Source organism: Bidens hawaiensis, unplaced genomic scaffold, assembly GCF_021521415.1.
Source record: "Bidens hawaiensis isolate Kalapana, Puna unplaced genomic scaffold, B.hawaiensis_p1.1 tig00026646_1, whole genome shotgun sequence".
Classification (NCBI taxonomy): Eukaryota; Viridiplantae; Streptophyta; class Magnoliopsida; order Asterales; family Asteraceae; genus Bidens; species Bidens hawaiensis.
The window spans coordinates 77,383-149,471 of NW_027494293.1; the positions used below are offsets into that span (position 1 = coordinate 77,383).

The window sequence follows — 72,089 nt, forward strand, 5'->3', positions numbered from 1 at the left end:
GCTGGCATATCTAGTTAGTTATGTTAATAAAATAATGATATTTAAATCAAACAAGTATTTTAGTTGCTCCATGTAACAACTTGGTTTCTGTCCTTTTGTACATATCACTTGGTTGAGTCAATTAATTGAATAGGCAACTTGACGTTATTAATAGATACTCATATTAATAAAATAATAAAGAAATATAATCCGATATTGTTGTAATATCATAAATTGTCATTATCCTTAGCTAACTACAGCTAGTTTTCTTCCATATCTACGAGCACTTTTTACTAAATCTTATCACCCTCACATTAGTCCATATGCTTGATTATATTTGGGTTAATTGCCAGAGTTGTTATGTGTGATCAACTTACTCTACCATCGTCCGTTCTTATTCAAGGATGAATGCAATAAAGAGAACTAAGTACACAGTATAATACATGTAATTAATGATGTCAATGTATCTGCCAACAATGATGTGTGCAACATCAAGATTATAAGGCAGACAACAATTAAGCATAAAAAGCTTCAATCAAAATGTTGAAGATGACAAAAAAATGTTAACATGATAGAGAGTCAAGAAATCTAGGAAAGAAATAAATTTTAATAATTGTAGAAAATGTAAAGAGATAGGTAATTTGGAGAAATTAGTTAAAATAAAGAAGCAAAGTGGTTCATCTATTAAAGAATTCAAAGAACTCTTTTCAGCAGAATAAAAAATATGTGGTGCCGGAATCTCAAATGAATAGAAGGGTGAAAAAACGAAATATAAGTTCAAAAAATAATCATCATATAAACAAACATTTAGATCACTAATTTAGAATTTTATTATCTATTTTAACTAATGTTTAGACTATGGTTTATTGTTTATGTTGATCGAAATTAATGTTTCGGTTATGGTCTTTTATTTAATTAGAGTTAAGTGTAGAAATTACCTATGTGGTAAATAACGTTATGCAAGAATCAACATGTGGTTAAAGCCGGCGGCTCAAATAAAGATTTTAGTCCTGAAAATACACTCACATTTGGAGGCCCACCTGATTTTATTATTATTTTTTTATTCATATAAGCACTAAAATTGTGACACTTCTCCCTCCAATCTCTCCCCCGCCACTACACTTCTAAAATATAATCTATTTTCTTGCTGACTGGGTGTCACGTGATACACTTCTCCCCTACCACCACGCATGTGGAAATCAAACATGCTTCGTTTTTATTGGATTTGTAGTCCTATTCTTATCTTGCCAGTGGGTCCCAAGGTACATATTATATATCTTTATTATGCATGCAAATAAACTTTTCGCGTCTTTACAAGGAATTTATTTTAGGTTTTACGATTACAGATAAAAATAGGAAGTTGGCTTGGTTTAAATAGGAAAAGATTCTCACAGATAAAAGTAAGGATGGTTTAGGCATTGGTACCCTCTACTCTTTCAATAATGCTTTGTTAATTAATTGGAGGTAGAGATTCACAATGCTTTGGGTTCAAATTATAAAAGCCAAACAAAGGAATTCGCTGGCAGTCATTCTATTAAAGGATATAGGGTACTAGGGTTTGCGATCTTATAGATGAATATGCTAAGAATCTGAATGAGACCGTGTAAGGCCAAATACTAAAGTTTACCTTACCAAATACCAAGTTAGTGCAGAAAGTTTTACCGTTTAAATGTAATCGGGATTTACGGTGGGCCAAAACATAAGTGTTGTTAATCAAAGAGCTCGATGCTTATAACTGTATTTGATATATTTGTGAATGAATTTTACAATAATAGGGAAAACATATTTATAATAAATTACAAGGTCTAAATGAGGAAAATATATGAGAATAATAAGGCTGTCAATTGGTTGTAATGGCTTTAATTGTGCTCCTTGATTTTGGGCTCTAATGAATTGACCAATTCCATGAAATCTTTTTCCCTTTTTAATTATTATTTTTTTCAACACTCCCCCTCAAGTTGAGTAGTAGGGTCTCAGATACTTAACTTGCTTAGACAATGGCCGAAGATTCTCCCATTAACTACTTTTGTTAGTATGTCGGCTAACTGATCTTCTGGACGATCAAATGGGAGTTCTATAATTCATGTTTCGAGCTTCTCACTAATAAAGTTTCTGTCGACTTCTACATGTTTTGTTCGATCATGCTGGACTGGATTTTCTGAGATTTGAATTGCAGCTTCATTGTGACACATAATTCTACTTCTATCTTTCGGAGGAAAGCCAATTTCTGTAAGAGCTTCCGAACCCATAGGACTTCTGTTAAACCACGTGCTATTCCTCTGAATTCAGCTTATGCACTTGAGAGAGCAACTACCTTCTGTTTTTTACTTCTCCAAGTTACCAGGTTCCCGCCAACTAACATGAAATATCGTGATGTAGACCTTCTATTCCCTTTATATCCTGCCCAGTCAGCATTTGTATATACTTGAACATCTAAATGCCCGTTTGGTTTGAATAGAACCCCATGACTAGTTGTCCCCTTGAGATACCTAATGATTCTTAACACAGCTTCCGTGTGAGCAGCCTGAGGTTGGTGCATGAATTGACTAACAATCCCAACAGCGTAAGCTATATCAGGTCGAGTGTGTGCGCGATATATTAACTTTCCCACCAGTTATTGGTATCTTTATTTATTTGCCAATTCCGCTTCAGGTTCCATGTGCAATCTGTGGTTCACCATCATGTGGGTTTCTATTGGTTTGCAGTCCATCATACCTGTCTCTGCTAGAAGATTAAGTATATACTTGCGTTGACTGATAAAGATCCCTTGTTTAGATCTTAATACTTCAATTCCCAGAAAATACTTTAATCTTCCCAGGTCTTTCATTTCGAATTCTGCAAATAGATTCCCTTTTAGTTGTTCAATTTCTTCCTTGTCATTTCCTGTAATAATCATGTCATCAACATATACGACTAGACATGTTACAAAATTGTTTCTCCTTTTAAGGAACAACGTATGGTCTGCGTTACTTTGTTTAAAACCATAATTTTTCATTGCGAGGGTAAACCTTCCAAACCATGCCCTAGGAGATTGCTTTAACCTGTAGATGGATTTTTTTAACCGACAAACTTCTTGATTTTTATTTTCCCCTGGGAATCTGGGAAGAGCCTCCATGTATATTTCTTCTTTGTGTTCTACATAGAGTTGTTAAAAACAAATTTAGAAAAGAAAATAATACTACATAAAGTTGTTAAAAAGTTTAACAAATGTTGTATACAGACACACACACATATATATATATATAAATAATAATAATAATAATAAATAATAATAGCAGGGATCTTTCAATGACCTGAAAAACCCCACAAATGAGAAATATGGCACAGCCTATCATCCTCAAACCGATGGGTAATCCGAGCGAACGATTCAAACGCTCGAAGACAAGCTTAGATCATGTGTCATGGATTTCGGTGGAAACTGGGATTCTCATATTCACTTGATTGAGTTTTCATACAATAACAGTGTTAATTCGAGTATCGGTATGGCACCATTCGAAGCACTTTATGGTCATAATGTCGTTCCCCTATCTGTTGGAGTGAAATTGGTGAAACCCAAATCACTGTCCCGAAACTCGTTCAACACAGTACTAATCGAATCGCTTAAATTCGACTAAAATCTCTTAGCCGCTCGTAGCTGTCAAAAGAGTTACGCTAATAATTGACGACAACCACTCGAGTTTAACATCGGCCACCGTGTACTTCTCAAGGTATCCCCTTGGAAAGGTGTGGTTCGTTTCAGCAAGAAAGGCAAACTATCTCCTCGATTTGTTGGAACTTTCAAGATTCTCAACGTGTCGGTAGTGTGGCTAATACTCTCGAGCTTCTCCAAGAACTTTCGAATATTCATCTGACGTTTCATGTTTCTAATCTAAAGAAATGTCTAACTGAGGGAAATCTCCACAAACCGCTCGATGAGGTGCGCATTGATGAAATAATGCAATTTGTTGAGAAACCAGTGGAAATCATGGATCACAAAGACAAAGAAACCAAGCGTAGCCATATACCCTTGGTAAAGGTTTTTTGGGAATCTAAGCATGACGTTGAATTCACTTGGGAGCAGGAAGACCAAATGCGAACTAAGTATCCTCATATTTTTATTCGGATTCTTCTACTTAATTTGGGGACGAAATTCTCAAAAGTGGGGAACGTTGTGACTATCGTCATTATTTTATTTGTATTTGTAATTATATTCGTTAAACTAACCCGGTTTTTCATTTCAATGTATTCTCGATTATCGTTCATCATTAATATATTATTCATGATGATTTATGGTAATCGTTCGTTCTTTTTCTATTCATTTTGATTAGTTAACGAAATTCCGAGGTTTAAAGTTTTTATTAAATTTAAACAATTTGCAAACTTTGTGGGTATAAATGAAAAATATCCAAGTATTATAACTTCTTTTCCATTTTTAAACACATTTCAAAGTACATGGTCTAATTTGTAATTATATTTTAATTTTTGTTTTAAGACATCTTGAACCTTGAGGGACTAATAGTGTAAATTAATTTAAATTAATAATATATACCCAACCCCCGTCACCCTCGTTTTCCCGGTGATGAACTCCGGCGACCGAATCCAAATTCCGGCAACAATAAAACGTAACAAAGCGTGCATTATAATTCAACTAAGGCTCGTACCACCTTTAGACTATAGCAGCAAACTCGTAATCAACGTCAGTAACTAGTATTAACATCGAATAATGGGTAATTAAATCCGAAAACCGCCAGATTATTATTTAAACTTCAACAACGAGCATTTAACCCTGTACGCTCCAATTGAGATTATATATAGGACCGAACACAACATCTAAACTTGCTACTACCTTCAATTCCATCTAAAAACCATCAGTAATCGCAAAATTGATCGTTCAAGTTAGAACTCCGGCCAACCTCTGTTCACCATCAAACCTTAACACTTCTAGGTAATTATTGTATGCATGTGTCTGTTCTAAAATCAACAGGCAGTGTGGTCCAGTAGTTAACTCACTTGTTTGTGGTCTTAGAGACCCTGGTTCCAACCCGAGTCTGACCGTTTATGGACCTTTATTTTTTAAAATCATTTTTTTTCTTTTATTATATAACCAAAATTAAATTGTTAAAAATTATTAAATAAAATTATTTTGAATTAACTAAAATTAGTTATAAATTATTTTTATTATTTTTCATTTAAAACCCACTTTTCATATTCATTTCATGACAACCGTTAATATTATAATATTTTATTTTCCTTTTCATTAATATTTTAATACGCTAAAATAAATGTATTTGGGATAAAAATTACACCGATAAAATCCGTATTCCATAAATAATATAATTCTTATATTAGTGATAAACTATTAAATAATATGGATATAATAATAAAACGTTAAATTACCGTTAATGCTTAAAATAATATTATAATATAAAATTCCCATAGAATAATAAAATATCTATTAAAATAATACATAATTCCTAAAACTAAATTATTTAATTTGTATAATTCCTTTAGTTAGTTTTTAATTTTGTATTTTTAATTATATTTCGTGAGGTTCGATCGCTTCGATTTCTTTAACGCGCTTTCAACTTTTGTTTCTATTTCATCTTCAATTCCAAACGTGAGTTTCTCACACCCCCTTTTTAATGCATTTACACAATTTGGGGGTAGAATGTGTATCCTACCAAAACAGTTGATTAATTATTCATTTACAAACTACAATTCATATCATGGACTTGTGTGTCACATGATTACTTGCTCATACTTTACTTGCATGTGGTAGCCTCAATAAGTATGATCATACACCCCCTTTGCACTCAGGACCATTTCGTTATGAGTGGAAAAGGGTCTTATTATCCGAGTTCGTTGGTTGTTACCAAATGAAAAGGACCTTGCTTTCTCGATTATTACACATGTCACATGGAATTGAATGGTTTTATTATTATATATAAACAAAACTTGTGTGAACTCATCAACTATTTGTTTAGTTGACTTGTTTTTTATATATATGCTATAGGGACAGTCATTAGAGGATGATGCATCGGAGAAGACACTAGTACTTAGGTTATATTAATAAATGTATAAGTTGTTTAAGTTTTTCTTATAATAAATGTATCGATCGTTCAAGTTAGAACTCTGCCCAACCTCCGTTCACCATCAAACCTTAACACTTCCAGGTAATTATTGTATGCATTTTAACCGTTTGTAGTAGCAAATTAAAACCTCTAACCTAATTTCTTCGTACATGGAATGGATTTACATAATTGAAAACCTAGGGTTTAAAGAATTATGAAGAACTTATGTATTAGTTTAAGTTTATTTGTTTCTGTTCTAAAATCAACAAGCAGTTTGGTGCAGTAGTTAACTCACTTGTTTGTGGTCTTAGAGACCCGGGTTCCAACCCAAGTCTGACCGTTTTGGACCTTTATTTTTTAAAATCATTTATTTTCTTTTATTATATAACCAAAATTAAATTATTAAAATTACTAAATAAAATTATTTTAAACTAACTAAAATTAGTTATAAGTTACTTTTATTATTTTTCATCTAAAACCCCACTTTTCATATTCATTTCACGACAACCGTTAATATATTATTTTATTTTCCTTTTCATTAATATTTTAATACGCTAAATTAAATGTATTTGGGATAAAAATTACACCGATAAAATCCGTATTCCATAAGTAATATAATTCTTATATTAGTGATAAATTAATAACTAATATGGAAAAAATAATAAAACGTTAAATTACCGTTAAGGCTTCAAATAGTATTATAATATAAACTTCCCATAGAATAATAAAATATCTATTAAAATAATGCATAATTCCTAAAACTAAATTATTTAATTTGTATAATTCCTTTAGTTAGTTTTTTATTTTGAATTTTTAATTATATTTCGTGAGGTTCGATCGCTTCGATTTCTTTAACGCGCTTTTAGCTTTTGTTTCTATTTAATCTTCAATTCCAAACGTGAGTTTTTCACACCCCCTTTTTAATGCTTTTACACAATTTGGGGGTAGAATGTATATCCTACCAAATCAGTTGATTAATTATTCATTTACAAACTACAATTCATATCATGGACTTATGTGTCACATGATTACTTGCTCATACTTTACTTGCACGTGGTAACCTCAATAAGTATGATCATACGCCCCCTTTGCACTCAGGACCATTTCGTTATGAGTGAAAAAGGGCCTCATTATCCGAGTACGTTACTTGTTACCAACTGAAAAGGATCTTGCTTGCTTGATTATTACACATGTCACATGGAATTGAATGGTTTTATTATTATATATAAACAAAACTTGTGTGAACTCATCAACTATTTGTTTAGTTCACTTGTATTTTATATATATGCTACAGGGTCAGTCATTAGAGGATGATGCATCGGAGAAGACACCAGTACTTAGGTTATATTAATAAATGTATAAGTTATTTAAGTTTTTCTTATAATAAATGTATTTCTTTGTTTACAAACTTGTATACTTGACCTTTAAATTAATTAATGGTAATATTGTTACTTAATAGTGTCATATGTGTTTTGAGCAATCTGTACGTCACACTCAGGGGTTTTCGTTTAAGCCGGGGTGTTACACCAACCACCACCACTACCAACCACTCATCCACCACCACCGCCCGCCACTCCGCCAAACACCACTGCCCGCCACTCCACCAACTACCATCAACGGCTACCGCCCCCCTCCGCCACCACCCACATTAACCTCCACCATCATCACCTGCCACCGCCAATCACCATCCGTCGCCCACCACCACCCACCATGTGACATTCGTCAAAATCCGTATTCAAAAACCCAATCCGTTTTAAATTTCAATGTAATTCGGATTCTCATTTGATCAATAAAGTTTTGTATTTTATGTTATTTTGTTGTTTATCGATATATTGTCACTTATGTCACCTTACGCGCACAACTCATTTTGAGAATTTATGTTGACATAATCCTACCTTAGAAGTTTTGAATAGTTACATATATATGTTTTAACTACAAGAAATATTTTCATTGCAGTTATATATATTTGTGAAAATTATGATGCATTACATGTTACACAAGACCTTTAAATAACATGTGTATCCATCAAATAAATATTATCATATTTTTTTACCATCTTCTTTTATATATAAATTTCTTTAAACTGTTTTAAAAGGGTTAAACCACATCCCCCTAATCAATTTGATCATTAAACCATTCTTTAAGCAACCTCGTCCATTTTGTATAAATAGGAGTCTACTCCTTCATTCACTTGACAAGTTTAAGAGAATTTTTCCTTCATTCATTTGACAGGATTTTTATAATTCAAGTCTTCTTCGTTTTATTTCTGTTTCTTTAAATTGTTGTTCATACTAGATCAAAACAATATGATTTATAATCATAATGCAATCACGTCCATGAATCCATTAAGAACACAAGGAGATTATCGATTTCGGAAGAGTCACACTTGAAATGCTCTTACATCTTTATTTTTCTGTCTTGGGTCATTATATTTTATTCAAAGGACACAGGGATTACTAGCTATATATACTCGTAAATGTTGTATATTCATATCCTAAAAAGCAAATAAATTTATTCATCAAAATCGTTTTCAAAATCGTCAAAACATTGCTATCAAAGAATGAGTCATATCTTTTTCATAACAAACTGAAAAAGTACAACATCACATTCTATGATAAACTCCATTGAAATACTATTCTAACCATTATTTGTGTGCATTTTAACTCATTCGTATAACTTCACATTCAAAGTTTTAAAAATAATGCACAGATTCATACCCTCTTATTTGAACGGTTGTTTTGGCCTGTTTATGGTTCGAATTTGGAGAATACTTCTAAATGAAAGTTGTTCAAAGCATCTTAAATTAGTTGACTAGAAAGTGCTGTATTTTATAAATTCTGTTTGATATTTTTAAAGACTAAAACAAACCGGTGCAATTTGTTGTCCAAAATTGATTTTTTATATTCCGTCTTCATTTTCAATCATTTTACTTGTTTCATGTTATTCATTTATCCAATTGATTCAAGTTATCACTATATAGCCTAAAACACATATGTAAAATTTTATTTAGGGCTTCATCGATTGACCAAGTCGCATCGAATCCAATTAACACCTTCACTAATCGAGATGAGTTTTTCATAACCCCTTTTTACACTTTAATATTTTGGGTATAGCATGTATGCCTACAAAAACAATCTTTTTATTTTATCATTTGTTTTTCAATATGTTTCGCATATGTTATGGTGTGTTTATTACATACATGATTGTTCATGCTTTATTTGCTATATGCTATATGTTTACTTTATGTTGATGATGGTGGATACGGTTACACATTCACAAACGCGTACGGCAAACCTAGTGATATCGTGCATTTTCATATTACACACACACACACATATATATATATATGAACCTTATGTAATCTCACCAACATATGTATTGACAAATTCATATGCTATAGGTTGAAGGATTGCAAGATGGGAAATTACATAGTCGACCTTTAGGAGATTTAATAATAAACGAATTTTTTGTCTAGTTTTGTTGTTTATTTCATTTCTATTCATACGTGTAATATGTGACAAAGATTTTAGTAATATGAATAAAAATTATTATTATTATTTTATTGTGTTGCGTGCTAATAACAATCAACATCACGTTCTGGCGTATAATCTGCCTTCGGTAGGGGTTTCAAACGTTGCCGATCACCACCGCCGCTTACCACCAATTTAATTTTATTCATTCGTCTTTAATTTCTTGCTTACTAGACAACACAAAGTAATGATCCATTTCATTCTTACAGGGTAACCAAATAAAACAATAGAAAGTTAATGATCCATTTCATTAATTTATTTATTCCATTAACTCGTCCATTCCATTTTTTTTTGTCTATTTTATTACTTTAAAATAATCAGACACAAAACTGCTTTTTCTAAGAATAAAAGCGACTTTACCTGTACGCGGTAAAAGTGAACTTATTAGTGTAAAATTTAAAATTGAACGCACATGATTATCAATATGACGGTTCAAACATTAATAAAGCAAAATCCAATAAGTAAATCTAAAATTTATAATAAATCTAAGGAACTCTTTATTCATGCTAATTTTCGATACATAAGGGATAAGTTGTTTTTTTATAAATTCGCTTTTGAAAAATAAATTTGCATAAGGACTTACAAGACACATTTTGTATGGTTCAAGTAAATTGGCCGGGGAAACATTGCTCATAGACATACACAGGCTTTTAATTTTAGAGAAAACAACGTGAACAACAAAGGAATAAAAATATCTTTTGCGGGTGATCACAACTTATGATACCAGTATACACCATCGTGCTTGCTATCTTCATCAGGCTCGATGTACATGCATTCCTTAGCCTCTCGCCACATCGCTTTGAAGATTGGAGTCCTATCAATCTTATAGTAATCACCCAAAACCGGTTTGATTGCGTCCCTAGCTTCCTTTGCATGATAATGTGGAATATATGAGATGAGGTGATGCAATACATGAGTGTGCGTTACGTCATGGAATACCCTGTTTAGAAATCCAAAATCTCTATCGATTGTCGATAACGCTCCTTTGATCCAGTTCCACTCGGTGGAGTCATAATGTGGCAAGGAGAGATGGGTGTGGTGCAAATAAGTGATCAAAACGAAGAAAGCATGCACGCCTATCACAGGAACTAGATACATGCACATCGCCCAAGTGAATCCTTTCACTGCTACAAGCTGCCGAAGAGCATAAAGAACTGCAAGAATACCAAGATCCGAGAGCAGAACTTGAATTCTTTCACGCTCGGTGAAAATGGGACTTAATGGATCAAAGTGGTTGGCAAATCTTTGGTATTTCTTCCCAGAAACGTTAGTCAACAGATACAAAGGAAACCCGAGGGTCAACCTAAATACCAAAGTGAAGACTCGGCCAGGTGGGTTGTTAAGAACTTTTGAATAAATCATAACTTTGGATTTACGTTTAGGGATGTAAACTTCGTCATTATCAAGTGAGTTTGTGTTGGCATGGTGGCTTCGATGGCTGTACTTCCAAGAGAAATAAGGGGTAAAGAGAGCCGAATGGAGGATGAATCCAACAGTGTCATCAACCCACTGGTATTCACTAAAGGCGTGGTGACCACATTCATGACCAATCACCCATAAGCCGGTCAGGATGCTAGCTTGGCAAAACCAGTAAACGGGCCATGCTAGGTAAGCTAAAGGAGTAGGGAGAAGGGGAATGTAAGTGTTTGCAAGGAAGTAAAAGACGTAGGTAACAATAAGATCGTGGACAACATAGTATGACGAACGGATGAGCGATCGCTGGAAGCAACGGGCTGGGATTGCCTTTTTCAGATCACTCAACGAGAATGGTGGATCAATCGGGACACGTTTCAGAACGTCAGATGAATCCGACATCCGGCCACCTGCTCCCATATTTCTGAAATCTGACAGCAATACAAGAGCAGAAACTCGATCAAGGAAGAAGAAGGGTCTTGAAAGACAATATGTGTTACTTTGTGTTCTTGTTCTATGTTGTTCCACATGCAAGCTTAGTATTTATGGTCACATGCGGTCAAAGCCGACGGCTCAAATAAAGATTTTAGTCCTGCATACACTTAAAATCACTCATGTTTGGAGGCTATGAAATTTCTTAGTCCTTTCGCTGGCATATCTAGTTAGTTATGTTAATAAAATAATGATATTTAAATCAAACAAGTATTTTAGTTGCTCCATGTAACAACTTGGTTTCTGTCCTTTTGTACATATCACTTGGTTGAGTCAATTAATTGAATAGGCAACTTGACGTTATTAATAGATACTCATATTAATAAAATAATAAAGAAATATAATCCGATATTGTTGTAATATCATAAATTGTCATTATCCTTAGCTAACTACAGCTAGTTTTCTTCCATATCTACGAGCACTTTTTACTAAATCTTATCACCCTCACATTAGTCCATATGCTTGATTATATTTGGGTTAATTGCCAGAGTTGTTATGTGTGATCAACTTACTCTACCATCGTCCGTTCTTATTCAAGGATGAATGCAATAAAGAGAACTAAGTACACAGTATAATACATGTAATTAATGATGTCAATGTATCTGCCAACAATGATGTGTGCAACATCAAGATTATAAGGCAGACAACAATTAAGCATAAAAAGCTTCAATCAAAATGTTGAAGATGACAAAAAAATGTTAACATGATAGAGAGTCAAGAAATCTAGGAAAGAAATAAATTTTAATAATTGTAGAAAATGTAAAGAGATAGGTAATTTGGAGAAATTAGTTAAAATAAAGAAGCAAAGTGGTTCATCTATTAAAGAATTCAAAGAACTCTTTTCAGCAGAATAAAAAATATGTGGTGCCGGAATCTCAAATGAATAGAAGGGTGAAAAAACGAAATATAAGTTCAAAAAATAATCATCATATAAACAAACATTTAGATCACTAATTTAGAATTTTATTATCTATTTTAACTAATGTTTAGACTATGGTTTATTGTTTATGTTGATCGAAATTAATGTTTCGGTTATGGTCTTTTATTTAATTAGAGTTAAGTGTAGAAATTACCTATGTGGTAAATAACGTTATGCAAGAATCAACATGTGGTTAAAGCCGGCGGCTCAAATAAAGATTTTAGTCCTGAAAATACACTCACATTTGGAGGCTATGAAATTTCTTCTTTTCGCTAGCATATCTAGTTAGTTATATGAATAAAATAATGGTATATACTTATATCAAACAAGTCCTTTTATTCTGCGATGCATCAATTTGGTTTCTGTCTTTTTGTGAGAATTGTTACTTGGGACTTGGTTGACTGGATTTGTTGTGGTTCTTGTTGGTGTGAATATGATGAGGAGGCCTAAAGGTTGGAACATCTCGTGGATAGGTTTCAGATGAAGAACTTTCGTAGCGGCCGCGAATGAGAGGGAGAAGTGGCACGCACACCGCCCCCAGCGAGAAGTGGGGGATATTGGTGAATGGCGAGAAATATTTCCCGGTCAAAAATTGTGAGGCCCACCTGATTTTATTATTTTTTTTTTATTCATATAAGCACTAAAATTGTGACACTTCTCCCTCCAATCTCTCCCCCGCCACTACACTTCTAAAATATAATCTATTTTCTTGCTGACTGGGTGTCACGTGATACACTTCTCCCCTACCACTACGCATGTGGAAATCAAACATGCTTCGTTTTTATTGGATTTGTAGTCCTATTCTTATCTTGCCAGTGGGTCCCAAGGTACATATTATATATCTTTATTATGCATGCAAATAAACTTTTCGCGTCTTTACAAGGAATTTATTTTAGGTTTTACGATTACAGATAAAAATAGGAAGTTGGCTTGGTTTAAATAGGAAAAGATTCTCACAGATAAAAGTAAGGATGGTTTAGGCATTGGTACCCTCTACTCTTTCAATAATGCTTTGTTAATTAATTGGAGGTAGAGATTCACAATGCTTTGGGTTCAAATTATAAAAGCCAAACAAAGGAATTCGCTGGCAGTCATTCTATTAAAGGATATAGGGTACTAGGGTTTGCGATCTTATAGATGAATATGCTAAGAATCTGAATGAGACCGTGTAAGGCCAAATACTAAAGTTTACCTTACCAAATACCAAGTTAGTGCAGAAAGTTTTACCGTTTAAATGTAATCGGGATTTACGGTGGGCCAAAACATAAGTGTTGTTAATCAAAGAGCTCGATGCTTATAACTGTATTTGATATATTTGTGAATGAATTTTACAATAATAGGGAAAACATATTTATAATAAATTACAAGGTCTAAATGAGGAAAATATATGAGAATAATAAGGCTGTCAATTGGTTGTAATGGCTTTAATTGTGCTCCTTGATTTTGGGCTCTAATGAATTGACCAATTCCATGAAATCTTTTTCCCTTTTTAATTATTATTTTTTCAACACTCCCCCTCAAGTTGAGTAGTAGGGTCTCAGATACTTAACTTGCTTAGACAATGGCCGAAGATTCTCCCATTAACTACTTTTGTTAGTATGTCGGCTAACTGATCTTCTGGACGATCAAATGGGAGTTCTATAATTCATGTTTCGAGCTTCTCACTAATAAAGTTTCTGTCGACTTCTACATGTTTTGTTCGATCATGCTGGACTGGATTTTCTGAGATTTGAATTGCAGCTTCATTGTGACACATAATTCTACTTCTATCTTTCGGAGGAAAGCCAATTTCTGTAAGAGCTTCCGAACCCATAGGACTTCTGTTAAACCACGTGCTATTCCTCTGAATTCAGCTTCTGCACTTGAGAGAGCAACTACCTTCTGTTTTTTACTTCTCCAAGTTACCAGGTTCCCGCCAACTAACATGAAATATCGTGATGTAGACCTTCTATTCCCTTTATATCCTGCCCAGTCAGCATTTGTATATACTTGAACATCTAAATGCCCGTTTGGTTTGAATAGAACCCCATGACTAGTTGTCCCCTTGAGATACCTAATGATTCTTAACACAGCTTCCGTGTGAGCAGCCTGAGGTTGGTGCATGAATTGACTAACAATCCCAACAGCGTAAGCTATATCAGGTCGAGTGTGTGCGCGATATATTAACTTTCCCACCAGTTATTGGTATCTTTATTTATTTGCCAATTCCGCTTCAGGTTCCATGTGCAATCTGTGGTTCACCATCATGTGGGTTTCTATTGGTTTGCAGTCCATCATACCTGTCTCTACTAGAAGATTAAGTATATACTTGCGTTGACTGATAAAGATCCCTTGTTTAGATCTTAATACTTCAATTCCCAGAAAATACTTTAATCTTCCCAGGTCTTTCATTTCGAATTCTGCAAATAGATTCCCTTTTAGTTGTTCCATTTCTTCCTTTGTCATTTCCTGTAATAATCATGTCATCAACATATACGACTAGACATGTTACAAAATTGTTTCTCCTTTTAAGGAACAACGTATGGTCTGCGTTACTTTGTTTAAAACCATAATTTTTCATTGCGAGGGTAAACCTTCCAAACCATGCCCTAGGAGATTGCTTTAACCTGTAGATGGATTTTTTTAACCGACAAACTTCTTGATTTTTATTTTCCCCTGGGAATCTGGGAAGAGCCTCCATGTATATTTCTTCTTTTAGTTCTACATAGAGTTGTTAAAAACAAATTTAGAAAAGAAAATAATACTACATAAAGTTGTTAAAAAGTTTAACAAATGTTATATACACACACACACATATATATATAAAATAATAATAATAATAAATAATAATAATAATAATAATAATAATAATAGCAGGGATCTTTCAATGACCTGAAAAACCCCACAAATGAGAAATATGGCACAGCCTATCATCCTCAAACCGATGGGTAATCCGAGCGAACGATTCAAACGCTCGAAGACAAGCTTAGATCATGTGTCATGGATTTCGGTGGAAACTGGGATTCTCATATTCACTACATTGAGTTTTCATACAATAACAGTGTTAATTCGAGTATCGGTATGGCACCATTCGAAGCACTTTATGGTCATAAATGTCTTTCCCCTATCTGTTGGAGTGAAATTGGTGAAACCCAAATCACTGTCCCGAAACTCGTTCAAGACAGTACTAATCGAATCGCTTAAATTCGACTAAAATCTCTTAGCCGCTCGTAGCTGTCAAAAGAGTTACGCTAATAATTGACGACAACCACTCGAGTTTAACATCGGCCACCGTGTACTTCTCAAGGTATCCCCTTGGAAAGGTGTGGTTCGTTTCAGCAAGAAAGGCAAACTATCTCCTCGATTTGTTGGAACTTTCAAGATTCTCAACGTGTCGGTAGTGTGGCTAATACTCTCGAGCTTCTCCAAGAACTTTCGAATATTCATCTGACGTTTCATGTTTCTAATCTAAAGAAATGTCTAACTGAGGGAAATCTCCACAAACCGCTCGATGACGTGCGCATTGATGAAATAATGCAATTTGTTGAGAAACCAGTGGAAATCACTAATTCCTTCCGGCTAATGAAGAGACTACTCCAGTCTTCCCATTCATTCCCATCCTTCTTCTCCCTAAGAATTGAACGAACCAAGTTCACCTATTCGAGAGTGAGGAAGAAAAACCAACAAGAAACTTCCCACTTTTGATGTCCTGCGATTCTGCAAGTTTAGAAACTAAGGAGAAGGACCATGGATCACAAAGACAAAGAAACCAAGCGTAGCCATATACCCTTGGTAACGGTTTTTTGGGAATCTAAGCATGACGCTGAATTCACTTGGGAGCAGGAATACCAAATGCGAACTAAGTATCCTCATATTTTTATTCGGATTCTTCTACTTAATTTGGGGACGAAATTCTCAAAAGTGGGGAACGTTGTGACCATCGTCATTATTTTATTTGTATTTGTAATTATATTCGTTAAACTAACCCGGATTTTCATTTCAATGTATTCTCGATTATCGTTCATCATTAATATATTATTCATGATGATTTAAGGTAATCGTTCGTTCTTTTTCTATTCATTTTGATTAGTTAACGAAATTCCGAGGTTTAAAGTTTTTATTAAATTTAAACAATTTGCAAACTTTGTGGGTATAAATGAAAAATATCCAAGTATTATAACTTCTTTTCCATTTTTAAACACATTTCAAAGTACATGGTCTAATTTGTAATTATATTTTAATTTTTGTTTTAAGACATCTTGAACCTTGAGGGACTAATAGTGTAAATTAATTTAAATTAATAATATATACCCAACCCCCGTCACCCTCGTTTTCCCGGTGATGAACTCCGGCGCCGAATCCAAATTCCGGCAACAATAAAACGTAACAAAGCGTGCATTATAATTCAACTAAGGCTCATACCACCTTTAGACTATAGCAGCAAACTCGTAATCAACGTCAGTAACTAGTATTAACATCGAATAATGGGTAATTAAATCCGAAAACCGCCAGATTATTATTTAAACTTCAACAACGAGCATGTAACCCTGTACGCTCCAATTGAGATTATATATAGGACCGAACACAACATCTAAACTTGCTACTACCTTCAATTCCATCTAAAAACCATTAGTAATCGCAAAATTGATCGTTCAAGTTAGAACTCCGGCCAACCTCTGTTCACCATCAAACCTTAACATTTCCAGGTAATTATTGTATGCATGTGTCTGTTCTAAAATCAACAGGCAGTGTGGTCCAGTAGTTAACTCACTTGTTTATGGTCTTAGAGACCCTGGTTCCAACCCGAGTCTGACCGTTTATGGACCTTTATTTTTTAAAATCATTTTTTTTCTTTTATCATATAACCAAAATTAAATTGTTAAAAATTATTAAAAAAATTATTTTGAATTAACTAAAATTAGTTATAAATTATTTTTATTATTTTTCATTTAAAACCCACTTTTCATATTCATTTCATGACAACCGTTAATATTATAATATTTTATTTTCCTTTTCATTAATATTTTAATACGCTAAAATAAATGTATTTGGGATAAAAATTACACCGATAAAATCCGTATTCCATAAATAATATAATTCTTATATTAGTGATAAACTATTAAATAATATGGAAATAATAATAACACGTTAAATTACCGTTAATGCTTAAAATAATATTATAATATAAAATTCCCATAGAATAATAAAATATATATTAAAATAATACATAATTCCAAAAACTAAATTATTTAATTTGTATAATTCCTTTAGTTAGTTTTTAATTTTGTATTTTTAATTATATTTCGTGAGGTTCGATCGCTTCGATTTCTTTAACGCGCTTTCAGCTTTTGTTTCTATTTCATCTTCAATTCCAAACGTGAGTTTCTCACACCCCCTTTTTAATGCTTTTACACAATTTGGGGGTAGAATGTATATCCTACCAAAACAGTTGATTAATTATTCATTTACAAACTACAATTCATATCATGGACTTGTGTGTCACATGATTACTTGCTCATACTTTACTTGCATGTGGTAGCCTCAATAAGTATGATCATACACCCCCTTTGCACTCAGGACCATTTCGTTATGAGTGGAAAAGGGTCTTATTATCCGAGTATGTTGGTTGTTACCAAATGAAAAGGACCTTGCTTTCTCGATTATTACACATGTCACATGGAATTTAATGGTTTTATTATTATATATAAACAAAACTTGTGTGAACTCATCAACTATTTGTTTAGTTGACTTGTTTTTTATATATATGCTATAGGGACAGTCATTAGAGGATGATGCATCGGAGAAGACACTAGTACTTAGGTTATATTAATTAATGTATAAGTTGTTTAAGTTTTTCTTATAATAAATGTATCGATCGTTCAAGTTAGAACTCTGGCCAACCTCCGTTCACCATCAAACCTTAACACTTCCAGGTAATTATTGTATGCATTTTAACCGTTTGTAGTAGCAAATTAAAACCTCTAACCTAATTTCTTCGTACATGGAATGGATTTACATAATTGAAAACCTAGGGTTTAAAGAATTATGAAGAACTTGTGTATTAGTTTAAGTATATTTGTTTCTGTTCTAAAATCAACAAGCAGTTTGGTGCAGTAGTTAACTCACTTGTTTGTGGTCTTAGAGACCCGGGTTCCAACCCAAGTCTGACCGTTTTGGACCTTTATTTTTTAAAATCATTTATTTATTTTTATTATATAACCAAAATTAAATTGTTAAAATTATTAAATAAAATTATTTTAAATTAACTAAAATTAGTTATAAGTTACTTTTATTATTTTTCATCTAAAACCCCACTTTTCATATTCATTTCACGACAATCGTTAATATATTATTTTATTTTCCTTTTCATTAATATTTTAATACGCTAAATTAAATGTATTTGGGATAAAAATTACACTGATAAAATCCGTATTCCATAAGTAGTATAATTCTTATATTAGTGATAAATTAATAACTAATATGGAAAAAATAATAAAACGTTAAATTACCGTTAAGGCTTCAAATAGTATTATAATATAAACTTCCCATAGAATAATAAAATATCTATTAAAATAATGCATAATTCCTAAAACTAAATTATTTAAATTGTATAATTCCTTTAGTTAGTTTTTTATTTTGAATTTTTAATTATATTTTGTGAGGTTCGATCGCTTCGATTTCTTTAACGCGCTTTTAGCTTTTGTTTCTATTTAATCTTCAATTCCAAACGTGAGTTTCTCACACCCCCTTTTTAATGCTTTTACACAATTTGGGGGTAGAATGTATATCCTACCAAAACAGTTGATTAATTATTCATTTACAAACTACAATTCATATCATGGACTTATGTGTCACATGATTACTTGCTCATACTTTACTTGCACGTGGTAACCTCAATAAGTATTATCATACGCCCTCTTTGCACTCAGGACCATTTCGTTATGAGTGAAAAAGGGCCTCATTATCCGAGTACATTACTTGTTACCAACTGAAAAGGACCTTGCTTGCTTGATTATTACACATGTCACATGGAATTGAATGGTTTTATTATTATATATAAACAAAACTTGTGTGAACTCATCAACTATTTGTTTAGTTCACTTGTATTTTATATATATGCTACAGGGTCAGTCATTAGAGGATGATGCATCGGAGAAGACAACAGTACTTAGGTTATATTAATAAATGTATAAGTTATTTAAGTTTTTCTTATAATAAATGTATTTCTTTGTTTACAAACTTGTAGACTTGACCTTTAAATTAATTAATGGTAATATTGTTACTTAATAGTGTCACATGTGTTTTGAGCAATCTGTACGTCACACTCAGGGGTTTTCGTTTAAGCCGGGGTGTTACACCAACCACCACCACTACCAACCACTCATCCACCACCACCGCCCGCCACTCCGCCAAACACCACTGCCCGCCACTCCACCAACTACCATCAACGGCTACCGCCCCCCTCCGCCACCACCCACATTGACCTCCACCATCATCACCTGCCACCGCCAATCACCATCCGTCGCCCACCACCACCCACCATGTGACATTCGTCAAAATCCGTATTCAAAAACCCAATCCGTTTTAAATTTCAATGTAATTCGGATTCTCATTTGATCAATAAAGTTTTGTATTTTATGTTATTTTGTTGTTTATCGATATATTGTCACTTATGTCACCTTACGCGCACAACTCATTTTGAGAATTTATGTTGACATAATCCTACCTTAGAAGTTTTGAATAGTTACAAATATATGTTTTAACTACAAGAAATATTTTCATAGCAGTTATATATATTTGTGAAAATTATGATGCATTACATGTTACACAAGACCTTTAAATAACATGTGTATCCATCAAATAAATATTATCATATTTTTTTTACCATCTTCTTTTATATATAATTTCTTTAAACTGTTTTAAAAGGGTTAAACCACATCCCCCTAATCAATTTGATCATTAAACCATTCTTTAAGCAACCTCGTCCATTTTGTATAAATAGGAGTCTACTCCTTCATTCACTTGACAAGTTTAAGAGAATTTTTCCTTCATTCATTTGACAGGATTTTAATAATTCAAGTCTTCTTCGTCTTATTTCTGTTTCTTTAAATTGTTGTTCATACTAGATCAAAACAATATGATTTATAATCATAATGCAATCACGTCCATGAATCCACACAATCCATACGCCATGATGTATAGGGTGTATGAGACAAATATTTCACGTGACCAGGCGGAAAGACGAGTTCCTATTTTCACGAGCTAATTTGGACTCATAAATCAAACTCCTATTAATTAGGAAATGCTCAAAGGTTCTTGTTTAAATGCCAAATCCATTAAGAACACAAGGAGATTATCGATTTCGGAAGAGTCACACTTGAAATGCTCTTACATCTTTATTTTTCTGTCTTGGGTCATTATATTTTATTCAAAGGACACAGGGATTACTAGCTATACATACTCGTAAATGTTGTATATTCATATCCTAAAAAGCACATAAATTTATTCATCAAAATCGTTTTCAAAATCGTCAAAACATTGCTATCAAAGAATGAGTCATATCTTTTTCATAACAAACTGAAAAAGTGCAACATCACATTCTATGATAAACTCCATTGAAATACTATTCTAACCATTATTTGTGCGCATTTTAACTCATTCGTATAACTTCACATTCAAAGTTTTAAAAATAATGCACAGATTCATACCCTCTTATTTGAACGGTTGTTTTGGCCTGTTTATGGTTCGAATTTGGAGAATACTTCTAAATGAAAGTTGTTCAAAGCATCTTAAATTAGTTGACTAGAAAGTGCTGTATTTTATAAATTCTGTTTGATATTTTTAAAGACTAAAACAAACCGGTGCAATTTGTTGTCCAAAATTGATTTTTTATATTCCGTCTTCATTTTCAATCATTTTACTTGTTTCATGTTATTCATTTATCCAATTGATTCAAGTTATCACTATATAGCCTAAAACACATATGTAAAATTTTATTTAGGGCTTCATCGATTGACCAAGTCGCATCGAATCCAATTAACACCTTCACTAATCGAGATGAGTTTTTCATAACCCCTTTTTACACTTTAATATTTTGGGTATAGCATGTATGCCTACAAAAACAATCTTTTTATTTTATCATTTGTTTTTCAATATGTTTCGCATATGTTATGGTGTGTTTATTACATACATGATTGTTCATGCTTTATTTGCTATATGCTATATGTTTACTTTATGTTGATGATGGTGGATACGGTTACACATTCACAAACGTGTACGGCAAACCTAGTGATATCGTGCATTTTCATATTACACACACACACACACACACACACACACACATATATATATATATATATATATATATATATATATATGAACCTTATGTAATCTCACCAACATATGTATTGACAAATTCATATGCTATAGGTTGAAGGATTGCAAGATGGGAGATTACATAGTCGACCTTTAGGAGATTTAATAATAAACGAATTTTTTGTCTGGTTTTGTTGTTTATTTCATTTCTATTCATACGTGTAATATGTGACAAAGATTTTAGTAATATGAATAAAAATTATTATTATTATGTTATTGTGTTGCGTGCTAATAAAAATCAACATCACGTTCTGGCGTATAATCTGCCTTCGGTAGGGGTTTCAAACGTTGCCGATCACCACCGCCGCTTACCACCAATTTAATTTTATTCATTCGTCTTTAATTTCTTGCTTACTAGACAACACAAAGTAATGATCCATTTCATTCTTACAGGGTAACCAAATAAAACAATAGAAAGTTAATGATCCATTTCATTAATTTATTTATTCCATTAACTCGTCCATTCCATTTTTTTTTTGTCTATTTTATTACTTTAAAATAATCAGACACAAAACTGCTTTTTCTAAGGATAAAAGCGACTTTACCTGTACGCGGTAAAAGTGAACTTATTAGTGTAAAATTTAAAATTGAACGCACATGATTATCAATATGACGGTTCAAACATTAATAAAGCAAAATCCAATAAGTAAATCTAAAATTTATAATAAATCTAAGGAACTCTTTATTCATGCTAATTTTCGATACATAAGGGATAAGTTGTTTTTTTATAAATTCGCTTTTGAAAAATAAATTTGCATAAGGACTTACAAGACACATTTTGTATGGTTCAAGTAAATTGGCCGGGGAAACATTGCTCATAGACATACACAGGCTTTTAATTTTAGAGAAAACAACGTGAACAACAAAGGAATAAAAATATCTTTTGCGGGTGATCACAACTTATGATACCAGTATACACCATCGTGCTTGCTATCTTCATCAGGCTCGATGTACATGCATTCCTTAGCCTCTCGCCACATCGCTTTGAAGATTGGAGTCCTATCAATCTTATAGTAATCACCCAAAACCGGTTTGATTGCGTCCCTAGCTTCCTTTGCATGATAATGTGGAATATATGAGATGAGGTGATGCAATACATGAGTGTGCGTTACGTCATGGAATACCCTGTTTAGAAATCCAAAATCTCTATCGATTGTCGATAACGCTCCTTTGATCCAGTTCCACTCGGTGGAGTCATAATGTGGCAAGGAGAGATGGGTGTGGTGCAAATAAGTGATCAAAACGAAGAAAGCATGCACGCCTATCACAGGAACTAGATACATACACATCGCCCAAGTGAATCCTTTCACTGCTACAAGCTGCCGAAGAGCATAAAGAACTGCAAGAATACCAAGATCCGAGAGCAGAACTTGAATTCTTTCACGCTCGGTGAAAATGGGACTTAATGGATCAAAGTGGTTGGCAAATCTTTGGTATTTCTTCCCAGAAACGTTAGTCAACAGATACAAAGGAAACCCGAGGGTCAACCTAAATACCAAAGTGAAGACTCGGCCAGGTGGGTTGTTAAGAACTTTTGAATAAATCATAACTTTGGATTTACGTTTAGGGATGTAAACTTCGTCATTATCAAGTGAGTTTGTGTTGGCATGGTGGCTTCGATGGCTGTACTTCCAAGAGAAATAAGGGGTAAAGAGAGCCGAATGGAGGATGAATCCAACAGTGTCATCAACCCACTGGTATTCACTAAAGGCGTGGTGACCACATTCATGACCAATCACCCATAAGCCGGTCAGGATGCTAGCTTGGCAAAACCAGTAAACGGGCCATGCTAGGTAAGCTAAAGGAGTAGGGAGAAGGGGAATGTAAGTGTTTGCAAGGAAGTAAAAGACGTAGGTAACAATAAGATCGTGGACAACTTAGTATGACGAACGGATGAGCGATCGCTGGAAGCAACGGGCTGGGATTGCCTTTTTCAGATCACTCAACGAGAATGGTGGATCAATCGGGACACGTTTCAGAACGTCAGATGAATCCGACATCCGGCCACCTGCTCCCATATTTCTGAAATCTGACAGCAATACAAGAGCAGAAACTCGATCAAGGAAGAAGAAGGGTCTTGAAAGACAATATGTGTTACTTTGTGTTCTTGTTCTATGTTGTTCCACATGCAAGCTTAGTATTTATGGTCACATGCGGTCAAAGCCGACGGCTCAAATAAAGATTTTAGTCCTGCATACACTTAAAATCACTCATGTTTGGAGGCTATGAAATTTCTTAGTCCTTTCGCTGGCATATCTAGTTAGTTATGTTAATAAAATAATGATATTTAAATCAAACAAGTATTTTAGTTGCTCCATGTAACAACTTGGTTTCTGTCCTTTTGTACATATCACTTGGTTGAGTCAATTAATTGAATAGGCAACTTGACGGTTATTAATAGATACTCATATTAATAAAATAATAAAGAAATATAATCCGATATTGTTGTAATATCATAAATTGTCATTATCCTTAGCTAACTACAGCTAGTTTTCTTCCATATCTACGAGCACTTTTTACTAAATCTTATCACCCTCACATTAGTCCATATGCTTGATTATATTTGGGTTAATTGCCAGAGTTGTTATGTGTGATCAACTTACTCTACCATCGTCCGTTCTTATTCAAGGATGAATGCAATAAAGAGAACTAAGTACAATGATGTCAATGTATCTGCCAACAATGATGTGTGCAACATCAAGATTATAAGGCAGACAACAATTAAGCATAAAAAGCTTCAATCATAATGTTGAAGATGACAAAAAAAATGTTAACATGATAGAGAGTCAAGAAATCTAGGAAAGAAATAAATTTTAATAATTGTAGAAAATGTAAAGAGATAGGTAATTTGGAGAAATTAGTTAAAATAAAGAAGCAAAGTGGTTCATCTATTAAAGAATTCAAAGAACTCTTTTCAGCAGAATAAAAAATATGTGGTGCCGGAATCTCAAATGAATAGAAGGGTGAAAAAACGAAATATAAGTTCAAAAAATAATCATCATATAAACAAACATTTAGATCACTAATTTAGAATTTTATTATCTATTTTAACTAATGTTTAGACTATGGTTTATTGTTTATGTTGATCGAAATTAATGTTTCGGTTATGGTCTTTTATTTAATTAGAGTTAAGTGTAGAAATTACCTATGTGGTAAATAACGTTATGCAAGAATCAACATGTGGTTAAAGCCGGCGGCTCAAATAAAGATTTTAGTCCTGAAAATACACTCACATTTGGAGGCTACGAAATTTCTTCTTTTCGCTAGCATATCTAGTTAGTTATATGAATAAAATAATGGTATATACTTATATCAAACAAGTCCTTTTATTCTGCGATGCATCAATTTGGTTTCTGTCTTTTTGTGAGAATTGTTACTTGGGACTTGGTTGACTGGATTTGTTGTGGTTCTTGTTGGTGTGAATATGATGAGGAGGCCTAAAGGTTGGAACATCTCGTGGATAGGTTTCAGATGAAGAACTTTCGTAGTGGCCGCGAATGAGAGGGAGAAGTGGCACGCACACCGCCCCCAGCGAGAAGTGGGGGATATTGGTGAATGGCGAGAAATATTTCCCGGTCAAAAATTGTGAGGCCCACCTGATTTTATTATTTTTTTTTATTCATATAAGCACTAAAATTGTGACACTTCTCCCTCCAATCTCTCCCCCGCCACTACACTTCTAAAATATAATCTATTTTCTTGCTGACTGGGTGTCACGTGATACACTTCTCCCCTACCACTACGCATGTGGAAATCAAACATGCTTCGTTTTTATTGGATTTGTAGTCCTATTCTTATCTTGCCAGTGGGTCCCAAGGTACATATTATATATCTTTATTATGCATGCAAATAAACTTTTCGCGTCTTTACAAGGAATTTATTTTAGGTTTTACGATTACAGATAAAAATAGGAAGTTGGCTTGGTTTAAATAGGAAAAGATTCTCACAGATAAAAGTAAGGATGGTTTAGGCATTGGTACCCTCTACTCTTTCAATAATGCTTTGTTAATTAATTGGAGGTGGAGATTCACAATGCTTTGGGTTCAAATTATAAAAGCCAAACAAAGGAATTCGCTGGCAGTCGTTCTATTAAAGGATATAGGGTACTAGGGTTTGCGATCTTATAGATGAATATGCTAAGAATCTGAATGAGACCGTGTAAGGCCAAATACTAAAGTTTACCTTACCAAATACCAAGTTAGTGCAGAAAGTTTTACCGTTTAAATGTAATCGGGATTTACGGTGGGCCAAAACATAAGTGTTGTTAATCAAAGAGCTCGATGCTTATAACTGTATTTGATATATTTGTGAATGAATTTTACAATAATAGGGAAAACATATTTATAATAAATTACAAGGTCTAAATGAGGAAAATATATGAGAATAATAAGGCTGTCAATTGGTTGTAATGGCTTTAATTGTGCTCCTTGATTTTGGGCTCTAATGAATTGACCAATTCCATGAAATCTTTTTCCCTTTTTAATTATTATTTTTTCAACACTCCCCCTCAAGTTGAGTAGTAGGGTCTCAGATACTTAACTTGCTTAGACAATGGCCGAAGATTCTCCCATTAACTACTTTTGTTAGTATGTCGGCTAACTGATCTTCTGGACGATCAAATGGGAGTTCTATAATTCATGTTTCGAGCTTCTCACTAATAAAGTTTCTGTCGACTTCTACATGTTTTGTTCGATCATGCTGGACTGGATTTTCTGAGATTTGAATTGCAGCTTCATTGTGACACATAATTCTACTTCTATCTTTCGGAGGAAAGCCAATTTCTGTTAAGAGCTTCCGAACCCATAGGACTTCTGTTAAACCACGTGCTATTCCTCTGAATTCAGCTTCTGCACTTGAGAGAGCAACTACCTTCTGTTTTTTACTTCTCCAAGTTACCAGGTTCCCGCCAACTAACATGAAATATCGTGATGTAGACCTTCTATTCCCTTTATATCCTGCCCAGTCAGCATTTGTATATACTTGAACATCTAAATGCCCGTTTGGTTTGAATAGAACCCCATGACTAGTTGTCCCCTTGAGATACCTAATGATTCTTAACACAGCTTCCGTGTGAGCAGCCTGAGGTTGGTGCATGAATTGACTAACAATCCCAACAGCGTAAGCTATATCAGGTCGAGTGTGTGCGCGATATATTAACTTTCCCACCAGTTATTGGTATCTTTATTTATTTGCCAATTCCGCTTCAGGTTCCATGTGCAATCTGTGGTTCACCATCATGTGGGTTTCTATTGGTTTGCAGTCCATCATACCTGTCTCTACTAGAAGATTAAGTATATACTTGCGTTGACTGATAAAGATCCCTTGTTTAGATCTTAATACTTCAATTCCCAGAAAATACTTTAATCTTCCCAGGTCTTTCATTTCGAATTCTGCAAATAGATTCCCTTTTAGTTGTTCCATTTCTTCCTTTGTCATTTCCTGTAATAATCATGTCATCAACATATACGACTAGACATGTTACAAAATTGTTTCTCCTTTTAAAGAACAACGTATGGTCTGCGTTACTTTGTTTAAAACCATAATTTTTCATTGCGAGGGTAAACCTTCCAAACCATGCCCTAGGAGATTGCTTTAACCTGTAGATGGATTTTTTTAACCGACAAACTTCTTGATTTTTATTTTCCCCTGGGAATCTGGGAAGAGCCTCCATGTATATTTCTTCTTTTAGTTCTACATAGAGTTGTTAAAAACAAATTTAGAAAAGAAAATAATACTACATAAAGTTGTTAAAAATTTTAACAAATGTTATATACACACACACACACATATATATATAAAATAATAATAATAATAAATAATAATAATAATAATAATAATAGCAGGGATCTTTCAATGACCTGAAAAACCCCACAAATGAGAAATATGGCACAGCCTATCATCCTCAAACCGATGGGTAATCCGAGCGAACGATTCAAACGCTCGAAGACAAGCTTAGATCATGTGTATTGGATTTCGGTGGAAACTGGGATTCTCATATTCACTTGATTGAGTTTTCATACAATAACAGTGTTACTTCGAGTATCGGTATGGCACCATTCGAAGCACTTTATGGTCATAAATGTCGTTCCCCTATCTGTTGGAGTGAAATTGGTGAAACCCAAATCACTGTCCCGAAACTCGTTCAAGACAGTACTAATCGAATCGCTTAAATTCGACTAAAATCTCTTAGCCGCTCGTAGCTGTCAAAAGAGTTACGCTAATAATTGACGACAACCACTCGAGTTTAACATCGGCCACCGTGTACTTCTCAAGGTATCCCCTTGGAAAGGTGTGGTTCGTTTCAGCAAGAAAGGAAAACTATCTCCTCGATTTGTTGGAACTTTCAAGATTCTCAACGTGTCGGTAGTGTGGCTAATACTCTCGAGCTTCTCCAAGAACTTTCGAATATTCATCTGACGTTTCATGTTTCTAATCTAAAGAAATGTCTAACTGAGGGAAATCTCCACAAACCGCTCGATGACGTGCGCATTGATGAAATAATGCAATTTGTTGAGAAACCAGTGGAAATCACTAATTCCTTCCGGCTAATGAAGAGACTACTCCAGTCTTCCCATTCATTCCCATCCTTCTTCTCCCTAAGAATTGAACGAACCAAGTTCACCTATTCGAGAGTGAGGAAGAAAAACCAACAAGAAACTTCCCACTTTTGATGTCCTACGATTCTGCAAGTTTAGAAACTAAGGAGAAGGACCATGGATCACAAAGACAAAGAAACCAAGCGTAGCCATATACCCTTGGTAACGGTTTTTTGGGAATCTAAGCATGACGCTGAATTCACTTGGGAGCAGGAAGACCAAATGCGAACTAAGTATCCTCATATTTTTATTCGGATTCTTCTACTTAATTTGGGGACGAAATTCTCAAAAGTGGGGAACGTTGTGACCATCGTCATTATTTTATTTGTATTTGTAATTATATTCGTTAAACTAACCCGGTTTTTCATTTCAATGTATTCTCGATTATCGTTCATCACTAATATATTATTCATGATGATTTAAGGTAATCGTTCGTTCTTTTTCTATTCATTTTGATTAGTTAACGAAATTCCGAGGTTTAAAGTTTTTATTAAATTTAAACAATTTGCAAACTTTGTGGGTATAAATGAAAAATATCCAAGTATTATAACTTCTTTTCCATTTTTAAACACATTTCAAAGTACATGGTCTAATTTGTAATTATATTTTAATTTTTGTTTTAAGACATCTTGAACCTTGAGGGACTAATAGTGTAAATTAATTTAAATTAATAATATATACCCAACCCCCGTCACCCTCGTTTTCCCGGTGATGAACTCCGGCGCCGAATCCAAATTCCGGCAACAATAAAACGTAACAAAGCGTGCATTATAATTCAACTAAGGCTCGTACCACCTTTAGACTATAGCAGCAAACTCGTAATCAACGTCAGTAACTAGTATTAACATCGAATAATGGGTAATTAAATCCGAAAACCGCCAGATTATTATTTAAACTTCAACAACGAGCATGTAACCCTGTACGCTCCAATTGAGATTATATATAGGACCGAACACAACATCTAAACTTGCTACTACCTTCAATTCCATCTAAAAACCATCAGTAATCGCAAAATTGATCGTTCAAGTTAGAACTCCGGCCAACTTCTGTTCACCATCAACCCTTAACATTTCCAGGTAATTATTGTATGCATGTGTCTGTTCTAAAATCAACAGGCAGTGTGGTCCAGTAGTTAACTCACTTGTTTGTGGTCTTAAAGACCCTGGTTCCAACCTGAGTCTGACCGTTTATGGACCTTTATTTTTTAAAATCATTTTTTTTCTTTTATTATATAACCAAAATTAAATTGTTAAAAATTATTAAAAAAATTATTTTGAATTAACTAAAATTAGTTATAAATTATTTTTATTATTTTTCATTTAAAACCCACTTTTCATATTCATTTCATGACAACCGTTAATATTATAATATTTTATTTTCCTTTTCATTAATATTTTAATACGCTAAAATAAATGTATTTGGGATAAAAATTACACCAATAAAATCCGTATTCCATAAATAATATAATTCTTATATTAGTGATAAACTATTAAATAATATGGAAATAATAATAACACGTTAAATTACCGTTAATGCTTAAAATAATATTATAATATAAAATTCCCATAGAATAATAAAATATATATTAAAATAATACATAATTCCAAAAACTAAATTATTTAATTTGTATAATTCCTTTAGTTAGTTTTTAATTTTGTATTTTTAATTATATTTCGTGAGGTTCGATCGCTTCGATTTCTTTAACGCGCTTTCAGCTTTTGTTTCTATTTCATCTTCAATTCCAAACGTGAGTTTCTCACACCCCCTTTTTAATGCTTTTACACAATTTGGGGGTAGAATGTATATCCTACCAAAATAGTTGATTTATTATTCATTTACAAACTACAATTCATATCATGGACTTGTGTGTCACATGATTACTTGCTCATACTTTACTTGCATGTGGTAGCCTCAATAAGTATGATCATACACCCCCTTTGCACTCAGGACCATTTCGTTATGAGTGGAAAAGGGTCTTATTATCCGAGTACGTTGGTTGTTACCAAATGAAAAGGACCTTGCTTTCTCGATTATTACACATGTCACATGGAATTGAATGGTTTTATTATTATATATAAACAAAACTTGTGTGAACTCATCAACTATTTGTTTAGTTGACTTGTTTTTTATATATATGCTATAGGGACAGTCATTAGAGGATGATGCATCGGAGAAGACACTAGTACTTAGGTTATATTAATAAATGTATAAGTTGTTTAAGTTTTTCTTATAATAAATGTATCGATCGTTCAAGTTAGAACTCCGGCCAACCTCCGTTCACCATCAAACCTTAACACTTCCAGGTAATTATTGTATGCATTTTAACCGTTTGTAGTAGCAAATTAAAACCTCTAACCTAATTTCTTCGTACATGGAATGGATTTACATAATTGAAAACCTAGGGTTTAAAGAATTATGAAGAACTTGTGTATTAGTTTAAGTATATTTGTTTCTGTTCTAAAATCAACAAGCAGTTTGGTGCAGTAGTTAACTCACTTGTTTGTGGTCTTAGAGACCCGGGTTCCAACCCAAGTCTCACCGTTTTGGACCTTTATTTTTTAAAATCATTTATTTTCTTTTATTATATAACCAAAATTAAATTGTTAAAATTATTAAATAAAATTATTTTAAATTAACTAAAATTAGTTATAAGTTACTTTTATTATTTTTCATCTAAAACCCCACTTTTCATATTCATTTCACGACAATCGTTAATATATTATTTTATTTTCCTTTTCATTAATATTTTAATACGCTAAATTAAATGTATTTGGGATAAAAATTACACCGATAAAATCCGTATTCCATAAGTAGTATAATTCTTATATTAGTGATAAATTAATAACTAATATGGAAAAAATAATAAAACGTTAAATTACCGTTAAGGCTTCAAATAGTATTATAATATAAACTTCCCATAGAATAATAAAATATCTATTAAAATAATGCATAATTCCTAAAACTAAATTATTTAATTTGTATAATTCCTTTAGTTAGTTTTTTATTTTGAATTTTTAATTATATTTCGTGAGGTTCGATCGCTTCGATTTCTTTAACGCGCTTTTAGCTTTTGTTTCTATTTAATCTTCAATTCCAAACGTGAGTTTCTCACACCCCCTTTTTAATGCTTTTACACAATTTGGGGGTAGAATGTATATCCTACCAAAACAGTTGATTAATTATTCATTTACAAACTACAATTCATATCATGGACTTATGTGTCACATGATTACTTGCTCATACTTTACTTGCACGTGGTAATCTCAATAAGTATTATCATACGCCCTCTTTGCACTCAGGACCATTTCGTTATGAGTGAAAAAGGGCCTCATTATCTGAGTACATTACTTGTTACCAACTGAAAAGGACCTTGCTTGCTTGATTATTACACATGTCACATGGAATTGAATGGTTTTATTATTATATATAAACAAAACTTGTGTGAACTCATCAACTATTTGTTTAGTTCACTTGTATTTTATATATATGCTACAGGGTCAGTCATTAGAGGATGATGCATCGGAGAAGACACCAGTACTTAGGTTATATTAATAAATGTATAAGTTATTTAAGTTTTTCTTATAATAAATGTATTTCTTTGTTTACAAACTTGTAGACTTGACCTTTAAATTAATTAATGGTAATATTGTTACTTAATAGTGTCACATGTGTTTTGAGCAATCTGTACGTCACACTCAGGGGTTTTCGTTTAAGCCGGGGTGTTACACCAACCACCACCACTACCAACCACTCATCCACCACCACCGCCCGCCACTCCGCCAAACACCACTGCCCGCCACTCCACCAACTACCATCAACGGCTACCGCCCCCCTCCGCCACCACCCACGTTGACCTCCACCATCATCACCTGCCACCGCCAATCACCATCCGTCGCCCACCACCACCCACCATGTGACATTCGTCAAAATCCGTAGTCAAAAACCCAATCCGTTTTAAATTTCAATGTAATTCGGATTCTCATTTGATCAATAAAGTTTTGTATTTTATGTTATTTTGTTGTTTATCGATATATTGTCACTTATGTCACCTTACGCGCACAACTCATTTTGAGAATTTATGTTGACATAATCCTACCTTAGAAGTTTTGAATAGTTACAAATATATGTTTTAACTACAAGAAATATTTTCATAGCAGTTATATATATTTGTGAAAATTATGATGCATTACATGTTACACAAGACCTTTAAATAACATGTGTATCCATCAAATAAATATTATCATATTTTTTTTACCATCTTCTTTTATATATAAATTTCTTTAAACTGTTTTAAAAGGGTTAAACCACATCCCCCTAATCAATTTGATCATTAAACCATTCTTTAAGCAACCTCGTCCATTTTGTATAAATAGGAGTCTACTCCTTCATTCACTTGACAAGTTTAAGAGAATTTTTCCTTCATTCATTTGACAGGATTTTAATAATTCAAGTCTTCTTCGTCTTATTTCTGTTTCTTTAAATTGTTGTTCATACTAGATCAAAACAATATGATTTATAATCATAATGCAATCACGTCCATGAATCCACACAATCCATACGCCATGATGTATAGGGTGTATGAGACAAATATTTCACGTGACCAGGCGGAAAGACGAGTTCCTATTTTCACGAGCTAATTTGGACTCATAAATCAAACTCCTATTAATTAGGAAATGCTCAAAGGTTCTTGTTTAAATGCCAAATCCATTAAGAACACAAGGAGATTATCGATTTCGGAAGAGTCACACTTGAAATGCTCTTACATCTTTATTTTTCTGTCTTGGGTCATTATATTTTATTCAAAGGACACAGGGATTACTAGCTATATATACTCGTAAATGTTGTATATTCATATCCTAAAAAGCAAATAAATTTATTCATCAAAATCGTTTTCAAAATCGTCAAAACATTGCTATCAAAGAATGAGTCATATCTTTTTCATAACAAACTGAAAAAGTGCAACATCACATTCTATGATAAACTCCATTGAAATACTATTCTAACCATTATTTGTGCGCATTTTAACTCATTCGTATAACTTCACATTCAAAGTTTTAAAAATAATGCACAGATTCATACCCTCTTATTTGAACGGTTGTTTTGGCCTGTTTATGGTTCGAATTTGGAGAATACTTCTAAATGAAAGTTGTTCAAAGCATCTTAAATTAGTTGACTAGAAAGTGCTGTATTTTATAAATTCTGTTTGATATTTTTAAAGACTAAAACAAACCGGTGCAATTTGTTGTCCAAAATTGATTTTTTATATTCCGTCTTCATTTTCAATCATTTTACTTGTTTCATGTTATTCATTTATCCAATTGATTCAAGTTATCACTATATATAGCCTAAAACACATATGTAAAATTTTATTTAGGGCTTCATCGATTGACCAAGTCGCATCGAATCCAATTAACACCTTCACTAATCGAGATGAGTTTTTCATAACCCCTTTTTACACTTTAATATTTTGGGTATAGCATGTATGCCTACAAAAACATCTTTTTATTTTATCATTTGTTTTTCAATATGTTTCGCATATGTTATGGTGTGTTTATTACATACATGATTGTTCATGCTTTATTTGCTATATGCTATATGTTTACTTTATGTTGATGATGGTGGATACGGTTACACATTCACAAACGTGTACAGCAAACCTAGTGATATCGTGCATTTTCATATTACACACACACACACACACACACATATATATATATATATATATATGAACCTTATGTAATCTCACCAACATATGTATTGACAAATTCATATGCTATAGGTTGAAGGATTGCAAGATGGGAGATTACATAGTCGACCTTTAGGAGATTTAATAATAAACGAATTTTTTGTCTGGTTTTGTTGTTTATTTCATTTCTATTCATACGTGTAATATGTGACAAAGATTTTAGTAATATGAATAAAAATTATTATTATTATGTTATTGTGTTGCGTGCTAATAAAAATCAACATCACGTTCTGGCGTATAATCTGCCTTCGGTAGGGGTTTCAAACGTTGCCGATCACCACCGCCGCTTACCACCAATTTAATTTTATTCATTCGTCTTTAATTTCTTGCTTACTAGACAACACAAAGTAATGATCCATTTCATTCTTACAGGGTAACCAAATAAAACAATAGAAAGTTAATGATCCATTTCATTAATTTATTTATTCCATTAACTCGTCCATTCCATTTTTTTTTGTCTATTTTAATACTTTAAAATAATCAGACACAAAACTGCTTTTTCTAAGGATAAAAGCGACTTTACCTGTACGCGGTAAAAGTGAACTTATTAGTGTAAAATTTAAAATTGAACGCACATGATTATCAATATGACGGTTCAAACATTAATAAAGCAAAATCCAATAAGTAAATCTAAAATTTATAATAAATCTAAGGAACTCTTTATTCATGCTAATTTTCGATACATAAGGGATAAGTTGTTTTTTTATAAATTCGCTTTTGAAAAATAAATTTGCATAAGGACTTACAAGACACATTTTGTATGGTTCAAGTAAATTGGCCGGGGAAACATTGCTCATAGACATACACAGGCTTTTAATTTTAGAGAAAACAACGTGAACAACAAAGGAATAAAAATATCTTTTGCGGGTGATCACAACTTATGATACCAGTATACACCATCGTGCTTGCTATCTTCATCAGGCTCGATGTACATGCATTCCTTAGCCTCTCGCCACATCGCTTTGAAGATTGGAGTCCTATCAATCTTATAGTAATCACCCAAAACCGGTTTGATTGCGTCCCTAGCTTCCTTTGCATGATAATGTGGAATATATGAGATGAGGTGATGCAATACATGAGTGTGCGTTACGTCATGGAATACCCTGTTTAGAAATCCAAAATCTCTATCGATTGTCGATAACGCTCCTTTGATCCAGTTCCACTCGGTGGAGTCATAATGTGGCAAGGAGAGATGGGTGTGGTGCAAATAAGTGATCAAAACGAAGAAAGCATGCACGCCTATCACAGGAACTAGATACATGCACATCGCCCAAGTGAATCCTTTCACTGCTACAAGCTGCCGAAGAGCATAAAGAACTGCAAGAATACCAAGATCCGAGAGCAGAACTTGAATTCTTTCACGCTCGGTGAAAATGGGACTTAATGGATCAAAGTGGTTGGCAAATCTTTGGTATTTCTTCCCAGAAACGTTAGTCAACAGATACAAAGGAAACCCGAGGGTCAACCTAAATACCAAAGTGAAGACTCGGCCAGGTGGGTTGTTAAGAACTTTTGAATAAATCATAACTTTGGATTTACGTTTAGGGATGTAAACTTCGTCATTATCAAGTGAGTTTGTGTTGGCATGGTGGCTTCGATGGCTGTACTTCCAAGAGAAATAAGGGGTAAAGAGAGCCGAATGGAGGATGAATCCAACAGTGTCATCAACCCACTGGTATTCACTAAAGGCGTGGTGACCACATTCATGACCAATCACCCATAAGCCGGTCAGGATGCTAGCTTGGCAAAACCAGTAAACGGGCCATGCTAGGTAAGCTAAAGGAGTAGGGAGAAGGGGAATGTAAGTGTTTGCAAGGAAGTAAAAGACGTAGGTAACAATAAGATCGTGGACAACATAGTATGACGAACGGATGAGCGATCGCTGGAAGCAACGGGCTGGGATTGCCTTTTTCAGATCACTCAACGAGAATGGTGGATCAATCGGGACACGTTTCAGAACGTCAGATGAATCCGACATCCGGCCACCTGCTCCCATATTTCTGAAATCTGACAGCAATACAAGAGCAGAAACTCGATCAAGGAAGAAGAAGGGTCTTGAAAGACAATATGTGTTACTTTGTGTTCTTGTTCTATGTTGTTCCACATGCAAGCTTAGTATTTATGGTCACATGCGGTCAAAGCCGACGGCTCAAATAAAGATTTTAGTCCTGCATACACTTAAAATCACTCATGTTTGGAGGCTATGAAATTTCTTAGTCCTTTCGCTGGCATATCTAGTTAGTTATGTTAATAAAATAATGATATTTAAATCAAACAAGTATTTTAGTTGCTCCATGTAACAACTTGGTTTCTGTCCTTTTGTACATATCACTTGGTTGAGTCAATTAATTGAATAGGCAACTTGACGTTATTAATAGATACTCATATTAATAAAATAATAAAGAAATATAATCCGATATTGTTGTAATATCATAAATTGTCATTATCCTTAGCTAACTACAGCTAGTTTTCTTCCATATCTACGAGCACTTTTTACTAAATCTTATCACCCTCACATTAGTCCATATGCTTGATTATATTTGGGTTAATTGCCAGAGTTGTTATGTGTGATCAACTTACTCTACCATCGTCCGTTCTTATTCAAGGATGAATGCAATAAAGAGAACTAAGTACAATGATGTCAATGTATCTGCCAACAATGATGTGTGCAACATCAAGATTATAAGGCAGACAACAATTAAGCATAAAAAGCTTCAATCATAATGTTGAAGATGACAAAAAAAATGTTAACATGATAGAGAGTCAAGAAATCTAGGAAAGAAATAAATTTTAATAATTGTAGAAAATGTAAAGAGATAGGTAATTTGGAGAAATTAGTTAAAATAAAGAAGCAAAGTGGTTCATCTATTAAAGAATTCAAAGAACTCTTTTCAGCAGAATAAAAAATATGTGGTGCCGGAATCTCAAATGAATAGAAGGGTGAAAAAACGAAATATAAGTTCAAAAAATAATCATCATATAAACAAACATTTAGATCACTAATTTAGAATTTTATTATCTATTTTAACTAATGTTTAGACTATGGTTTATTGTTTATGTTGATCGAAATTAATGTTTCGGTTATGGTCTTTTATTTAATTAGAGTTAAGTGTAGAAATTACCTATGTGGTAAATAACGTTATGCAAGAATCAACATGTGGTTAAAGCCGGCGGCTCAAATAAAGATTTTAGTCCTGAAAATACACTCACATTTGGAGGCTATGAAATTTCTTCTTTTCGCTAGCATATCTAGTTAGTTATATGAATAAAATAATGGTATATACTTATATCAAACAAGTCCTTTTATTCTGCGATGCATCAATTTGGTTTCTGTCTTTTTGTGAGAATTGTCACTTGGGACTTGGTTGACTGGATTTGTTGTGGTTCTTGTTGGTGTGAATATGATGAGGAGGCCTAAAGGTTGGAACATCTCGTGGATAGGTTTCAAATGAAGAACTTTCGTAGTGGCCGCGAATGAGAGGGAGAAGTGGCACGCACACCGCCCCCAGCGAGAAGTGGGGGATATTGGTGAATGGCGAGAAATATTTCCCGGTCAAAAATTGTGAGGCCCACCTGATTTTATTATTTTTTTTTATTCATATAAGCACTAAAATTGTGACACTTCTCCCTCCAATCTCTCCCCCGCCACTACACTTCTAAAATATAATCTATTTTCTTGCTGACTGGGTGTCACGTGATACACTTCTCCCCTACCACTACGCATGTGGAAATCAAACATGCTTTGTTTTTATTGGATTTGTAGTCCTATTCTTATCTTGCCAGTGGGTCCCAAGGTACATATTATATATCTTTATTATGCATGCAAATAAACTTTTCGCGTCTTTACAAGGAATTTATTTTAGGTTTTACGATTACAGATAAAAATAGGAAGTTGGCTTGGTTTAAATAGGAAAAGATTCTCACAGATAAAAGTAAGGATGGTTTAGGCATTGGTACCCTCTACTCTTTCAATAATGCTTTGTTAATTAATTGGAGGTAGAGATTCACAATGCTTTGGGTTCAAATTATAAAAGCCAAACAAAGGAATTCGCTGGCAGTCGTTCTATTAAAGGATATAGGGTACTAGGGTTTGCGATCTTATAGATGAATATGCTAAGAATCTGAATGAGACCGTGTAAGGCCAAATACTAAAGTTTACCTTACCAAATACCAAGTTAGTGCAGAAAGTTTTACCGTTTAAATGTAATCGGGATTTACGGTGGGCCAAAACATAAGTGTTGTTAATCAAAGAGCTCGATGCTTATAACTGTATTTGATATATTTGTGAATGAATTTTACAATAATAGGGAAAACATATTTATAATAAATTACAAGGTCTAAATGAGGAAAATATATGAGAATAATAAGGCTGTCAATTGGTTGTAATGGCTTTAATTGTGCTCCTTGATTTTGGGCTCTAATGAATTGACCAATTCCATGAAATCTTTTTCCCTTTTTAATTATTATTTTTTCAACACTCCCCCTCAAGTTGAGTAGTAGGGTCTCAGATACTTAACTTGCTTAGACAATGGCCGAAGATTCTCCCATTAACTACTTTTGTTAGTATGTCGGCTAACTGATCTTCTGGACGATCAAATGGGAGTTCTATAATTCATGTTTCGAGCTTCTCACTAATAAAGTTTCTGTCGACTTCTACATGTTTTGTTCGATCATGCTGGACTGGATTTTCTGAGATTTGAATTGCAGCTTCATTGTGACACATAATTCTACTTCTATCTTTCGGAGGAAAGCCAATTTCTGTTAAGAGCTTCCGAACCCATAGGACTTCTGTTAAACCACGTGCTATTCCTCTGAATTCAGCTTCTGCACTTGAGAGAGCAACTACCTTCTGTTTTTTACTTCTCCAAGTTACCAGGTTCCCGCCAACTAACATGAAATATCGTGATGTAGACCTTCTATTCCCTTTATATCCTGCCAAGTCAGCATTTGTATATACTTAAACATCTAAATGCCCGTTTGGTTTGAATAGAACCCCATGACTAGTTGTCCCCTTGAGATAGCTAATGATTCTTAACACAGCTTCCGTGTGAGCAGCCTGAGGTTGGTGCATGAATTGACTAACAATCCCAACAGCGTAAGCTATATCAGGTCGAGTGTGTGCGCTATATATTAACTTTCCCACCAGTTATTGGTATCTTTATTTATTTGCCAATTCCGCTTCAGGTTCCATGTGCAATCTGTGGTTCACCATCATGTGGGTTTCTATTGGTTTGCAGTCCATCATACCTGTCTCTACTAGAAGATTAAGTATATACTTGCGTTGACTGATAAAGATCCCTTGTTTAGATCTTAATACTTCAATTCCCAGAAAATACTTTAATCTTCCCAGGTCTTTCATTTCGAATTCTGCAAATAGATTCCCTTTTAGTTGTTCCATTTCTTCCTTGTCATTTCCTGTAATAATCATGTCATCAACATATACGACTAGACATGTTACAAAATTGTTTCTCCTTTTAAGGAACAACGTATGGTCTGCGTTACTTTGTTTAAAACCATAATTTTTCATTGCGAGGGTAAACCTTCCAAACCATGCCCTAGGAGATTGCTTTAACCTATAGATGGATTTTTTTAACCGACAAACTTCTTGATTTTTATTTTCCCCTGGGAATCTGGGAAGAGCCTCCATGTATATTTCTTCTTTTAGTTCTACATAGAGTTGTTAAAAACAAATTTAGAAAAGAAAATAATACTACATAAAGTTGTTAAAAAGTTTAACAAATGTTGTATACACACACACACATATATATATAAAATAATAATAATAATAAATAATAATAATAATAATAGCAGGGATCTTTCAATGACATGAAAAACCCCACAAATGAGAAATATGGCACAGCCTATCATCCTCAAACCGATGGGTAATCCGAGCGAACGATTCAAACGCTCGAAGACAAGCTTAGATCATGTGTCATGGATTTCGGTGGAAACTGGGATTCTCATATTCACTTGATTGAGTTTTCATACAATAACAGTGTTACTTCGAGTATCGGTATGGCACCATTCGAAGCACTTTATGGTCATAAATGTCGTTCCCCTATCTGTTGGAGTGAAATTGGTGAAACCCAAATCACTGTCCCGAAACTCGTTCAAGACAGTACTAATCGAATCGCTTAAATTCGACTAAAATCTCTTAGCCGCTCGTAGCTGTCAAAAGAGTTACGCTAATAATTGACGACAACCACTCGAGTTTAACATCGGCCACCGTGTACTTCTCAAGGTATCCCCTTGGAAAGGTGTGGTTCGTTTCAGCAAGAAAGGCAAACTATCTCCTCGATTTGTTGGAACTTTCAAGATTCTCAACGTGTCGGTAGTGTGGCTAATACTCTCGAGCTTCTCCAAGAACTTTCGAATATTCATCTGACGTTTCATGTTTCTAATCTAAAGAAATGTCTAACTGAGGGAAATCTCCACAAACCGCTCGATGACGTGCGCATTGATGAAATAATGCAATTTGTTGAGAAACCAGTGGAAATCACTAATTCCTTCCGGCTAATGAAGAGACTACTCCAGTCTTCCCATTCATTCCCATCCTTCTTCTCCCTAAGAATTGAACGAACCAAGTTCACCTATTCGAGAGTGAGGAAGAAAAACCAACAAGAAACTTCCCACTTTTGATGTCCTGCGATTCTGCAAGTTTAGAAACTAAGGAGAAGGACCATGGATCACAAAGACAAAGAAACCAAGCATAGCCATATACCCTTGGTAACGGTTTTTTTGGAATCTAAGCATGACGATGAATTCACTTGGGAGCAGGAAGACCAAATGCGAACTAAGTATCCTCATATTTTTATTCGGATTCTTCTACTTAATTTGGGGACGAAATTCTCAAAAGTGGGGAACGTTGTGACCATCGTCATTATTTTATTTGTATTTGTAATTATATTCGTTAAACTAACCCGGTTTTCATTTTAATGTATTCTCGATTATCGTTCATCATTAATATATTATTCATGATGATTTAAGGTAATCGTTCGTTCTTTTTCTATTCATTTTGATTAGTTAACGAAATTCCGAGGTTTAAAGTTTTTATTAAATTTAAACAATTTGCAAACTTTGTGGGTATAAATGAAAAATATCCAAGTATTATAACTTCTTTTCCATTTTTAAACACATTTCAAAGTACATGGTCTAATTTGTAATTATATTTTAATTTTTGTTTTAAGACATCTTGAACCTTGAGGGACTAATAGTGTAAATTAATTTAAATTAATAATATATACCCAACCCCCGTCACCCTCGTTTTCCCGGTGATGAACTCCGGCGCCGAATCCAAATTCCGGCAACAATAAAACGTAACAAAGCGTGCATTATAATTCAACTAAGGCTCGTACCACCTTTAGACTATAGCAGCAAACTCGTAATCAACGTCAGTAACTAGTATTAACATCGAATAATGGGTAATTAAATCCGAAAACCGCCAGATTATTATTTAAACTTCAACAACGAGCATGTAACCCTGTACGGTCCAATTGAGATTATATATAGGACCGAACACAACATCTAAACTTGCTACTACCTTCAATTCCATCTAAAAACCATCAGTAATCGCAAAATTGATCGTTCAAGTTAGAACTCCGGCCAACCTCTGTTCACCATCAAACCTTAACATTTCCAGGTAATTATTGTATGCATGTGTTTGTTCTAAAATCAACAGGCAGTGTGGTCCAGTAGTTAACTCACTTGTTTGTGGTCTTAGAGACCCTGGTTCCAACCCGAGTCTGACCGTTTATGGACCTTTATTTTTTAAAATCATTTTTTTTCTTTTATTATATAACCAAAATTAAATTGTTAAAAATTATTAAATAAAATTATTTTGAATTAACTAAAATTAGTTATAAATTATTTTTATTATTTTTCATTTAAAACCCACTTTTCATATTCATTTCATGACAACCGTTAATATTATAATATTTTATTTTCCTTTTCATTAATATTTTAATACGCTAAAATAAATGTATTTGGGATAAAAATTACACCGATAAAATCCGTATTCCATAAATAATATAATTCTTATATTAGTGATAAACTATTAAATAATATGGAAATAATAATAACACGTTAAATTACCGTTAATGCTTAAAATAATATTATAATATAAAATTCCCATAGAATAATAAAATATATATTAAAATAATACATAATTCCAAAAACTAAATTATTTAATTTGTATAATTCCTTTAGTTAGTTTTTAATTTTGTATTTTTAATTATATTTCGTGAGGTTCGATCGCTTCGATTTCTTTAACGCGCTTTCAGCTTTTGTTTCTATTTCATCTTCAATTCCAAACGTGAGTTTCTCACACCCCCTTTTTAATGCTTTTACACAATTTGGGGGTAGAATGTATATCCTACCAAAACAGTTGATTAATTATTCATTTACAAACTACAATTCATATCATGGACTTGTGTGTCACATGATTACTTGCTCATACTTTACTTGCATGTGGTAGCCTCAATAAGTATGATCATACACCCCCTTTGCACTCAGGACCATTTCGTTATGAGTGGAAAAGGGTCTTATTATCCGAGTACGTTGGTTGTTACCAAATGAAAAGGACCTTGCTTTCTCGATTATTACACATGTCACATGGAATTGAATGGTTTTATTATTATATATAAACAAAATGTAACACCCCGACCAAAGGCGGATTATACATCGGGGCGCCACATATTGTTTCATTACTCGTGACACTATTGGGTGTCAATATTTAATAAATACATTCATTCGCGCACGCGCAAAGTAAACAAGATAACATAAATCATCATAAATCAATATATTATAAATCATAATATTCGAACAGCAAAAACTTGTCTTGATACATTTTAATCTAGGTCCAAAATAAAGAAAACTTCCTACGTGTCCACAAGCTCCAAAACAGCTACTGCAAACCTGAACATGTGTTAAAATAAACGTCAAACACTTGCGTGCTGGTGAGAAATCAAGTTTAATACAATACATAGATAACAATAAATCTGCGCGCAACACGTGTATGTCTGGTGTTTAACAAGGGTGCAATCAGATTGTGATCAAGCCTAAATAGATCATAGCTCATAGTTCATAGTTCAATCCGTGCTCCCAATTGAGCACAAAAACAAGAAAACATCTGTGCAAGTGTAAACAAAGAAAACCGTAAACGATAGGTCTCCCGTGTTCATCTAATGGATCCATGAAAACTTCGGAATAGGCCGAACAAAGCGGTTAATGATACACACATACAAATAAACAGCCAAGTAAACGTCCTCAACACATGGGATACTGCGCGACTAAAGTTCATAAACAAGTTTAAGACTCAAGTTTGTACGAACACATGAACATCCCAAAACATTAAAAATAAAAAGGGATTTGGTACGAGATTACTCACATGATAAACGATGCGGTGTAAGAAAAAGCAAGAACCAACTTTAAACAAGCACAAGTTAACCTATAAATAAGATTATTGTTTTAAGTCTTGATTATAAGTTAGCATAATTAATAAGTAAATTATTATATATAATATATTACCGAAAAAGCAGGGCAGAACAGGGAGGAAGACGGAGGCAAAGAGAGTGACGGCAGAGGATCAACGGCAGAGAGCAAGGAAGAACAGGAGAGATTAAGTGTTTGTGTGTGATGTGTTAGGAAAAATAACATTATTATTTATAGAGAAACCCTAGGGAACACAATCCCTAGAAAAGGGGAAAAGATCTCCGAAAAAGTAAAAGATTCCAAAAGCAAAAGATATGGCAGCAGGGAAAAAGAGAAAAAGGCTGACAGGGAACAGTAACAGGCATGGCGGGTCAGATAAAGGTACTGGTCAGCATGGAAAAAGCAGATCTCAAAAGATTATGTCAGTCACTTTTTCTGCCAACCAATGGGGTTGGTGCGCATGCTGCGCCGAAAGTAACTTTTCAGACATAAGACAGGTCAGTTCAACAGCACAAAAGATAAGACAACACAAAAGCAAACGGCTAAGAAAACTCAAAGGGTTTAGCGCGAGAAGGCTAAGGCGCGCCGCGGGAAGAATCACATTCCTTAGCGCGCCGCGGGAAGAATCACATTTCTTAGCGCACCGCGGGAGGAACTACAATTCCTAGCGCGCCGCGGGAAGAACTATAATTCTTCGCGCGTCGAGGGATGAACTACGATTCTTAGCGCGCTGCGAGAAGAACTACAAATCCTTAGCGCGTCGCGGGAAGAACTACTGTTCTTAGCGCGCTGTGAGAAGAATTACAATTCTTAGCGCGCTGCGAGAAGAGTTCGTCTCGCGAATCGCTGGAAAAGATGGTCTTCACGCAGGCTTCCTTGAAAGGAGTCTGGCGCGTGGAGCTGCGCAGACAACCTTAAGCGGGAAGGACAAAGGACAAGCAAAGAGTTAGAAGAAAAAGAGGGAAACAAGGCGCAAGGGCGGGACGGCGACAAGAGGGAAAAGAAGGCGGAAAGAGAGAAGAAGAGGGACGGGACGGCGGAAAGAAAGAGAGAGAAAGAGGCGGGAAGGAAAATATATTATTATTATTAAAAGTAAAATATAAGTATAAATAAATATTAAATCATAAAAGAAAGAGATCGGGTCAGAGAAACGGGTACCTGGGTCGGGTCGGATCGGGGCAGATGTCACAGTCTCCCCTACTTTAAGAAATTTCGTCCCGAAATTTATCACGAAGTAGGTTGCGCAGAGAACAGGTGCGGGTACTTGATCTTCATTTGATCTTCCCTTTCCCATGTAAACTCGGCTCCGCGCTTGGACTCCCAGCGAACTTTCACGATAGGGATGCGACTGCGCTTGGTTTGCTTAACCTCGCGATCCATAATCTCAACAGGCTTCTCAACGAAATGCATAGATTCATCAACTTGAACTTCATCAAGTGGAATGTGAAGGTTCTCGTCAGCTAAACACTTCTTGAGATTGGATAAATGGAACGTTGGATGCACATTACTGAGCGCGGGCGGCAGGTCAAGTCTGTAGGCAACTTTTCCTACACACGCGAGAATCTTAAATGGTCCAACATATCGAGGAGCAAGCTTACCTTTCTTCCCAAAGCAGACAACACCCTTCCAGGGCGACACTTTGAGGAGAACAAGATCACCAACTTGGAATTCGAGAGGCTTCCGCCTACGATCTGCGTAACTCTTCTGTCGGCTTCTGGCAGTCAGCAGATGATCACGGATCTTGGCGATTTTATCGGTTGTCTCTTGAACAAGTTCGGGTCCTGTGATTTGAGCTTCTCCCACTTCGCTCCAACAAATCGGGGAGCGGCACTTACGACCGTAAAGTGCTTCAAATGGGGCCATACCGATACTGGAATGATAGCTGTTATTATAAGAGAACTCAATCAAAGGCAGGTGTGAATCCCAATTACCTCCAAAATCAAGAACACAAGATCGGAGCATATCCTCAAGAGTTTGAATAGTTCGCTCAGACTGACCGTCAGTCTGAGGATGATATGCCGTACTCATGTCCAAGCGAGTTCCTAGCGCAGATTGGAGAGATTTCCAAAAGCGAGATATAAAACGGCCATCGCGATCGGATATGATGCTCGAAGGAGTACCATGGCGGCAGACAATCTCCTTGACATAAAGCTGCGCGAGTTGCTCAACATGGTAGTTTTCACGAATGGGCAGAAAGTGAGCAGACTTAGTCAATCGATCCACTATTACCCAAATGCTATCATGTTTGCTTGCTGTCAAAGGTAACTTGGTAATGAAGTCCATCGCTATACCTTCCCATTTCCACGTAGGAATTTCTGGTTGTTCGAGCAAACCAGATGGGCGTTGGTGTTCAGCTTTTACTTTAGAACAAGTCAGGCATTTAGCTACGAACACAGCAATATCCTTCTTCATACCGGGCCACCAATAAGTAATGCGCAAATCCTTGTACATCTTATCAGCGCCGGGATGAATAGAATACCGAGATTTATGCGCTTCACTCAGGATATCAGCGCGAAGATTCTCATCAAAGGGAATCCAGATGCGATTAAGATAACAGTGAATTCCACTCAGATTGGGCACAAAATGCGCTTCCGCGCCACACACTAACTCGGCGCGAAAGTTACCATTACTAATGGATGCGCGCTGCGCGTCACGAATACGCGATTCAAGGTTGCTTTGAATCCGCGCGAAGTGAAGCTGCGTGCGCGGCAAGATACAGTTAAGCTGGCAGGGTTTTCGGATGAGCGCATCAGCTACCACATTAGCCTTACCAGGATGATACCGGATCTCACAATCGTAATCGCTGATGAGTTCGTTCCATCGGCGTTGTCTCATGTTAAGTTCCTTTTGATCAAAAATATGCTGAAGGCTTTTATGGTCAGTGTAGAGGATACACTTAGTACCATAAAGGTAGTGTCTCCAGATCTTCAAGGCAAAAACAACTGCGCCTAGTTCGAGGTCGTGAGTTGTATAATTCTTTTCATGAACCTTGAGTTGTCTCGATGCGTAAGCGATAACCTTGCTTCGTTGCATAAGAACACAACCGAGACCTTGGTTGGATGCATCGCAATACACGACAAAATCATCATTACCCTCAGGTAGCGCAAGAACAGGAGCTTCACACAACAATCGCTTGAGCGTTAGAAAGGCTTCTTCTTGCTTCGAGCCCCAAATATACGGTTTACCTTTGTGAGTTAGAGCTGTTAAAGGCAAAGCGATCTTCGAGAAGTTCGAAATGAAGCGCCGGTAATAACCAGCTAAGCCCAGAAAGGAACGGATCTCAGAAGGAGTGGTCGGCGTAATCCAGTTCTTGATTGCTTCAATTTTGGATGGGTCGACATGAATACCCATCTTGTTTACAACATGGCCAAGAAACTGTACTTCATCAGACCAGAATTCACACTTGGAGAGCTTGGCAAAGAGCTGCTCGGCTCTAAGCTTTTGCAATACCAATCGAAGATGTTGCTCATGCTCGGCCTTGGTCTTAGAATAAATCAGAACGTCATCGATAAACACAATCACGAATTTATCCAAGAAAGGCCTACACACCCGATTCATTAGATCCATGAAAACGGCGGGTGCATTGGTTAAACCGAAGGACATGACCAAGAATTCAAAATGGCCATAACGAGTTCGAAAAGCAGTCTTGGGAACATCTTCATCGCGGATGCGCAACTGGTGATAGCCAGAGCGGAGATCAATCTTAGAAAAACAAGAGGCACCTTGGAGTTGATCAAAGAGGTCGTCAATGCGCGGTAAGGGATACCGGTTCTTAATGGTGAGTTTGTTCAACTCGCGGTAATCAATACACATGCGAAACGATCCATCTTTCTTTTTAACGAACAACACCGGAGCACCCCAGGGCGAAGAGCTAGGGCGAATGAATCCTTTAGCAGTCAACTCTTGAAGTTGGCTTGCCAATTCTTGCATCTCAGCGGGCGCAAGACGGTAAGGAGATTTGGCTACGGGGGAAGCACCAGGGACAAGATCAATACGGAACTCGACTTCACGGGCGGGAGGGATACCAGGAAGATCATCAGGAAAAACTTCAGGGAAATCACGCACAACAGGGATATCGCGAAGCTTCTTTTCTTCAGCAGGTTTAACCACATGTGCTAAGAATGCAATACACCTTTTCCTCATGAGCCTTCGGGCTTTGGCGCAAGACATAAGTTTAAGACCGCGGGAGGGTTTTTCGCCGTAGATATGAAGATCACCATTTTCTCGAGGAATGCGAATCAACTTCTTGGCGCAAATAACTTCGGCGCGATTCTTCGAGAGCCAATCCATACCAATAATAACATCAAAGCTTCCAAGAGGCATGGGGATGAGGTCGATCAGAAAATCGTTTTCGTTAAGGTTAAGCGTGCAATCTTTAATCACTGAGTTAATTAAAACAGTTTCACCATTAGCCAATTCAACTGAAAAATTTTCTTTTAAATCGTTGCGCGGTCGCGCAAGCTTCTGCTCAAACGCGCGAGAAATAAAACTTCGATCGGCGCCAGTATCAAAAAGTATAGAAGCATAAAATCCGTTAAGCAAAAATGTACCATTAACTACGTCATTATTCGCTTGCGCTTGGTGCGCGGTTATGTTAAAAGCTCGTCCGCGCGCCACTTGGTTCGAAATCTGGTTCACCGGATTCGCTTGCGTAATCTGAACTTGTAGTCTCGGGCACGCGTTCCGGAAATGACTGGGATCACCGCAGTTGAAGCACGATCTGGGTCGTGGGTTTTGGTAGGTTGGTTGTGGGTTCTGCGGGTAGACTGGTGGTGTTGGCGCAATTGGATTGGCGGGAGGGACTCTACAGTATTCGGCAGAGTGACCAACACGGCCACGTCGGTTACATTGTCGACACGGGGTTTGGGTTGGGTGGTGAAGTCTACAGGTTGGGCAAAAGGGTTGATTTCCTGTGTAAGGTTTCTTAGGTGGCGGGGCAGGGAGTGCGGGATTGGTTAAGGCATAGTTATGGACTACAGGAGGGGTTGGGTAGGCTGTCAGTGGGTTAGGCGTGTAAACTGGAGGTTGGTAGATGGGTTGCTGGACAATGGGCGGGTTGGTAAGCGCATAGGCCTTGCGCCTGCGCTTGAGGTTGTTATGGTTTGAGGGTTCAGGTTTAGTTTCTGTTGGTTCAGGGACAGTCTTGGTGAGTTTGGTCTTCTCAGATCCCCGCAGGAACAGGGTTCCTGCTCTGACATGGTTGTCGCTGAGCACAGCGGCCAACTCGATGGCGTCAGAGAGGGTTACTGGGTTTCTGGCCCATACAGAATCTTGAATTTCCATGGGGAGACCCCCAAGGAATTTCTCGATGGCTCGGCGGGAAGGGGTAACAAGGTGAGGGATAAGCAGGCTTAGTTCATGGAAACGCGTCGCGTACTCGCGCGCTTCGCCACTGTACTGCTTAAGATTCCAAAATTCTTCATCCAGGCGCTTAACTTCGTTGGGAGGGCAGAATTCTCGCGTCAGAATTTCCTTGAATTCCTCCTATGTCATGCTAGAAGCAGCTTCTGCGCCACGCACATGAGCTACTCCATTCCACCATGTAAGCGCTCTAGATTCCAGGACACTGGAAGCATATAGGGTTCGTCTGTCTGAGGGGCATTGGGTGTGGAGGAAAGTGTTTTCTATTTTCTCAACCCACTGGAGCATCACGGTGGCTCCTTCAAGACCTGTGAACTTTGGAGGGTTACCCGCGTTAAAGGACTTAATGTTGTAACCAGATGTGTTGGTATTGTTTTGGCTCAAAGCTTGGGCTATTGCGGCGGCCATTTCCTGGGAACGTTGCTGCGAACGTCTGCGCGCGGCTTCTTTCTTCTTGAGATGGCGACGAGATAGCGGAGGCATTCTATAAAAGTTTTAATTTTAGTTAATATCTTGGTTTTAGCGCAAAGTATAATCTTATAAAGCTTGGTTTCACGGAGTTAGTTACTGTCAAAAGTTAAAGTAAAATAAATGACCCTAAATGCAGACTTTAATAAAGGTAACAAATTCGAATCAAGAATCGACAATTCATGTATCACCATGACTTTCCGAATTCCCAATTTAAAATATACGAGCAAACGAGTATTGGAGATTGACGATTCATGTATCACCATGACTTTTCAATCCTCAATATAAAATATACAAGAAAATGAGTATTGGAGGTTGACAATTCATGTATCACCATGACTTTTCAAGTCTCCAACCTCAGAACATAATCGTAAATGGAAATTGAAAATCAACTATTCATGTATCACCATGACTTTTCGGATTTTCAAATCCAACAAACGAATATGTAAGTAAAATCAATAAAAATCGAAATTCAACAAAAATCGAAATATCGCGAAATAAAACATAAAAACATATACTGCGCAAGCGCGAGCATATTCATAAATAACGAGTAATTAACAATAAGCGCGCAAACATGAGATTTCTCTCATGCGCGAGAAGGGACTCTTAAGTATTCTAGGCCGTTACGTCTAACCACCTATCCTAAAGTCAACGAGCTCTGATACCAATCTGTAACACCCCGACCAAAGGCGGATTATACATCGGGGCGCCACATATTGTTTCATTACTCGTGACACTATTGGGTGTCAATATTTAATAAATACATTCATTCGCGCACGCGCAAGGTAAACAAGATAACATAAATCATCATAAATCAATATATTATAAATCATAATATTCGAACAGCAAAAACTTGTCTTGATACATTTTAATCTAGGTCCAAAATAAAGAAAACTTCCTACGTGTCCACAAGCTCCAAAACAGCTACTGCAAACCTGAACATGTGTTAAAATAAACGTCAAACACTTGCGTGCTGGTGAGAAATCAAGTTTAATACAATACATAGATAACAATAAATCTGCGCGCAACACGTGTATGTCTGGTGTTTAACAAGGGTGCAATCAGATTGTGATCAAGCCTAAATAGATCATAGCTCATAGTTCATAGTTCAATCCGTGCTCCCAATTGAGCACAAAAACAAGAAAACATCTGTGCAAGTGTAAACAAAGAAAACCGTAAACGATAGGTCACCCGTGTTCATCTAATGGATCCATGAAAACTTCGGAATAGGCCGAACAAAGCGGTTAATGATACACACATACAAATAAACAGCCAAGTAAACGTCCTCAACACATGGGATACTGCGCGACTAAAGTTCATAAACAAGTTTAAGACTCAAGTTTGTACGAACACATGAACATCCCAAAACATTAAAAATAAAAAGGGATTTGGTACGAGATTACTCACATGATAAACGATGCGGTGTAAGATAAAGCAAGAACCAACTTTAAACAAGCACAAGTTAACCTATAAATAAGATTATTGTTTTAAGTCTTGATTATAAGTTAGCATAATTAATAAGTAAATTATTATATATAATATATTACCGAAAAAGCAGGGCAGAACAGGGAGGAAGACGGAGGCAAAGAGAGTGACGGCAGAGGATCAACGGCAGAGAGCAAGGAAGAACAGGAGAGATTAAGTGTTTGTGTGTGATGTGTTAGGAAAAATAACATTATTATTTATAGAGAAACCCTAGGGAACACAATCCCTAGAAAAGGGGAAAAGATCTCCGAAAAAGTAAAAGATTCCAAAAGCAAAAGATATGGCAGCAGGGAAAAAGAGAAAAAGGCTGACAGGGAACAGTAACAGGCATGGCGGGTCAGATAAAGGTACTGGTCAGCATGGAAAAAGCAGATCTCAAAAGATTATGTCAGTCACTTTTTCTGCCAACCAATGGGGTAGGTGCGCATGCTGCGCCGAAAGTAACTTTTCAGACATAAGACATGTCAGGTCAACAGCACAAAAGATAAGACAACACAAAAGCAAACGGCTAAGAAAACTCAAAGGGTTTAGCGCGAGAAGGCTAAGGCGCGCCGCGGGAAGAATCACATTCCTTAGCGCGCCGCGGGAAGAATCACATTTCTTAGCGCGCCGCGGGAGGAACTACAATTCCTAGCGCGCCGCGGGAAGAACTATAATTCTTCGCGCGTCGAGGGATGAACTACGATTCTTAGCGCGCTGCGAGAAGAACTACAAATCCTTAGCGCGTCGCGGGAAGAACTACCGTTCTTAGCGCGCTGCGAGAAGAATTACAATTCTTAGCGCGCTGCGAGAAGAGTTCGTCTCGCGAATCGCTGGAACAGATGGTCTTCACGCAGGCTTCCTTGAAAGGAGTCTGGCGCGTGGAGCTGCGCAGACAACCTTAGGCGGGAAGGACAAAGGACAAGCAAAGAGTTAAAAGAAAAAGAGGGAAACAAGGCGCAAGGGCGGGACGGCGACAAGAGGGAAAAGAAGGCGGAAAGAGAGAAGAAGAGGGACGGGACGGCGGAAAGAAAGAGAGAGAAAGAGGCGGGAAGGAAAATATATTATTATTATTAAAAGTAAAATATAAGTATAAATAAATATTAAATCATAAAAGAAAGAGATCGGGTCAGAGAAACGGGTACCTGGGTCGGGTCGGATCGGGGCAGATGTCACACAAAACTTGTGTGAACTCATCAACTATTTGTTTAGTTGACTTGTTTTTTATATATATGCTATAGGGACAGTCATTAGAGGATGATGCATCGGAGAAGACACTAGTACTTAGGTTATATTAATAAATGTATAAGTTGTTTAAGTTTTTCTTATAATAAATGTATCGATCGTTCAAGTTAGAACTCTGGCCAACCTCCGTTCACCATCAAACCTTAACACTTCCAGGTAATTATTGTATGCATTTTAACCGTTTGTAGTAGCAAATTAAAACCTCTAACCTAATTTCTTCGTACATGGAATGGATTTACATAATTGAAAACCTAGGGTTTAAAGAATTATGAAGAACTTGTGTATTAGTTTAAGTATATTTGTTTCTGTTCTAAAATCAACAAGCAGTTTGGTGCAGTAGTTAACTCACTTGTTTGTGGTCTTAGAGACCCGGGTTCCAACCCAAGTCTGACCGTTTTGGACCTTTATTTTTTAAAATCATTTATTTTCTTTTATTATATAACCAAAATTAAATTGTTAAAATTATTAAATAAAATTATTTTAAATTAACTAAAATTAGTTATAAGTTACTTTTATTATTTTTCATCTAAAACCCCACTTTTCATATTCATTTCACGACAATCGTTAATATATTATTTTATTTTCCTTTTCATTAATATTTTAATACGCTAAATTAAATGTATTTGGGATAAAAATTACACCGATAAAATCCGTATTCCATAAGTAGTATAATTCTTATATTAGTGATAAATTAATAACTAATATGGAAAAAATAATAAAACGTTAAATTACCGTTAAGGCTTCAAATAGTATTATAATATAAACTTCCCATAGAATAATAAAATATCTATTAAAATAATGCATAATTCCTAAAACTAAATTATTTAATTTGTATAATTCCTTTAGTTAGTTTTTTATTTTGAATTTTTAATTATATTTCGTGAGGTTCGATCGCTTCGATTTCTTTAACGCGCTTTTAGCTTTTGTTTCTATTTAATCTTCAATTCCAAACGTGAGTTTCTCACACCCCCTTTTTAATGCTTTTACACAATTTGGGGGTAGAATGTATATCCTACCAAAACAGTTGATTAATTATTCATTTACAAACTACAATTCATATCATGGACTTATGTGTCACATGATTACTTGCTCATACTTTACTTGCACGTGGTAACCTCAATAAGTATTATCATACGCCCTCTTTGCACTCAGGGCCATTTCGTTATGAGTGAAAAAGGGCCTCATTATCCGAGTACATTACTTGTTACCAACTGAAAAGGACCTTGCTTGCTTGATTATTACACATGTCACATGGAATTGAATGGTTTTATTATTATATATAAACAAAACTTGTGTGAACTCATCAACTATTTGTTTAGTTCACTTGTATTTTATATATATGCTACAGGGTCAGTCATTAGAGGATGATGCATCGGAGAAGACACCAGTACTTAGGTTATATTAATAAATGTATAAGTTATTTAAGTTTTTCTTATAATAAATGTATTTCTTTGTTTACAAACTTGTAGACTTGACCTTTAAATTAATTAATGGTAATATTGTTACTTAATAGTGTCACATGTGTTTTGAGCAATCTGTACGTCACACTCAGGGGTTTTCGTTTAAGCCGGGGTGTTACACCAACCACCACCACTACCAACCACTCATCCACCACCACCGCCCGCCACTCCGCCAAACACCACTGCCCGCCACTCCACCAACTACCATCAACGGCTACCGCCCCCCTCCGCCACCACCCACGTTGACCTCCACCATCATCACCTGCCACCGCCAATCACCATCCGTCGCCCACCACCACCCACCATGTGACATTCGTCAAAATCCGTATTCAAAAACCCAATCCGTTTTAAATTTCAATGTAATTCGGATTCTCATTTGATCAATAAAGTTTTGTATTTTATGTTATTTTGTTGTTTATCGATATATTGTCACTTATGTCACCTTACGCGCACAACTCATTTTGAGAATTTATGTTGACATAATCCTACCTTAGAAGTTTTGAATAGTTACAAATATATGTTTTAACTACAAGAAATATTTTCATAGCAGTTATATATATTTGTGAAAATTATGATGCATTACATGTTACACAAGACCTTTAAATAACATGTGTATCCATCAAATAAATATTATCATATTTTTTTTACCATCTTCTTTTATATATAAATTTCTTTAAACTGTTTTAAAAGGGTTAAACCACATCCCCCTAATCAATTTGATCATTAAACCATTCTTTAAGCAACCTCGTCCATTTTGTATAAATAGGAGTCTACTCCTTCATTCACTTGACAAGTTTAAGAGAATTTTTCCTTCATTCATTTGACAGGATTTTAATAATTCAAGTCTTCTTCGTCTTATTTCTGTTTCTTTAAATTGTTGTTCATACTAGATCAAAACAATATGATTTATAATCATAATGCAATCACGTCCATGAATCCACACAATCCATACGCCATGATGTATAGGGTGTATGAGACAAATATTTCACGTGACCAGGCGGAAAGACGAGTTCCTATTTTCACGAGCTAATTTGGACTCATAAATCAAACTCCTATTAATTAGGAAATGCTCAAAGGTTCTTGTTTAAATGCCAAATCCATTAAGAACACAAGGAGATTATCGATTTTGAAAGAGTCACACTTGAAATGCTCTTACATCTTTATTTTTCTGTCTTGGGTCATTATATTTTATTCAAAGGACACAGGGATTACTAGCTATATATACTCGTAAATGTTGTATATTCATATCCTAAAAAGCACATAAATTTATTCATCAAAATCGTTTTCAAAATCGTCAAAACATTGCTATCAAAGAATGAGTCATATCTTTTTCATAACAAACTGAAAAAGTGCAACATCACATTCTATGATAAACTCCATTGAAATACTATTCTAACCATTATTTGTGCGCATTTTAACTCATTCGTATAACTTCACATTCAAAGTTTTAAAAATAATGCACAGATTCATACCCTCTTATTTGAACGGTTGTTTTGGCCTGTTTATGGTTCGAATTTGGAGAATACTTCTAAATGAAAGTTGTTCAAAGCATCTTAAATTAGTTGACTAGAAAGTGCTGTATTTTATAAATTCTGTTTGATATTTTTAAAGACTAAAACAAACCGGTGCAATTTGTTGTCCAAAATTGATTTTTTATATTCCGTCTTCATTTTCAATCATTTTACTTGTTTCATGTTATTCATTTATCCAATTGATTCAAGTTATCACTATATAGCCTAAAACACATATGTAAAATTTTATTTAGGGCTTCATCGATTGACCAAGTCGCATCGAATCCAATTAACACCTTCACTAATCGAGATGAGTTTTTCATAACCCCTTTTTACACTTTAATATTTTGGGTATAGCATGTATGCCTACAAAAACAATCTTTTTATTTTATCATTTGTTTTTCAATATGTTTCGCATATGTTATGGTGTGTTTATTACATACATGATTGTTCATGCTTTATTTGCTATATGCTATATGTTTACTTTATGTTGATGATGGTGGATACGGTTACACATTCACAAACGTGTACGGCAAACCTAGTGATATCGTGCATTTTCATATTACACACACACACACACACACACACACACACATATATATATATATATATATATATGAACCTTATGTAATCTCACCAACATATGTATTGACAAATTCATATGCTATAGGTTGAAGGATTGCAAGATGGGAGATTACATAGTCGACCTTTAGGAGATTTAATAATAAACGAATTTTTTGTCTGGTTTTGTTGTTTATTTCATTTCTATTCATACGTGTAATATGTGACAAAGATTTTAGTAATATGAATAAAAATTATTATTATTATGTTATTGTGTTGCGTGCTAATAACAATCAACATCACGTTCTGGCGTATAATCTGCCTTTGGTAGGGGTTTCAAACGTTGCCGATCACCACCGCCGCTTACCACCAATTTAATTTTATTCATTCGTCTTTAATTTCTTGCTTACTAGACAACACAAAGTAATGATCCATTTCATTCTTACAGGGTAACCAAATAATTTTATTACTTTAAAATAATCAGACACAAAACTGCTTTTTCTAAGGATAAAAGCGACTTTACTTGTACGCGGTAAAAGTGAACTTATTAGTGTAAAATTTAAAATTGAACGCACATGATTATCAATATGACGGTTCAAACATTAATAAAGCAAAATCCAATAAGTAAATCTAAAATTTATAATAAATCTAAGGAACTCTTTATTCATGCTAATTTTCGATACATAAGGGATAAGTTGTTTTTTTATAAATTCGCTTTTGAAAAATAAATTTGCATAAGGACTTACAAGACACATTTTGTATGGTTCAAGTAAATTGGCCGGGGAAACATTGCTCATAGACATACACAGGCTTTTAATTTTAGAGAACAACGTGAACAACAAAGGAATAAAAATATCTTTTGCGGGTGATCACAACTTATGATACCAGTATGCACCATCGTGCTTGCTATCTTCATCAGGCTCGATGTACATGCATTCCTTAGCCTCTCGCCACATCGCTTTGAAGATTGGAGTCCTATCAATCTTATAGTAATCACCCAAAACCGGTTTGATTGCGTCCCTAGCTTCCTTTGCATGATAATGTGGAATATATGAGATGAGGTGATGCAATACATGAGTGTGCGTTACGTCATGGAATACCCTGTTTAGAAATCCAAAATCTCTATCGATTGTCGATAACGCTCCTTTGATCCAGTTCCACTCGGTGGAGTCATAATGTGGCAAGGAGAGATGGGTGTGGTGCAAATAAGTGATCAAAACGAAGAAAGCATGCACGCCTATCACAGGAACTAGATACATGCACATCGCCCAAGTGAATCCTTTCACTGCTACAAGCTGCCGAAGAGCATAAAGAACTGCAAGAATACCAAGATCCGAGAGCAGAACTTGAATTCTTTCACGCTCGGTGAAAATGGGACTTAATGGATCAAAGTGGTTGGCAAATCTTTGGTATTTCTTCCCAGAAACGTTAGTCAACAGATACAAAGGAAACCCGAGGGTCAACCTAAATACCAAAGTGAAGACTCGGCCAGGTGGGTTGTTAAGAACTTTTGAATAAATCATAACTTTGGATTTACGTTTAGGGATGTAAACTTCGTCATTATCAAGTGAGTTTGTGTTGGCATGGTGGCTTCGATGGCTGTACTTCCAAGAGAAATAAGGGGTAAAGAGAGCCGAATGGAGGATGAATCCAACAGTGTCATCAACCCACTGGTATTCACTAAAGGCGTGGTGACCACATTCATGACCAATCACCCATAAGCCGGTCAGGATGCTAGCTTGGCAAAACCAGTAAACGGGCCATGCTAGGTAAGCTAAAGGAGTAGGGAGAAGGGGAATGTAAGTGTTTGCAAGGAAGTAAAAGACGTAGGTAACAATAAGATCGTGGACAACATAGTATGACGAACGGATGAGCGATCGCTGGAAGCAACGGGCTGGGATTGCCTTTTTCAGATCACTCAACGAGAATGGTGGATCAATCGGGACACGTTTCAGAACGTCAGATGAATCCGACATCCGGCCACCTGCTCCCATATTTCTGAAATCTGACAGCAATACAAGAGCAGAAACTCGATCAAGGAAGAAGAAGGGTCTTGAAAGACAATATGTGTTACTTTGTGTTCTTGTTCTATGTTGTTCCACATGCAAGCTTAGTATTTATGGTCACATGCGGTCAAAGCCGACGGCTCAAATAAAGATTTTAGTCCTGCATACACTTAAAATCACTCATGTTTGGAGGCTATGAAATTTCTTAGTCCTTTCGCTGGCATATCTAGTTAGTTATGTTAATAAAATAATGATATTTAAATCAAACAAGTATTTTAGTTGCTCCATGTAACAACTTGGTTTCTGTCCTTTTGTACATATCACTTGGTTGAGTCAATTAATTGAATAGGCAACTTGACGTTATTAATAGATACTCATATTAATAAAATAATAAAGAAATATAATCCGATATTGTTGTAATATCATAAATTGTCATTATCCTTAGCTAACTACAGCTAGTTTTCTTCCATATCTACGAGCACTTTTTACTAAATCTTATCACCCTCACATTAGTCCATATGCTTGATTATATTTGGGTTAATTGCCAGAGTTGTTATGTGTGATCAACTTACTCTACCATCGTCCGTTCTTATTCAAGGATGAATGCAATAAAGAGAACTAAGTACACGGTATAATACGTGTAATTAATGATGTCAATGTATCTGCCAACAATGATGTGTGCAACATCAAGATTATAAGGCAGACAACAATTAAGCATAAAAAGCTTCAATCATAATGTTGAAGATGACAAAAAAATGTTAACATGATAAAGAGTCAAGAAATCTAGGAAAGAAATAAATTTTAATAATTGTAGAAAATGTAAAGAGATAGGTAATTTGGAGAAATTAGTTAAAATAAAGAAGCAAAGTGGTTCATCTATTAAAGAATTCAACGAACTCTTTTCAGCAGAATAAAAAATATGTGGTGCCGGTAACTCAAATGAATAGAAGGGTGAAAAAACGAAATATAAGTTCAAAAAATAATCATCATATAAACAAACATTTAGATCACTAATTTAGAATTTTATTATCTATTTTAATTAATGTTTAGACTATGGTTTATTGTTTATGTTGATCGAAATAAATGTTTCGGTTATGGTCTTTTATTTAATTAGAGTTAAGTGTAGAAATTACCTATGTGGTAAATAACGTTATGCAAGAATCAACATGTGGTCAAAGCCGGCGGCTCAAATAAAGATTTTAGTCCTGAAAATACACTCACATTTGGAGGCTATGAAATTTCTTCTTTTCGCTAGCATATCTAGTTAGTTATATGAATAAAATAATGGTATATACTTATATCAAACAAGTCCTTTTATTCTGCGATGCATCAATTTGGTTTCTGTCTTTTTGTGAGAATTGTCACTTGGGACTTGGTTGACTGGATTTGTTGTGGTTCTTGTTGGTGTGAATATGATGAGGAGGCCTAAAGGTTGGAACATCTCGTGGATAGGTTTCAGATGAAGAACTTTCGTAGTGGCCGCGAATGAGAGGGAGAAGTGGCACGCACACCGCCCCCAGCGAGAAGTGGAGGATATTGGTGAATGGCGAGAAATATTTCCCGGTCAAAAATTGTGAGGCCCACCTGATTTTATTTTATTTTTTTATTCATATAAGCACTAAAATTGTGACACTTCTTCCTCCAATCTCTCCCCCGCCACTACACTTCTAAAATATAATCTATTTTCTTGCTGACTGGGTGTCACGTGATACACTTCTCCCCTACCACTACGCATGTGGAAATCAAACATGCTTTGTTTTTATTGGATTTGTAGTCCTATTCTTATCTTGCCAGTGGGTCCCAAGGTACATATTATATATCTTTATTATGCATGTAAATAAACTTTTCGCGTCTTTACAAGGAATTTATTTTAGGTTTTACGATTACAGATAAAAATAGGAAGTTGGCTTGGTTTAAATAGGAAAAGATTCTCACAGATAAAAGTAAGGATGGTTTGGGCATTGGTACCCTCTACTCTTTCAATAATGCTTTGTTAATTAATTGGAGGTAGAGATTCACAATGCTTTGGGTTCAAATTATAAAAGCCAAACAAAGGAATTCGCTGGCAGTCGTTCTATTAAAGGATATAGGGTACTAGGGTTTGCGATCTTATAGATGAATATGCTAAGAATCTGAATGAGACCGTGTAAGGCCAAATACTAAAGTTTACCTTACCAAATAGCAAGTTAGTGCAGAAAGTTTTACCGTTTAAATGTAATCCGGATTTACGATGGGCCAAAACATAAGTGTTGTTAATCAAAGAGCTCGATGCTTATAACTGTATTTGATATATTTGTGAATGAATTTTACAATAATAGGAAAAACATAGTTATAATAAATTACAAGGTCTAAATAAGGAAAATATATGAGAATAATAAGGCTGTCAATTGGTTGTAATGGCTTTAGTTGTGCTCCTTGATTTTGGGCTCTAATGAATTGACCAATTCCATGAAATCTTTTTCCCTTTTTAATTATTATTTTTTCAACACTCCCCCTCAAGTTGAGTAGTAGGGTCTCAGATACTTAACTTGCTTAGACAATGGCCGAAGATTCTCCCATTAACTGCTTTTGTTAGTATGTCGGCTAACTGATCTTCTGGACGATCAAATGGGAGTTCTATAATTCATGTTTCGAGCTTCTCACTAATAAAGTTACTGTCGACTTCTACATGTTTTGTTCGATCATGCTGGACTGGATTTTCTGAGATTTGAATTGCAGCTTCATTGTGACACATAATTCTACTTCTATCTTTCGGAGGAAAGCCAATTTCTGTTAAGAGCTTCCGAACCCATAGGACTTCTGTTAAACCACGTGCTATTCCTCTGAATTCAGCTTCTGCACTTGAGAGAGCAACTACCTTCTGTTTTTTACTTCTCCAAGTTACCAGTTCCCGCCAACTAACATGAAATATCGTGATGTAGACCTTCTATTCCCTTTATCTCCTGCTCAGCCAGCATTTGTATATACTTGAACATCTAAATGCCCGTTTGGTTTGAATAGAACCCCATGACTAGTTGTCCCCTTAGATACCTAATGATTCTTAACACAGCTTCCGTGTGAGCAGCCTGAGGTTGGTGCATGAATTGACTAACAATCCCAACAGCGTAAGCTATATCAGGTCGAGTGTGTGCGAGATATATTAACTTTCCCACCAGTCATTGGTATCTTTATTTATTTGCCAATTCCGCTTCAGGTTCCATGTGCAATCTGTGGTTCACCATCATGTGGGTTTCTATTGGTTTGCAGTCCATCATACCTGTCTCTGCTAGAAGATTAAGTATATACTTGCGTTGACTGATAAAGATCCCTTGTTTAGATCTTAATACTTCAATTCCCAGAAAATACTTTAATCTTCCCAGGTCTTTCATTTCGAATTCTGCAAATAGATTCCCTTTTAGTTGTTCCATTTCTTCCTTGTCATTTCCTGTAATAATCATGTCATCAACATATACGACTAGACATGTTACAAAATTGTTTCTCCTTTTAAGGAACAACATATGGTCTGCGTTACTTTGTTTAAAACCATAATTTTTCATTGCGAGGGTAAACCTTCCAAACCATGCCCTAGGAGATTGCTTTAACCTGTAAGTGGATTTTTTTAACCGACAAACTTCTTGATTTTTATTTTCCCCTAGGAATCCGGGAAGAGCCTCCATGTTATTTCTTCTTTTAGTTCTCCATGAAGAAAAGCATTCTTTACGTCAAACTAGTAAAGAGGCCATCCTTTATTGGCGGCAATAGAGAAAAGAACTCTAATTGTGTTAATCTTGGCAACTGGCGAGAAGGTCTCGGAATAGTCAATTCCTTATGTCTGAGTGTAACCTTTAGCTACCAATCGGGCTTTATACCTTTCAATCGTTCCATCCGGTTTATGTTTAACAGAAAAAACCTACCGACATCGTACAGGTTTTTTTCCACGTGGGAGGGTACACATCTCCCATGTGTCGTTCTTATTCAGAGCCTCCATTTCGGTTTCCATCGCCTCTCTCCAGTTTTTTGACTTCAAAGCATTGTCAACAGTAGTCGGTGTTTGTTCGAAGCATAGAGACGTTAAAAAAAGCTTTAGCTTCATTAGATAAGTTTCCTCTAGCAATATTTGCCACTGGATACTTGGATTTCCTAGTCTCCTTTTATGGGGAGTATCGTTTTGGTGGGACACCTCTATTTCCCCTTGGTGGCAGTACATATTTTTCGGTTGTACTTTCTTGTATTTCTTTATCTGGTCTAGAGGCTTCATCTTCTGAACTTTGGGTAACAGATTCTTGAACTTCAACCTATTCTTTCATCATCTCATTTTCCTCATGGTTACGAATAAAAGGAGTTTTGGGGGTTTGAGAATTACTTACCTCTGACTCTAGGTTGGGATGATCTTGGGTGGCACCGTCTAAAGGTTCAGCAGGTTGTGTGGTAATATGAGGTGACTCACTTACAGTACATCGATCAACTTCTTCTGAAGACGGGAACCATTTCAGCCAACTCAGTGTATCTTCTGAACTTAGGAATTCTCTCTCCCGCTGACCACTGTGTTTGAAATTATAATAATACTCCGTTTCCAGGAAATCACAATTCATGGTATAATTGCAGTATTGCGTTTTGGACTATAGCAACGATATCCTTTTTGGTTGACCCGGTACCCAACAAAAACACATTTTCAGCACATGGATCGAGTTTAGTTCGATTGATTTTTGGTATATGGATGAACACCGAACAACCAAAGATTCGAGGTTCAAGGGTAAGGGCTGATGGAAGTTTTGTGTAATCTGAAATAGTTTGTAGAGGAGTTTTGAGTTTGAGTGCCTTGGTTGGTAATATATTAATAAGGTATGAGGCAGTAGCAAGAGCTTCGGGCCAAAAAGATGTGGGCATACCGGATTTGATCATAAGAGCCCGAGTCATTTCTAGCAACAGCCAGTTCTTTCGTTCAGAGACACCATTTTGTTCAAAGTGTCTTGGGCAAGTGGTTTGGTGACATTCCCTTGGTTTCAAAAAATTGCTTCATGGAGGCATTAACAAATTCACCTCCATTATCGGATCGTAGGATTTGGATATTGGTTTTATATTGGGTTTGTATCATGGTATGAAAAATGACAAATTTTTCAAAAACTTTCGACTTGGTTTTTAAAAAGTATACCCACGTCATGCGGATACAATCATCCACAAAAAGTAAAAAATAACGAAAGTTTTGCCCTCCATTAACTTTAGCTGGATCCCAAACATCAAAATGAATCAAATGAAAAGGTATATCAACTCTAGTATTATTTGGTTTAAATGTTTGTCTATGGCTTTTGGCCAAGACACAGGTTTCACATGTTGACATACTATTGGAAAATTTAGGAAATAAAATACTTATATAACCGGTAGAAGGGTGCCACAATCTTTTATGCCACAACCATGCTTCTCTATCCGTTGTTCCATGAGCACGCATTATTGTACCATTTGAAGTCACCTCATCCACATAATACAACCCTTGTCGTTCAGTGCCACGCCCAATGATCATCCTAGTCTTGATGTCCTATAAGATACAAAAAGTAGGGTGCATTAAAACGGTACAATTGAGCTCTTTTGTTACATGGCTAACAGACAATAGTTTATGTGATAGGGAAGGAACATAAAGAGAGTTGGATAATTTAATTGTCGGAGATATTTCAACTGTCGCTCCCCCTTTTACCGTCATGACCCCCCCCCCGTTTGCGGTTTGAATATGACTTCTTTTTGATTTATGGGTTGAGACAATGTCGGACATATCAAATGTCATCGTGTCGGTGGCCCCACAGTCAAAGATCCAACGATTATCTTGTTCTTGACAATTTTGAGCCATATTTACTTTTCCAATACTTAAGGGTTCTTTTTGTAATACTTTAAAACATGGAATAATTGAGTTAGGTGGGATATGAGATTTTGATATTAAACCATTATCTATGTAACTTGCACCATCACTTTCCTCACCCATTTTTGATTTCGAGTATGCCGCAATTCCTCCAAATCCATTCTCTATATTTTTCTTTGACTGGTCAGTACCATTGCCGAAGGTGGTTGCCGCTTTCCACCCCTTGAGTTTCAGTATGCGTATTCGATTTTTTGTGGCCGTCATTCCACCACTCGAGATAACGGACTAGTTTGAAGCACTGGTCTTTGGTGTGCTTGGACATCCCGCAATGGGTGCACTTTAATTTTGATTTATCAATTCTGGATGATGATGATTTTTCGGTGAGGTCTGACCGGCGTTGCCCCTTTGTAATTAACCCTAGACCGTCGGTCTCAATTGTTCCGTCGGCAACGAGTCCAACCGCCACACCAGATTGCGGTTTTTCAGAGGTGGTTCCAAGAATTCCTTGGTGAGCCATTTCCTTATTGACTGCCGCGTAGGCCCCTTCAACAGAGGGAAGTGGGTTACACCGGAGAATTTCCCTTTTTATAAGATCAAACTGTCGGTCAAGAGAGTTTAGAAATTGGAACAGTTTTTGTTCTGACCTGATTTTATTGTGCGTTTCTATGTATACGGTACAAGTCATGGGATCTGGATCCCGTCGATCAATCTCTCCCCATATGCCCTGTAACGTGATCTAGAACTCTTTAAGAGACGAACCACTCTGTTTCAACTCGTTTTCTTTGACGTGTAAGTCAAAGGTTTGTAATTTGTCTTTTTCACTACTGTACATAACCACCAAGGTGTCCCACAACGTTTTGCGGTGGGAAACTCGGTGAGGTTGGCGGCTAGCGCGGGTTCGATGTTCTGTATGAGCCACGAGAACACGACGAGATCGTCATGTTCCCACTACTCGAATTTTTCATCTGAATGGTTTGGTGGTGTAGGGTTTCTTGACAGGTGACTTAATAGGGTTTTGGATTTACCCCCTATAGCGACTCGAATCATTCGAGCCCATAAGGCGTAATTTGGTTGTTTAGCTTGAGACTGATCTTCAAGCTATCGGAAAGGGTTTGTTTTGGGGTTTGATTATGGGTATTGAGATTGGTTTGAAGAAGGTTCTCAAGTTGAACTACGAGTTCGTTCGGACTATTGTCCCCGGACATGGCAGCCTTGATTTGAGATCGGTTATATTATGAGCTAAAAGAATCGTTTCGCTGCTCTAATACCATGTTGTTAATCAAAGAGCACGATGCTTATAACTGTATTTGATATATTTGTGAATGAATTTTACAATAATAGGGAAAACATATTTATAATAAATTACAAGGTCTAAATGAGGAAAATATATAAGAATAATAAGGCTGTCAATTGGTTGTAATGACTTTAATTGTGCTCCTTGATTTTGGGCTCTAATTAATTGACCGATCCCATGAAATCTTTTTCCCTTATTAATTATTATTTTTTCAACAATAAGCATGTGGGCTATATATCGTGGCTAGTATTATTACCCTTGGGGTTTATGGTTTTAGGGTGAATACTTAAGGGAAAATCATATTGACAAACGCTAAGGTGTTTTCATCCATCTCAATCAGTTTCCCTTTTCATGATCGGTTCTTGCCATTTCATATCAATTAGATCATGTTTATGTTTATCTTTTGTTTCTTCATTAAAACCATCGATTTATGTGTTTCTGCCACATAGATCGGGTTCTTTTTCCATATTTTATCTAGATCCGATTAGTCTAAGGACCTACAACTTGTATGAGACTACCTTTTGTTGGTCTTGTTCTAGATCCATTTGATCTAAGGACCATCTGGTATTATTCCTTTGTCCCGTATTTGAAAGAATGTGGGTAACGGGTGCACCACTTAATTCTTTTGGTCTGATATTTGATTGGGGAAGTCCTTTTTATTCTTGTTTTTCCATACTTCGGTTGAAATTTAGAGGGGTTGGAATTGGGTTTAGAGACATGAGGCATGGAGATGAATCCATTCAACTTCAACTGTTGGTAAATATGTTCGATGGTTTTAATTTTTCCATTGACCCGAATTCGTGGTCTTGGTATTGGTCTTTATCCTATGGTACGGAATTGAGTTGTGCATGAAAGAGTCAACATTTTTAGTGGAGGATTTTGCTTAATAATAGTCCTATATCGAATCTAATTGGTAAACAGATTAATGTTCCTTGATCATGATGCTTGTTGTGCTCAACGAGGTGGAAGATGTGACACGTATGCTCTTTTCTTGTGATATTTCTAAAAAGGTGATGACAAGATAGCCCAATATTCAAAGTTGAAGCAGCAGTAAACGCTTTGGCTCAAGCACTTCAAGGGCTCGATCGCTTCCGCGCTGATTACTCCTCACCCTTTGATGTAACTTTAAGGAGTTGACCACTTTATGTTCTGAGATGGTCACATGTTGTTAGGTGAGTATCCTCCAAAGAGTTAAAGGCACTTTAACCAAAATGGCAAGACACAAACGTGCACCTTAGGAAGAGAAGGATAAGACCTTCCTGATCAAGCGAGTGAGTTGGCATAATAGCTCAGCTTAACCAGAGCCTTACACTATATGAATAGCACTTGGGCTCAACTATATCCATTCCAGCTTTGATGATAACACTCCACTCTCTCTCTATAAAAACTCTCTTTCTCTTTAGAAGTATTCTCCACACTCATTGCTGATGCAGCTCCTAAGCTGCTGAGCGTTCCCCTGAAGTGATCGAGCTGTCTAACAACTAGCCCGCGCGGCCTTAGCGATCACCTTCTCACTCCCTGCTTTTTACACTTACATATATTTGTTGTCTACTTACTTATATCCTTACTTCACACAAATGACTAGTGTCGAGCCCCGGAGGGTGGTACAGAGACCGGGGTCCGTTTTAACGATTTCTTTCGTGTTGGCAGGTTAGATGAAGGAGGTGAAGCTAAAAACCCTTGGGAATGTGGTACCCCTCTCTTGTCCCTTATCTGTTGTAGCAACAAGATGGCGCCCACCATTGGGCTTGACTACTTAGAACAGCAAAAGCCGTGGTAGTTGAGCTCCATCTGTTCCAAAATTCTTCTCTACTTCAAGAGAGAATGTTTCCAAGGAGATGAAGCTTACACCTCCTACACCTCTTTGCATTCTCTAAGTAATAATCAATTTTAAGGCTTACACCTAAGTATCTTCGCATGCTCCAGACAATAATAAGCTTTAACAGTTACACCTACGCATCTTGCATGGTCCAAACGATAATCAGCTTTAACGCTTACTCCTAAGCATTCTTATAGGTCCCGAAACCGGATCCGACAACGAACGGCTTTGTTCTTGATAAACGCTCGAGACGGGTGCGGTGAAATCAAACGACCGAACATAATATAAAGATAATATAAAGTATATGAACGATCTCGTTATCGGTTGAAAGATTAATAATATGATAAATGAACTGACCCCACCCAAGGTGAGCTCCCCTTGGGTGGGTGAAAACACCATCAAAACACACACATACATATGACAACATGTAACATATATATAACAAAATAAAAACATAATCAAGAAGCTTTCTTCCCGTTGAAGCTAAACGCGCGCCCGAAGATCTCGTCTCGTGTCCGTATTTCTCGCCGATATTAATTATTATCTTGACCTTGAATAAATAATGGGTTTCGTAATTTGATATCACAAGTCACAAATATTGGCCTTACAATCACCCCCTTGACTTGTGATATCAAAACTTTGTCTCACCGTATCTCGCATCTTCACAAGTCACCCGATAAATCGAAGCCTCTTCGTTTCAATTCACTCCCTCAAGGTATGACTCACCTATATTTAATGTTGAAGTAGTTCTTGCTTGTATATAGGCATGAGATAAGCTCGAATTTCCACAAATCAATCTCGAATTACCGGCTTCATCGATCAAATGAACAAAATTTATTATTTCGTTCGAAGTTCACCTTTCGGATCCAACTTCTCGAACGCCTTGGAAATAACAAGCTTTGAACATGGTTAAACAAGACGAAAACACAATCGCATTTGACTTTCTTCAATTGGTCAACCCGTCACCAATCTCCTTTTCAAAAACACCCCTTAAAATCTGCCAAAAAACAGCACCTAAAGTGTAACAAAAAAATACATGGACCATCAAATTATATGAGGCCCAAACTGCAAAGCCCACCTCAAATATTTAGAGCCCAAGCAGATTTGAATAGGTCCTGCCCAATTACTCATATTAGGTCACGTTGAAAGGAAAATTTTGATCACAACAATGATAGCAGCCATCAACAAACATCCACAGGTGACTTCCGCCGGATCTCCGACACCCATTCCTGCCACCCAACTCCAAGTCCACATAGCCAACAATCCCAGCCGCCATCCTCACCAACCGGCGTCGGAAAACCATGCACCACAGCCGCTGCCTCCGCCGCTGTAATCCACTTTCCGGCCACCAAACCACAGCCACCGGTCACCCCCGCTGCCTTTTTCTTCTTTTCTTCTACATGTCAGCCGGAAAAACACAGCCACCACCACAACCGCCAGCAGTTACCGGCAAACCCTTCGGTCACATCTTTATCCAACAGTTGCCACGATCAATAATAACCGACGCTCACGCACATCGGGGTTTGATTTTCACATCTTCAACCTCTGAAATCGTCGCCGGGAAGGACCCTATGGTCGCCGGATTTTCGGCGTATGGCGGAACGGTTCCAGAGACGGCCCGGATCTGGCACTTGTAGATCCCGAACATCCGGATCTACAAGGAGAAGCTTCAAACACGCTTATTTCTCATTTTATTTCCAGCTTTATTTCCAAACTTTAACAGGTCTTTAACGTCTCGGTTCGGATAATTGCGGAAATAGAACCCGAATTTTGAGAACAAATTTGAATCATAAAATTCGACCCGCTCTGATACCAATTGTAGGTCCCGAAACCGGATCCGACAACTAACGGCTTTGTTCTTGATAAACGCTCGAGACGGGTGCGGTGAAATCAAACGACCGAACATAATATAAAGATAATATAAAGTATAGGAATGATCTCCTTATCGGTTGAAAGATTAATAATATGATAAATGAACCGACCCCACCCAAGGTGAGCTCCCCTTGGGTGGGTGAAAACACCATCAAAACACACACATACATATGACAACATGTAACATATATATAGAAAAATAAAAACATAATCTAGAAGCTTTCTTCCCGTTGAAGCTAAACGCGCGTCCGAAGATCTCGTCTCGTGTCCGTATTTCTCGCCGACATTAATTATTATCTTGACCATGAATAAATAATGGGTTTTGTAATTTGATATCACAAGTCACAAATATTGGCCTTACAATTCTCGCTTGCTCCATGCAATAATCAGCTTTAACGCTTACTGCTATGCGTCCTCGCATGCTCCAGGTGATAATCAGCTTTAACAATTACTCCTAAGCATCTTCGCATGCTCCAGACAATAATAAGCTTTAACGCTTGCTCAATATTCAAAGTTGAAGCAGCAGTAAACGCTTTGGCTCAAGCACTTCAAGGGCTCGATCGCTTCCGCGCTGATTACTCCTCACCCTTTGATGTAACTTTAAGGAGTTGACCACTTTATGTTCTGAGATGGTCACATGTTGTTAGGTGAGTATCCTCCAAAGAGTTAAAGGCACTTTAACCAAAATGGCAAGACACAAACGTGCACCTTAGGAAGAGAAGGATAAGACCTTCCTGAACAAGCGAGTGAGTTGGCATAATAGCTCAGCTTAACCAGAGCCTTACACTATATGAATAGCACTTGGGCTCAACTATATCCATTCCAGCTTTGATGATAACACTCCACTCTCTCTCTATAAAAACTCTCTTTCTCTTTAGAAGTATTCTCCACACTCATTGCTGATGCAGCTCCTAAGCTGCTGAGCGTTCCCCTAAAGTGATCGAGCTGTCTAACAACTAGCCCGCGCGGCCTTAGCGATCACCTTCTCACTCCCTGCTTTTTACACTTACATATATTTGTTGTCTACTTACTTATATCCTTACTTCACACAAATGACTAGTGTCGAGCCCCGGAGGGTGGTACAGAGACCGGGGTCCGTTTTAACGATTTCTTTCGTGTTGGCAGGTTAGATGAAGGAGGTGAAGCTAAAAACCCTTGGGAATGTGGTACCCCTCTCTTGTCCCTTATCTGTTGTAGCAACAAGATGGCGCCCACCATTGGGCTTGACTACTTAGAACAGCAAAAGCCGTGGTAGTTGAGCTCCATCTGTTCCAAAATTCTTCTCTACTTCAAGAGAGAATGTTTCCAAGGAGATGAAGCTTACACCTCCTACACCTCTTTGCATTCTCTAAGTAATAATCAATTTTAAGGGTTACACCTAAGTATCTTCGCATGCTCCAGACAATAATAAGCTTTAACAGTTACACCTATGCATCTTGCATGGTCTAAACGATAATCAGCTTTAACGCTTACTCCTAAGCATTCTTATAGGTCCCGAAACCGGATCCGACAACGAACGGCTTTGTTCTTGATAAACGCTCGAGACGGGTGCGGTGAAATCAAACGACCGAACATAATATAAATATAATATAAAGTATAGGAACGATCTCGTTATTGGTTGAAAGATTAATAATATGATAAATGAACCGACCCCACCCAAGGTGAGCTCCCCTTGGGTGGGTGAAAACACCATCAAAACACACACATACATATGACAACATGTAACATATATATAACAAAATAAAAACATAATCAAGAAGCTTTCTTCCCGTTGAAGCTAAACGCGCGCCCGAAAATCTCGTCTCGTGTCCGTATTTCTCGCCGATATTAATTATTATCTTGACCTTGAATAAATAATAGGTTTCGTAATTTGATATCACAAGTCACAAATATTGGCCTTACAATCACCCCCTTGACTTGTGATATCAAAACTTTGTCTCACTGTGTCTCGCATCTTCACAAGTCACCCGATAAATCGAAGCCTCTTCGTTTCAATTCACCCCCTCAAGGTATGACTCACCTATATTTAATGTTGAAGTAGTTCTCGCTTGTATATAGGCATGAGATAAGCTCGAATTTCCACAAATCAATCTCGAATTACCGGCTTCATCGATCAAATGAACAAAATTTATTATTTCGTTCGAAGTTCACCTTTCGGATCCAACTTCTCGAACGCCTTAGAAATAACAAGCTTTGAACATGGTTAAACAAGACGAAAACCCAATCGTATTTGACTTTCTTTAGTTGGTCAACCCGTCACCAATCTCCCTTTCAAAAACACCCCTTAAAATCTGCCAAAAAACAGCACCTAAAGTGTAACAAAAAAATACATGGACCATCAAATTATATGAGGCCCAAACTGCAAAGCCCACCTCAAATATTTAGAGCCCAAGCAGATTTGAATAGGCCCAGCCCAATTACTCATATTAGGTCACGTTGAAAGGAAAATTTTGATGACAACAATGATAGCAGCCATCAACAAACATCCACAGGTGACTTCCGCCGGATCTCCGACACCCATTCCTGCCACCCAACTCCAAGTACACATAGACAACAATCCCAGCCGCCATCCTCACTAACCGGCGTCGGAAAACCACGAACCACAGCCGCTGCCTCCGCCGCTGTAATCCACTTTCCGGCCACCAAACCACAGCCACCAGTCACCCCCGCTGCCTTTTTCTTCTTTTCTTCTACATGTCAGCAGGAAAAACACAGCCACCACCACAACCGCCAGCAGTTACCGGCAAACCCTTCGGTCACATCTTTATCTAACAGTTGCCACGATCAATAATAACCGACGCTCACGCACATCGGGTTTTGATTTTCACATCTTCAACCTCTGAAATCGTCGCCGGGAAGGACCCTATGGTCACCGGATTTTCGGCGTATGGCGGAACGGTTCCAGAGACGGCCCGGATCTGGCACTTGTAGATCCCGAACATCCGGATCTACAAGGAGAAGCTTCAAACACGCTTATTTCTCACTTTATTTCCAGCTTTATTTCCAAACTTTAACAGGTCTTTAACGTCTCGGTTCGGATAATTGCGGAAATAGAACCCGAATTTTGTGAACAAATTTGAATCATAAAATTCAACCCGCTCTGATACCAATTGTAGGTCCCGAAACCGGATCCGACAACTAACGGCTTTGTTCTTGATAAACGCTCGAGACGGGTGCGGTGAAATCAAACGACCGAACATAATATAAAGATAATATAAAGTATAGGAATGATCTCGTTATCGGTTGAAAGATTAATAATATGATAAATGAACCGACCCCACCCAAGGTGAGCTCCCCTTGGGTGGGTGAAAACACCATCAAAACACACACATACATATGACAACATGTAACATATATATAGAAAAATAAAAACATAATCTAGAAGCTTTCTTCCCGTTGAAGCTAAACGCGCGTCCGAAGATCTCGTCTCGTGTCCGTATTTCTCGCCGACATTAATTATTATCTTGACCGTGAATAAATAATGGGTTTTGTAATTTGATATCACAAGTCACAAATATTGGCCTTACAATTCTCGCTTGCTCCATGCAATAATCAGCTTTAACGCTTACTGCTATGCGTCCTCGCATGCTCCAGGTTATAATCAGCTTTAACAATTACTCCTAAGCATCTTCGAATGCTCCAGACAATAATAAGCTTTAACGCTTGCTCCTACGCATGATTCAGGCGCTAATA

General features: G+C 36.1%; 5 pseudogenes; all 5 read right to left on the reverse strand.

Annotated features, from left to right (window-relative positions):
* Positions 1-10,228: 10,228 nt before the first annotated feature.
* Positions 10,229-11,392, reverse strand: LOC143573800 (delta(12) fatty acid desaturase DES8.11 pseudogene; annotated as a pseudogene).
* A 2,677-nt stretch (positions 11,393-14,069) lies between these two features.
* LOC143573794 (secreted RxLR effector protein 161 pseudogene) lies at positions 14,070-14,828 on the reverse strand (annotated as a pseudogene).
* Positions 14,829-22,586: 7,758 nt separating this feature from the next.
* Positions 22,587-23,755, reverse strand: LOC143573804 (delta(12) fatty acid desaturase DES8.11 pseudogene; annotated as a pseudogene).
* An 11,156-nt stretch (positions 23,756-34,911) lies between these two features.
* LOC143573801 (delta(12) fatty acid desaturase DES8.11 pseudogene) lies at positions 34,912-36,075 on the reverse strand (annotated as a pseudogene).
* Positions 36,076-56,447: 20,372 nt separating this feature from the next.
* LOC143573802 (delta(12) fatty acid desaturase DES8.11 pseudogene) lies at positions 56,448-57,572 on the reverse strand (annotated as a pseudogene).
* Positions 57,573-72,089: the final 14,517 nt, after the last annotated feature.